Here is a 68,510-nt window from a genome sequence, read left to right on the forward strand (position 1 = left end):
GAGAACAGCGCCTCTGACTGGCGCCCGCCCACCCGCCCGGGGGTCCGAGGGCCAATCCTCGCTCAGGCCTGGGACTCCAGCCGCCCGCCACCCACCCGCCCGGGGCTCTAAGGGCCAATCCTCGCTCAGGCCTGGGGTGCCCACCCGCCCCGGGGGTCCGAGGGCCAATCCTCGCTCAGGCGTGGGGTGCCCAGCCGCCCGCCACCCACCGAGCAGGAAGCGCAGCGCACTTTCATTACTGGCGGGGTAACATAATTACGGATGGAGCATAAATTACACGTTAACACGGGCGATTACTCCCTGCCTTTCCCGCCGTCATTAAGCGACAGAATAATACGGCCCGATGCTCCAAACAGGCCACCCGTGTCAGCATCAGCACCGCCACAGCCAAGATGAGGGGCGGACCAGGCAGTGACAGAGGGCTGCTGGTGCGCCCTTGGCAGGGGGCGGGGTGGGGTCTCTGGCTCGATTCCCCAGCTCCTCCCGCTGGGGCTGGGTCTTCTGCCAGGACCCCAGGGTGTCCCCGTCGGGGTCTGAGCTCAGCCTGCTCCGCCCGCCCCCTCCTCTGCCTAGCCGGGGTCTACCGTTGTCCACCCGCTCCTGTGGGCTGCCGCTGTGGGGGCCCCAGCCTGAGCCCCTCCCACCTTCCTATTTTCTGTATACGGAATTTATTGGGGTGGCTCTGGTTAGTAACAGGTGCACAGCCCTGCATCATCTGTTCACTGCACCGCGCCGTTCACCACCCCAAGTCAAGTCTTCCTCCCCCGCCGCACCCCCCACCCCCACCCAGCAGGAGACCCTAGTTCTCCTGATTGAACCTCAGGAGCCAGTCAATTTCCGTTGTCTGGGGGGTGGGAGTTGGGGGGTGCGCCCAGGCTGCCTGCCTCGCCCTCGCGCCTCCTTAGCCTTAGATCCGTCTTTTCAGAAACGTCAGCATGGCCTGTCCCTGCTCAGAGCCCTCAGTGGCGCCCACTGCCCTCCCGTGGGGTCCGGCCACTTCGACGCCGGGCACCCCGGGGGTTAACCCTGCACCCCCCCAGGCGCATTCCCCTGGAAACCGGTCAGTGAGCAGCTGCGTTTGGCTCACAGGTGTTGAGGCTGATGCGCCCCGAGGTGCGTCCGTCAGCGGCCGGGGAAGTCCTGCCGGCGAGGACGCCCCCACCAAGGACACGCAACGGCACAGCGTCCGTCACAGGCCCAGCCCCACACCACGCTGCTGGTGTCCCTAAGAAAGGCCGCCTGCTGTCTGGAGGGTCAGTCCCCCCCTGTGGGTGCTGATTGGAGGCGGTTATCCCACGGCCACGTTAGGGATGACGGATCGCAGAGCCGGGCCTGTGTGCCGCGCGCGTGGCTGCCGGCGTGCAGGGAAAATGTACCAGCTACCACGGCTGCAGCGTGGCCGAGCTCTGTGGGGCCGAGCCCTGGGCCGGGCTAATCTAATCCTCCCAGCCCTGCCCCCGGCTCAGCCTCTGCCCTGGGGAAAGGAGGCTGGGAGCTCAGAGGGGCTGGGTCGGTCGCCTGCGTGAGATCACTCCGCACAGCGCCCCCACCTCTCCGAAGCCAAAGGCAGCGTTTCCGGGGGGGGGGGCAAGGCACTTTATTTAGCCACGACAAAGGACTGACCCCTTCACTGCCCCCTCACTCTCCGTTCTCCAGAATCCATGCCACCACCTCTCCCAGCCTCCCCTGCACGCACACAGGTCGGGGTCAGGAGACCCGCACAGGCCAGTGAGACGCGGAGGCAGCTTCGAACCCGCACGGCTGCCTTCTGCTTCTTTGAAGACCCTGAGGGTCGCGAACGGGGACGGCTGGGTGCCCGCACGCCTCGTGGAGGAGAGAGAAAGGGTGGGAAGGCCGGGCTCTCTGCTGTCACCGGACAGAATCAGAAGAAACACCTCCGGCCCCCAGAGGGGCAGACACCGCTGTTCCACATGGGTGGCGGGGGGGGGGGGGGGTGTCTCTGAATCTGTAACGAGGGGCTTCCTGGAAACGACCAGCAGCCAGAAGGGGTTGCTGCCGCTTCCGCAGGAGAAGCCACGTTCTTCGGGCCCCTGCGGCTGGCGACACGGGGTCTCCACGCTCCACCTCCACACGCCCTCACTGTCCCCTCGCTGGGGCTGTCCCCGCCCTCCAGCAGCCCCCCCCCTCCGCGACACCCGGCAGAAATCTGCTCTCTTGATTTAGAAGCCACCGCTTTACATCCAGGAAGGAGGCCAAGCGTCCCTGTCAGCTCACGTCCCTGATTTACGCAGTCGGCGGGCTCTTGAAGTGCTCGGCGCGGCCCGTGTTTTATGACAACGCCCTTTTACGCGCGCAGTCCCTTTTACAGCTCGTTTAGGAAGCGACAGGAACGTGCCTGCCCTGCGCTGGTGGAGCACGGGCTGCCCAGCACCTCCTGTCAGTGAGACTCCGGAGGCTGAGGCCGAGGCCGAGGTCGGCATGTGGCCGTGGAGGTGGGGGTGCAGCCGTCTGTGGGGAGCTGGCACTGGGGGGAGGTCTGTCTGAGCCGGAAAGATCTCTCGGTCCTGCTGCCGAGGCACGGAGGTGCAGACACCCGCCGGCTCCACACCCAGAGAGCTGGCACCGGCAGGGCCTGCCTGCCTGCAGACTCAGACTTCCACGCCCCAGGGACTAGGGGGGACACAGGTCGCTAGAGTGACCCAGCCCCGCCTTGCACACAGAGGGCCGATTTGCTGACCCCACCGGTCATCTCCAGCCCTCTGCTCGCCTCCCGCCAGCGCCGGAAGCTCCCCACCCCAGGAGGGCTGTTCCTGCCTCAGCTGGGACTCTGAGTCCCTGGACCAGCCCCCTTGCTGGGTCCACATCTTGAGGCTGAAGGAAGCTCATCTCTCCTCATCCAGAAGCGAGGCCGGATGGCTGAGACTAACCCGAGGTGGCCAGCCCAGCTCCTCCAGGGGACACCTGGCTAGGCTGGCCTTGCCCACAGCCGCTTCCTTAAACTCTTCTGTCCTGGGTCTCTCTCTGGCCTCGGTTCCCTTTGTCCCTCCCCACGTAGACTCCCACGAACTCGTCCCCCCCCCCGCTTCCTGGTTCTGCTAAGAAGCCCCTGAACCCTGAACCCACAGTCTGCCGTGGGAAGACACGGCCAACCCTCATCCCCTGACACAGGAACAGCACAGAATAACGGGGCCCTCTGTGTGGACGTGGGGGAGGGGTCTCCGTGCTCCCCGTGGCTCTGGTGCAGGCTTCAGTGTGGACGTGGGGGAGGGGTCTCCGTGCTCCCCGTGGCTCTGGTGCAGGCTTCAGTGTGGACGTGGGGGAGGGGTCTCCGTGCTCCCCGTGGCTCTGGTGCGGACGTGGGGGAGGGGTCTCCGTGCTCCCCGTGGCTCTGGTGCGGACGTGGGGGAGGGGTCTCCATGCTCCCCATGGCTCTGGTGCAGGCTTCAGTGTGGATGTGGGGGAGGGGTCTCCGTGCTCCCCATGGCTCTGGTGCGGATGTGGGGGGAGGGGTCTCCGTGCTCCCCGTGGCTCTGGTGCAGGCTTCAGTGCGGACGTGGGGGGAGGGGTCTCTGTGCTCCCCGTGGCTCTGGTGCAGGCTTCAGTGCGGACGTGGGGGGAGGGGTCTCTGTGCTCCCCGTGGCTCCGGTACAGGCTTCAGTGCAGCCGCACCCGCTGATCGAACTCTAGGGTGTCAGAATGCAAGGGCCGTGGGTCCGTGAGCTCAACATTCCGGCTGCTCAGAGCGGGGCAGTGGGGGGAGAGGCATGGCTTTGCCCCCGGTCAGCAAGCCTGTCCAAGGTGGGTCAGCCCGACCCACAGCCCCAGCTCCTGGGCACGCCCGTCTCTCGCTTGGTGTCCTGGAGAGATTTTCCAGGCAAGATGGCTGAGGAGCACTGAGGAGAGTAGGATCATTGCCCATATCCCCAGGGCCAGACCCAGTGGCCCTGCAGCCCTGATCGACAAGCAGGAAAAATTCTAGAACCTTGAGTCGTTTGCTGGGTTTGCTACCTAATAGTTTTCATATCTGTACAACCCCTTCTGCTCCCCGTTTTCCCACAGGGGTGCCTCTGTCTCAGGGCAAAAATGAGCCGTCACAGCAAAGCTTAAAGGAGCGTGTCTTTGCGGGTGGCCCCCCAGCATGCTGCAGACCCCCAAGCCAGCAGCGTTCCATTAGGGATAATTGTATAGTAAGGGAGATCACATGATTCCAAGCAGGTACCTGTCCCCACTCGTTGGAGCGATTTGCTTTGAGGCTCATTGCTGAGATGGTGGTGAGACCCCTGGAAATATGACTCAACCCAGGGCGATCTCCTGGGCGTCAAGAATGCACCCGCATGGTGTGAGGCCCAGGGGACCCCGGGTGGGTCAGTCCCAGGGTCCGTACCCTCCAGGAGCTTGCATGGTGGGGCGGGGAGTGAGGAGGTGGGGAATGGAAGGCAGGGGTCAGCCAAGCTGGCAGAACAGCGAGGACAACCCTGTTTGCAGGAAAACAATTTATGAGTATTGTTCTTGAAACGACTGGTTGCATCTAATGAAACAATGTTTCCATAACTCACTGCTAATTTGTTTTTGAGATCTGATGAGTGTTCTCGGGTGAGGGGGTCTGTTGTCTGAGTTTCTGTCTCCACACCCGCTGCCTCCGCCTTGGTCCTTCTTCCTGTCGTGTTTCTGCTGCTCTGAATACTTCACTTGTCGAATTAGTCTTGCGCTTGCTGCCCAGATGTCTGAACATTGGAGGACGAGGATCTCAGGGCTGTGGGGGGCCAGGGAAGGAGCCCGCTGGCTTCTTCCTGCTGCCGTCTCTGATTGGGGGGAGTGTGCTTCTGGTCATCCCCCCCCAATCAGGGCAAAGGCAAAGAGGGTGAGTGACAGGCCCCCACGTCTCCCAAGAACTCAGGGTTTCCTGAGGTCCTCTGCTCCTATCTGTGTGGAGACCCATCTCTCGCTTTGAGAAGCAGAAAGCAGGTAAGCCGAGACTCACCCTGTGTGTCGCAGAGAATCACAACTGGAGCCCCAAGGACCCCCAAGGGCTCCCCAACGAGACCAGTGTGCATTGGGGGGGTGGCAAACAACCTTTTCTGGTTCCCAGGGGCTCAGCGCCCGGCGGGCACCTCCGAGGGCGCTTGCAAAGATTGGTGCCGTTGGAATGGAGAATGGATTTGTGTTTTGAAGGCCCGTTCCGGCGTGAATGGGCATTCTTCTCTAGGCTTTCCTGAAACCAGCCAGACCTGCTCATGCTTTGATGCCGCAAGTGTTTGCTGAGCATCCACTATGTGTGGGCGCAGAGCCAGGCCCAGGGACGCACAGAGGTAGACGTGTCCCTCAGTGCTGTCTTCTATGGGGCACAGGACAGACAGACAGACGTACGGGTTGATGGACCCGTGGACGTGTTGACACCGGGGGCAATCACGCCAGGCAGAGGAGCAGCCGCATGAGGGAGTGAGGCCCCTCAGTGTGTGACGCTGGAGGCAGCATGGGGGGGGGGGGAACCTGGCCTGTGCAGGTTCTTCTTGAGTGCACGGCCTCGTGTCTCTGCCGTGGGGTCACCCCTCTGGGCATCGCTCTGTGGGATGTTGACGCTGGTCGGTGAGCACCGCAAGGTGGGCAGCACAGCCAACCTGCCCCCGAGGTCCCCTGCAGGTCTCCTGGACACCCACATCCTGACCTCCCGCCCTGCACAGGAGGGGTGCCCGTGAAAACATGAGGGATGACCACGGGGGCTCAGCCTGGAGCCCGGCACTGTGCACTCAGTAACCGGACATGCTGAGCACCAGGCGGGCAGGCCGGGCAGCACCCAGCGCCCACATCTCAGGGCCCTGCCCTCCCCACCCCACGGCCCCAGCTCCAGTGCTCAGGTCTGGCTGCCCACCCCTGTGCTTTCCCAGGCTGGCTCCGGTGTTCCTCAGGTGAACTGAGGGCGGGTCCCGTGCGAATCTCATTCTACAGCTTTGGAATCAACGCCCCTCGAGGGTCAGCAGAGTGGCCACTGTTGCACCATTGGCAAGCGCAGCAGCAGGGATTGACCGGGTCACGCTGACCTCCAGCATCCACCTTCCCCCTCTTTGTTGTCCACAGAGACCCTCTTGGGGTTAAATCGGTGTGCCTGTTTTGACTTCCTTGGCAAGAAGTGCCCCCTCCCCTCGAGAGCCCGTGCCAGGCAGAGGAGGTGAGGGGCGGAGACCGGGCTTTCTCACAGAACGTCACCTTGCAGAGATTATTTGAAGCCTGGATTTCGTTAAAAGGGTTCAAGAGGCCGCCTAAGTTCTTCCATTATTTCATGGCAGCTGCATGAGGGAGATTAGCTGCCGGCTTGCATCCGAGAACTGGAGGCCCGTGGACACCTTCTGGGGTTGTCCCTCTCTGCCTCTGCTGGACAGTGACCCCCGAGGGCTGGGCATTGTGTCTGGCCCTCCAGCACGGAGCTGGGCGCACAGCAAACATCTGTAGAACTGGATGACGGGGTCACCGCCTGGGGTGGCTCTCACACGGGTCTTCCCGGGACCCGCATGTAGACGGGCAGCCGTCTGGGAGGAAGGACAGAGGACGCTCTTGTCCTGGCCCCCGTCCATTATTTCTGAAGCTCTCAGAGTCACAGGCCAGGCCTGCAGCCTCCGGGCTGCAGAGAAACTTTAATTGGATGTCCCCTCTGCCGGCCTTGCCTGGGCTAACATCAGCCCCTCCGGCTGACCTGGCACAGCCGCTGTCTCCTCTTTCTTATGGCCTGCCACAGCCCATTTAGCAGGGACATGGCGTGTAAGTGACATGTGCAGGCAGGAGCTGGTCTAGCTAATGGAAGGGGGTGGCTGCAGGAGCCAGAGCCCGGAGTAGGGGGCAGGGGTGGGCGCCTGTGGCCTTAGGCTGCCTCAGGGGACAGCCAAGGGGGGTCGGTGCGCCGTCCTGGGTACAGGACGTGCTTCCGGGAGGGCTGTGCGAGCGGGCCGGGCCATCGGTGTCCTTGAAGCGAGGAGCTGCTGTGGAGAGAGGAGGGGAGCCCTCCAGGAATGACACGGGAATTCAATAAACAGAACGCGACCATGAAGCACGCCGGCAACATCATCCTCCGCGACCTTGTTTTCAAGCCCTGCGCACGGGAAGGAAAAGATCAATAAGGAAATTACTGTTTCTTTTCACAGCGGCAGCCAGCCGGCAGGGACCTCCCTCCCGGGGCCCGGTGGCTGCTGCTGCTGCCGCAGCTGCGGAGAGCCCGGTCTGACCAGCAGTTCTGGAAACTGGCCGCTTATATAGAAGATGGTGGTGGCGTCCATGGTGGATGCTTTCTCCAAACCCGCTCTCTGTTCAGCAAGAACCCCGGGTCCGCCGCTGACTAGCTGTGCTGACATGCTGTGCTAACTTGCTTGGGCATTAACTAGCCTCTCTGTTCTCACCTGTGGGGTGGGGACAGCGGTGGCTGAGGTGGAGAGAAGGGCTGAGGACACAGGACACCAAGCAGCGGTGGGAGGGTGGAGAGGGCCACAGGGAAGCCTGGTGCTCCCGCCGGCCTGGGCAGAGGTGTTGTAGAGCCGTGAGCAGCTCCCTAAGAATGGGGGCCATCCACCCCCATCACCAAATGCCCCCCAGGACTTCTCCAGCCCGGTCTGGGAGCAAGGCGGGGCATGGGAAGCTGGGACCCCAGGCGGGGTGTGCACTGTGGAGACAGGGTAGGAACCCATGGCTGGCGACTTCACACCTGACCAGGCTCACCCTCCTGCAATGACGCGGGACTCGGGCTGGACAGGGGGGCAGGGCCTGGAAGGCCCGGTGGCCCAGGTCAGGGACGAGGCCTCTGCAGCAGAAGTCTCCCCAGAAGCAGGCGGGTAGATCTCTGCTTTCCTTGTGCAGGGAGGAGGCTGAACCCCAAAGGAGCCGGCTCCGAGGCCGCTTGCCTACCAGCCGCTGCTCTGCACCTGGCCTGCGGCTTGGGGTCAGCTGGTGTACGTGCGCGTGCACGGGCACGTAGGGGCGTACCCCGGTGTGCGTGCGCGTGCACGTAGGGTGTGAACGCATGCGCGCGGCAGGGCAGTGGGATGGAGGGCACGCAGAGGAAAAGGTCGGCGAGGGCCGAGCAGGAGCAGGAACAAGACGCCCGCCTCGGCCTCCCTGGGCCGGGACCTCGCCTCCCTCCGCCGCCCCGCTCAGCGCCCGGCGTCCTCGGTGACTCAGCAGCGCCGGGGCTGGGGGACGGGCCCGGATCCCTGCCGGGCTCAGTGCTCCGGCACCTTCTGCTGCCTGCTGTCCGGTGACTCACCAGCTGGAGGACCCGCCGTGCGTGCCAATGGGCCGGCGAGGGCGGGAAGAACAGCCCGTGGGTTCAGGGCCGCCTGCCGCTGACCAGCGGGCCCGGCCGCGCGGCCTCTCTCTCCCTGCGGGGACTTCGGTGAAGCGGAGAGAACTGAGCACCAGGGGTCCCCCCTCCCGAAGACGCCCCCCCAGGGGGCGGGCCCTCCCCTCCTGCGAGAGTCCCGGGGGTCTCGGGGGTCTCCACGTTCTGTTGAGAACACAGAACTCCTCCGAGTCATGTTACCCCCGAGCCACACGTGGCGGAGGGCAAGAATCCCACTAGGGTTTTGTGACGACCCTGAGTGGGACCTCGCCGTCCCGGGGGTGGGTGTCCCCGTGCACGCGCCTTTTAAAGAGAGAGCTTGGAGGAGCGGAGCAGCGGGGCCGGCCCGAGAGGCCCCGGGCAGTCAGCCACCTGCGGGCACACCCACCCTGTACGGAAGTGGCCCTTTCCGGTGACAGCGTCACAGGCCCCAAGAGCCTGGCAACGCGACCCGAGTCCAGGGGACATCGGCGTGGGATTCAGCAGCGGGAGGAAGTGTGGGGCAGCTGGGCAGCCTTTGGGAGAGAGATGAAACCGTTCATAACCCCACAGGCACCGAAGTCCCAGCCAGAAGGGGCCCGGCGCGTACACAGGAGACGCCTCCGCTCTGCCCTGACCGTGACCCGAACGCCGCCGGGAGCTGCCGGGAGACGCCACGTCTTACCTCCCGGACTGGAAAGCGCCCAGAGATTCCGCAGATGCCCCGTGGGGGGAGGCCAGCGCTCTGGGGCGCTGCCAGAAGGCCAGGCGGGCTGGTGCGGCCCCAGCGGGACGGAATCCAGCCACATTGGGCACCGTGGCAGGAGCGTCTGCCAAAGGACACCTGTCACGTGCAGACACGGGGGCGGCTTTGGACAAGGCCACTCACAAAGGTTGTTCTTAAGGGACAGAGTATCAGACCCACCTCGGATACCGCAGGGGCGGCGTTGATGATGCGCTCTGTGCCACATCCACACAGCGGAAAACACCACAGGGCCACGCCAAGGAGAAGGCAGAGTTCCGTGCTCCTAATGTCACCACTGCAGGAAGCTGCTCCGTGGAAGCAGCAGTGCAGAGGGGCACGCGAGCAGGGGCCTCTCGTGTGAGCGACGTGGGGCGCAGGCATCTTCGCCATCGAAGGACCCTGTGTCTCCCTCTCGTAGTAGCCTGCGAAAGTAATCTCTAACAGTGGACTTGTTAAATATAAGAAGCCCTTTCAGAAACAATTCACCCACAGGAAACCAAGCGAAAACCCTTCCTGAGTGGGCCTGTCCTCTGGGCCGCGGGTCTGGGCCGCCAGGGAAGGGACATGGGCTCTCATGGTGAGCAGATGTGTCCCGTCCACAACACGGAGGCTGCTCTGCCCGGGCCCAGTGACGCAAGGCATCGGGACCCCAACCAGCTCCGGCCCTGGGGTCCCCACAGCTGGTGGCTGCACAAGGATGGGACCCCAAACCCCTCCCTCCCAAATCCCCTAGGATCTGCCTTGGGGGGATTCATGGCCCATGAGCACCTAGGGGAAACCCTTGTCCAAAACCTGGGCTCACCTCTGCCCTGCCCCGCAAGGGCCCAGGACGTCCCCGAGGCGTCTCCATGCGCCCACCTGTGGATGCGGACCCTCCTTCACGGGTCAGGAGTGTCCCCATCCGAGGACAGGGAGCCTGGGGCCTCTCCTGCATGGCAGTGTGAGGTCAAAGGGACACGGGGGGGCAGGGAACGGTGCTAGCACGGCTTCTGAGCGTCGTCTGTGCTCAAGCTTCCTTCGCAAACTTTCAGAGGCATCACGTGAGACGCTGCAATAAGGGGACAGCAGCCTCTTCTGGATCCCCATCTGAAATGACCCCCCGGCCCTCCGTTCCCTCCACACCGGAGGAGCCTGGCACCAGCACAGCGGCCCTGGACTTTGCAAGGACCCCAGAGGTGACTGCTCCGCCCACGAGGGTGCCCCCCCCCCTGCTCCCTCGCAGGAGCCGGCTCGGGAAAAGCCACCTTCTCCGCACGCACGCCTCCCGTAAACCCCACGCGGGCATCGTGACTGGCCGGGAGCCGGAGGGGAATTGCACGGATGGGCGCTGGGCGGCTCACCTAGCAGGGGCTCCTTCGGGAACAGAAACCCATGGAAATTGAGGGTCGCTCCCGGCCCAGGCTGCAACGGAACTGAGTGAATTCACGCCCCTCCGGCCTCGGAACACCCAGAAGGAGGGTGAGCTTTTCGTTTCGGACCAGACGTTTCCCAGATAAAAAAAAACCCGTCCTCAGATGGTCCGCCATCAGCCCAGACGTCCAGTGACTGGACGGCGGGAGACTTAGGGACCGGCCGGCTGCTTTATCTGCTCGCGGGCGGGGGGAGAGCGTTCTCTCGCGTGTTAACATCCTGGAGGGATGGTTTCCGGCCAAGACCAGCCCGAGACAGCCAGTCCGTCCCGGCCCCGCCGGGCCTCTCTCTGTCTGGTCTTCTGGTGACTCAGGACAGGTGTGTGTCCGTTTGCTTTCCCCGTGGTCATTAGGGGGAATTACAGAGAAATCGGCCTGTCGTTGCCGCTGCCGGTACCAGACGGTCCCGCTGATGGCACCGGGGCCGGGTCCCCTCGCACCGGAGTAGCCTGTGGCCGTGTGGACTGTGTGGCCGAAACCGAGCCTTCGTATGAGAACCGCCGCTGCCATTCTCTCTCGTGGGTGGGGGAGGAGAGGGAGTTGTCTGTCACAGGCCGTCTCAGCCCTAGATAATTTGTAAACGTGAGTGTGTGGACATGCACCCCACTGCCAAACGTTTTACTTGTCGGCCGGTCCGGCGGTGTTGGAGGGGGGGCTCTGGCTAATGAGCAACGAGGCTCTGCTGGGGGACCAGGTACTGCCCTCCCCACCGTCCCCCGCCCTGGACACACCTTGATGTCGTGGTCGCCAGCAGCAACGGGAAACAAGGAAGGATCTTTGGATCTTTTTTGGTCTTGGGCTTGGCAGTTCCCAAAGCATCTGTGGGTATGAGGGATCACAGACTCCGGGGAGCAGGGAGCCCCTCCAGGAGCCCAGGAGGACGTGGTGGCTTCTCCCCGGAGGTGGGAAGGAGACGCTTCCGGAGGGTGAGACCTTTGTCATGTAAGCTGGGGGAGGGACGGAAGGATGGTGGGGAGGGCACTGTGGAGGGCAGAGGAGGGCACCGCGGAGGGCAGAGGAGGGCACTGCGGAGGGCACCATGGAGGGCAGCGGAGGGCACTGGAGGGCACCGCAGAGGGCAGCGGAGGGCACCGCGGAGGGTACTGGAGGGCACCGTGGAGGGTACTGGAGGGCACCGTGGAGGGCACCGCGGAGAGTACTGGAGGGCACCGTGGAGGGCACCACGGAGGGTACTGGAGGGCACCATGGAGGGCAGCAGAAGGCACTGGAGGGCACCGTGGAGGGCAGCGGAGGGCACTGGAGGGCACCGTGGAGGGCAGCGGAGGGTACTGGAGGGCACCACAGAGGGCACCACAGAGGGCACGCACTGGAGGGCACCGCAGAGGGCACTGGAGGGCACACACTGGAGGGCACCGTGGAGGGCACTGGAGGGCAGCGGAGGGCACCACGGAGGGCACCGCAGAGGGCACTGGAGGGCACACACTGGAGGGCACTGGAGGGCACCACGGAGGGCACCGCAGAGGGCACTGGAGGGCACACACTGGAGGGCACACACTGGAGGGCACCGTGGAGGGCACACACTGGAGGGCACCGTGGGGCTGCTGAGTGCAGCGTGTCTGGAGGTGGAGACCTCGTGACGGGGTCTGGGCGGGCACAGCAGGGAGTGGGCAGACAGGAAGGGCCTGTGCCAGGCAAGAGGCGGCACTGTCCTCCTGCCACGGGTTCCAGGAGCTGGGGGCCCCACGTGGCATAGAGACGTGGCCCTGGGCAGGGGGGAGGAGGGTCCCAGAGTGGCCCCCATGCGGAATCAGGGCCTGTTGGCCAGCCACCACCTGCACGTTTCCAGAGTCTTCCTGCCCCCCGACCCCCAGTGGTTTAAGACTTGCTGTTTTCCATCGGGGGAGCTGACCGCGGTCCGAGGACTGGCCCACACGGCCCTGCTGGGTGGGTGAGCCGCGGCCAGCAGCCTCGCTCCTGCAGCTGCAGTTCTTGACCAGCAGGGGAGCGGTCGGGGGGGGGGGGGGAGCCAGGGAGCCTCTGCCCTAATTTTCATCTTGAGTTTTCCCAACTATTGTCAGGGCCGATCCCAACGGCCCTTACTGTGACCTCACCCCTGATTGCCTTCGTCTCAATGGGCTCCGGCCTCCGAATGGGCCCAGGGAGCGGCTTCACAGGTTCTTGGACATTCTCAGACCGACTCCATGTGTATGCAGCCCTGTGGCTGTCAGCTCTGTCCCCATCTCAGTGCCACCAGCAACCCGCCTGGCTGCTGGCCCCGCTGTCACTCCAGGACAGACGACAGACTCGGGAAGACCGTTTTGGAAGCGTGTTGGGTGGGCTCCTTTGCTCACGGGGCTGAGGGCGATGCCTACCAGACCAGGCTCATGGGGCTCCCGGCATTTCCCAGGGCCTGCACGGCTGTCGTGGCTCCAGGTGCCACCTGTCCCCAGGCCGAGGGGAGGGGAGGGAGGCCACGTCGCACCCCGGAGTGTCCTGAGTGCTGTTGTGTGAGAGGAGTTACTGGGTCCCTTTTCTGGCTGACACGAAGCCCCAGGACACTCACGATGGGCTCGCGACACTGAGATAGGGCCCGTCCTGTGGAAACCTCAGCACTGCCCGGAGCCAGGGCCCGACTCAGCATTGATGGTGTGGCCCATGGTGGCCTGGGCTTCTTGCATGCCTTGAGGTTTCCATCTCCAAGGCCTGGGAGCCCAGCTTCCAGAGGGGCCAGCTGCTCATCTCCGGGACCCACCAGTGCAAATGGTCTGGGGTTGCCTTCACCCACTTTTTGGCAGGGTCTCTGCTGGTGCCCCCTTGCCAGGTATAACGTGGGTGCCTGACTCCTTCCAGCTATGACCTTCGGGATCCTGGCAGGTGGGGGTGGCAGGGGTGAGGTGGGGTTCCCAGGGGTGGAGCCGGAATGGTGATTCCAATTCACCTAAAGGGGGGTGGGGGGTGGGGAACTCTGAGATGGTCTCCAGGTTTCGGTTTTCGGGGGATGGTTGGTCAGAGACCCAAAAGGGACGTGTCCACTGTCAACACCCGAAAGGAGGAACCTTCCTTCCCCGTCCAAGGGACTCGCGCCCTCTGGACCAGGCCTGCAAGGGTCTGGAAGGATGATCATTAGAAAAAAAACCCCTCAGAAATAACCAGTGAAGCAGAAACCTCTCCTAATATGTTTATTGTTTCTTAGATAAGTGGAGAGTACAAAGGTCCCCTCTTGTTTTTTGTTTTGTTTTGTTTTACTTAAAAAAAGGTACTTTCTGCACATACCGACGTCCTCGGAAACTAACTCCTTTCCCGCCAGAAACAGAAGTCGCCCCCCCACCCCCCACCCCTGGGGTGAGCCCTTCCATCCATGGGTACGAGGTTCGGCTAATTGGGAGAAGAAAAGAACTCATCCCTTTGATTAGTGTCAACACGAACTTGGTTATCTCTCTACAAGGATGAACACTGGTTATGATTTTTTCTTTTTTTCTTTTTTCTTTTTTTTTTTAGCAACGAGAACCATCCACTTGACTGATCCAAACTACGGCATTGCATCACGACATCCATGGGCATATAAACCGAACGCACAGTCACCACCGCAAAGAAACAAGGACACACGTCGGCACACGATACACTACGGGGCAGGCACGTGGCGCGGCGGGGCGCCGCGAGGGTCCGTGCCGCTCACGCCGGCCGTCTGGCGGCGGCTACTAGACACGGGGCGGGGCGGGGCGGGGCAGGGGGGGGCCACGGGCTACCGGGTCTCAGCACGTTAATCTAGGACACAACACAGGTGGAGAAGCAGCAGTGATAAGGTACGAGCTAGATGAGCCTGCGTCCACCCCTCCGGGTGCCGGGCACTAGCTGGGCGCGGTGGGGACGGGGCGGGACAGGGCTGGGGGGGCGCTCCACGAGAGACACGATGAGCCCGTCCACTGGCACCGGCTGCGATCTAAGGAAGGGTCCATGCGATCCTAACAGTGGGTTGTCCTCGGGCGAGAACTGGCCAACGGACGTCGCCTGACTTCTTTAAGTACATGAGTGACGGAAAAGGCGAGACAGGGCGGGGCGGGGAGGGGAGCCCTGGGCTGCAGTTCCAGCTGCAAAGTCGGGGTTCCTTCCCAGATCCGTCGCCCCCCTCCGGCCCGAGCTGGGGGAACACAGGGAGGGTCGTGCCGTCGCCCGCGATGCTGATGAGTTTCCCAAAACCAGCGTGGCTCAGAGTCGTTAGTGATTTTGGCAGCTGTTTGGCGGGGATTCCCACGCGGGTGAGGGCCCCCGGGGACCCTCGGCCTCGGCCTCCAGGCGGTGGCGAGGGGGGGCGGGGCAGCTACAACTCGTCGGACCGGATGACGTGGAAGAGGGTGACGTTGTAGAGGACCTGGTGGCCGTTGTTCCAGGCGTACAGGGTGCGGTCCCTGGGGTTGTAGTCCAGCATGGAGATGTGGGAGTACTTGTTCTGGAAGGGGATGTCGATGTACTCGTAGGTGGAGGCGTTGGTCTGGTAGGCGTAGTGCACCTTGGTGCCCCCCGAGTAGCCGTTGGTGACGTAGAGGGTCCCGCAGATGATGAAGGCCTCGCCGGCGCTGCGCTTGGGGTAGCTGGTGTTCCAGGTCTGCAGCACCTGCAGGGACACGGGGTCCAGCTTGCTGATGACGATGTTGCCGGCGTTCTGGTTGGTGGCGTAGACGGCCCACAGCCCGCTCTCGTCCACCATGAGGTCGATGTCCGAGTGGCCGCCCCAGGCGTAGTGGTACATGTTGTTGTAGCCGGCGTAGTCCAGGCTGCGGGTCTTGAGGATGCTCTCGGTCCTCAGGTCGAAGCGGATGACGATGTGGCTCTGGAACTTGTTGAAGTAGATGGAGCCGTTGTAGACCACCTGCCCCGTGCCGGACCAGGGGTGCGGGAGCCGGTGCGACGTGAAGTTGTCCGTGGCCATGAAGTCCGCCATGGACTTGTACTCGCGCACAAAGCGGTTGTTGTGATAGCCGTCCATGTACCAGACCTGCGGAGAGAGCGGACCGTGATGTGAGCGGCTCCTGGGCGGCAACGGGGGCCCTCTCAGACCTGCCCCCCCCCCAGGCACTGAGAGAACCAGGAGAGAGAATGATTAAAACTGAGCAATGCGTGCCCTCTTCCCAAACCTCCGGGCACCTTTCAAAAGGGGACGGGACTAATCTTCCCCCCTGGACAAAGAAGCTTCCGGCACAGTGACAGGCCAGGGGAGGGGGTGTAGGAAGCAGCCCGGGGCACCCGAGTCTCCTCCGGGGGACGAGGAAAAGCACGGTGGATGCCCAGGTCCTCCGATGGGGTACCTGGGCTGTGGGTGCACAGACACACCTGCTTGTCACGGCTCTCTTCCCGGCCGCGGGCGCACAGTAAGCGCTCCTACTTTATCTGGGGAAGGAAGGAACTCCATCCCTGTGTGAAAACCCAGGCCGGCCAGACAGGTTTGTGAAGGGCACGGCCACCTGGCCCTGGACGAGGACATGGCACTGGGCAGGGCGTGTCTCAGTGCTGACCCATCATCCAGGTCCTCTTGCTGTCACGACAGCCTGGCATTGGGGGAGGTGGCGAGTGTCCCCGCCCCTTCTCCCCATCGGCACCCCGGGGTGTATGGGGAGGGGACACTGCCTCCTCTCCAGGGAGGACACGAGCTTCTAGAGGCTCCGACGGCCGAAAGCCACCCGGAGAACTGCTACAGACGTGGCCCGTTTGGGGGGCATGGAGGGTGAGTATTTCTGACTCCTGCCAAATGCCGATGGGCTCGAAGCCGTGTGGACTTGGTACAGAATGCTCCAGTAATCCTCAGTCAACACGGGAACACAGAGAGGCCCGTGCAGTGAGTCGGGAAGAGCCAGGGCCCGGTACGGCTGCCGGCTGCCAGCACGGCTGGTCTGTGCAGCAGCTACAACCCAGCAGCTGCTGCCCCACCGCGGCCACGCCCCGCGGCTCACAGACGCGGCCTTACACGTGCATTTGGAAATTTAAAATATCAGTCCCTTGTTCCTGAGACATCCACTCACATGTGTTTTCTGTTTTAAAAGAGATTAAAAAAAAAACCTCACAAGCATAAAAACACCTGGGTCCCATTTGAGGGTTTTGGTATTTTTAGCCTCAGCGACGTGGTCACGGATTAGGAGGGGGCGGGCGGGTGCCCGGTGGCTGCGAGGCGCAGGAAGGACACAGGGCCATGTGGGGTCTGCCCCTCTTCCCTCGACGGCCCCACTGCCCCCAGACTGGCCCTCCTGCCTGCCTCCCCGCTTGGCTAGCAGTCTCCTGAGAAGGGGGCCTCCTGCCTGCCTCCCCGCTTGGCTAGCAGTCTCCTGAGAAGGGGGCCCTCCTGCCTGCCTCCCCGCTTGGCTAGCAGTCTCCTGAGAAGGGGGCCTCCTGCCTGCCTCCCCGCTTGGCTAGCAGTCTCCTGAGAAGGGGGCCTCACTGCTTCTCCCGAGAGAGTTTCCAACGACGCCCCGCACCACATGCACCCTCCCCACCCCCTCCCCGAGCCGGCCCCCTTCTCAGCGACCTGAGCACTCTGTATGTGCAAACGTCTGCTTCCTCCACAGCCAGGCCTTCGATAGTGGGGCGGGGTCTGATGGGACCCAGCAGGTACCCCAGGGTCCAGCGTGACCCCCTCCTTGTGGGCAGCACTGGGTGAGATTAGCATCAAGTTACCAAGGGTTTTCAAACAGCCTTTCCTCCTGCCCATGGGCACCCGGGGGACCCAGGGCACAGCCACACTTCTGGAGACTGCAGCGTTTTTAGGGGGGAGGTGGGAGAAATCAGTGCAGGTGCTGAGTGTTGAAGGACAGCTCTCTGGCCAGGTGCCCGCCCACCCCGGCCCCCCTCCCTCAGCGGCCGCCGCACTGGGGCTGACATTGATTTCTTTTTTGGAGTGAGTATTGGTCTCCTGTGTGTGTGTAATCAAAACTGGATGGGAGAATGGAAAAGATCAACAAAACAAAACAGTCTCCTGGATCAATGGCAGGACCCGGGGACGTGCCACTTAGCGGGGACGTGCCACTTAGCGGGCTGGCAGCTGGAGGCCACTGTACTGTGCCCGTGGCTCAGGAGTAGCCCGAGCCCGGCTTGCCAACGGCCCGAGCTGGCCCCGCTCGCTCTCTCCTCCGTCCCCACGAAGCCCTCTGTCCATCACCAGGGCTGCCTTTCCTGGGTGGGGGGTTGGGGGGAGCAAGCCATCAAGCAGAAAACAGACGTCTAACTATCAAAGGCGTCCATCACCACCACCCGGACAGACAGCCTTGCTGTGCGGGCTTCGGGGGCCCCGAGACCCGGTATCTGAGGGCTCTCTGTGACAAAGCCACCCTGAGAGCAAACCAGGGCCAAGGGGCCAGTCCTCGGTGTCAGACGGGTCCTCGTCTGCCTCTGCAGTGCCAAGGTCACAGGGCCCACCTCCCGGGTCCCACCAGCTCGGCCCGAGCAATGGCCCTGGGCGGGGGGTGGGGTGTTAGGAGACTCAGCTTGGAACGTCAGTGCCCACCGTAAACACTTGTCAATAAAACCACCGGCTGGCTTTTCCCAGACCCTGGGCAAGTCCCGTGACCCCCTCTGGACCTGGCCTTCCTCATCAGCTCAACAGACAGGATGGTGACACCACATTGGAGGGTCCCTGGAGGACCGAGCCGAACCAGGACAGGCTGGCAAGCGCTCAGCTGAGGGCTGGGCCCGTGGGGTGGGCTGCGGGTGCCGTCACTGTCTCTGGTGCTGACGTCACAGAGACACAGAGAGCTTCAGCAGGACTCCCCGGGGTCTGCCACCATTGTCTGTCTCCAACATCTTTGACGAAAGCACCTCTCTAACTGCCCTCGGAACAGAGGAGGTTCTCCAGATGGGCGTGGACCAAGGAACAGTCAGGGTGACAGCCAATTTAAATTGTTAGAAAACTTCTAAACCCCAGCTCACTGTCACAATGTAGAAAAAAAACTGCCACCAAACCTTCCCTCTCCCCGAATACCCAGCCCCCCCGTTGCATCCGGGGTGTGCAGAATGCAGCCAGCCCCCTCCAGAACTCTCCCCCACCCTGCCCGCAAATGCTGGGGTGAGTGTCTAGGGAGACGCCACTCCCCGCTCAGGGAGGGGGACACCGGTTGGGGGGGGCTCCTCCCGCTGGGGACTGTGGAGAAAGACGGATTTGCAGGCTCCCGGAAGCCTGCTGGTCCTTGTCCCCATGCCCGTCTTCCCAGAAGGGCAGGCGCCACTCTGCGTTTGGAACACACGAGGTCACGACGGAGGCCGCCTTCTAAATGTCGGAGGCGGGAAGGGGCGTGCAGAGGGTGGATGTCTCGGGGGAGAGGGGCGCGGCTCGGGGACCTCGGACTCCTCAGCCCCTTCCTCAGTGTGGCCCAGAGCAAGTGTGGTTTGTGTCTTTCCCCCCAGTGTTTACTTTCTAAACGTCCCACCAGCTGCCGAAGGAGAGGGAGCTGGCCAGTGCCCCTGACTGCCGGCTGTGCGGGCGACGGTGCTCAAGGCTGGTAGACGCCCAAGGCCGGAGAGTCCCAAACAGCCTCCCTCCGCCACCAGCCACCACCGAGAACCTGGACGGAACCTTCCTGCGGAGGAAGGCCACCAAAAGTCACTGTCACCGAGGCCGGCGTGGCTGGTGGGCCAGGCGTCCCCGGCTCTCAGCCCACCAGCCTTCCTCTCTCCCCTCCCCTGAGGGGTCCCAGCGACAGGCCCCAGGCCCCTCCCTGACCAGGACAAGTGTGGTGCTCTCTGTGCTTGCTGTTTTTGAGTTTTTACCCCCGGGAGGAAGGCCGTGAGGGGGTCTAAGAAGATCACGGCCTCTTTCCTAAATCAAAAGGGACACGAGTTTCCTCAGCCATGAAAGGAATGGCAAACGAAATACAAAGGAGAAGTCATTCAAACAGGAAGGGACTAACAGACCCTCCTCCTGGGGGGTGGGGGGGTGGGCAGAGGCAGGGTGGGACCTTCTGAAAGGTTTCAGACTCTGGGCGCCCACCGAGCCCGAGGGACACACGCCTGGGGCGGGCCACCACCATCCTCCCGTGGGTCCCCTTGGTCTGTGACGAACCCCCCGGGCACCCACCTCTGCTCAGACTGCAGGCCCTGGAGCGCTTTGCTGGCAAGGTGGGCACATCGGTACCCCTGTGAGAGCAGACGCACGGGGGTGGAGACCGCCCGGTGGTCCGCCTGGGGCACCTTTGCCCAAACAACCCCCGGGGACGGGGCAGGGGAAGACCCAGGCCCGACGAGGTGGGGGCACTTACCCGGTTGTCACCTTCTGGGGCCAGAGGGTCCGTCATCCAGGACCCAAACCTGGAGCCTGAGGTCTTGATGGTCACAGGGTCGCTTATGCCTGTCAGCTTGCCACAGGCTGGAAGAAAGTCAGAGCACAGGAGGAGAGTGAGTCCCCTGGCTGGCCCGACAGGCACACGGTGGAGGACGCAGGGTCCCCTCTGCCCCCCTTGGTCTGGGACGGCTGCTAGACGGCGGCTCAGCCCTGGCTCTCCCCCGAGAGACACCGAGGCCCAGGGGAGCCACGCCTCCCGGCAGAGAGAGCAACTGCGGCCAGGGCAGGAAGCTGGGAGGGAGGAGCAGCACCCGTCCTGGGCTTGTCTGTGTCCCTCCCCGTGGGGCTGGGGGCCAGGCCCCAGCGAGCAGCTCCTCTAGGGGGAGAGGGAGGAGCAGCACCCGTCCTGGGCTTGTCTGTGTCCCTCCCCGTGGGGCTGGGGGCCAGGCCCCAGCGAGCAGCTCCTCTAGGGGGAGAGGGAGGAGCAGCACCCGTCCCGGGCTTGTCTCTGCCCCTCCCCGTGGGGCTGGGGGCCGGGCCCCAGCGAGCAGCACCCGTCCCGGGCTTGTCTCTGCCCCTCCCCGTGGGGCTGGGGGCCGGCCCCAGCGAGCAGCTCCTCTAGGGGGGGAGAGGGAGGAGGCAGTCTGCCAAGATTTGGTTTTCTCCTCTGGGGATTGGGGAGGACGGTAGCTCCAGCTCGGTCTCCTAAGGCTAGAGAGAGTGCACTGGGCCCGCCCTGCACGCTGCAGCAGGTGGCGAGGCTCCACGCAGGACGCGGTCCGGGCGAGCCACATTCGGTCCACGGAGCGAGAGCAGCGTGAGCTTCACTACAGCTCTCCATCCCGCTTCCTTCCCTCAGGTGCCGGAGGCCCCGGGCCAGCAGCCGGGCCAGCAGCCGGGCCAGCAGCCGGACCAGCAGCCGGGCCAGCAGCCGGACCAGCAGCCGGACCAGCAGCCGGGCCAGCAGCCGGACCAGCAGCCGGACCAGCAGCCGGGCCAGCAGCCGGGCCAGCAGCCGGACCAGCAGCCGGGCCAGCAGCCGGGCCAGCAGCCGGACCAGCAGCCGGGCCAGCAGCCGGACCAGCAGCCGGACCAGCAGCCGGACCGCCGCCCTCCCCACCCACCCACCCACCGTCTGCGGGCTTTCCCTGCGGGGTGAAGACTTTCTCCCGTCTGGGGGAGGAGCCCAGAGGCCGGGAGCTGGGGCTCGGAGGTCACTGGCTGGTCAGGCAGCATCAGGACGGACGGGGCCCTGGATGTGGCCATGTGCCCCAACCCCACCTCACAAACGGAGGCTGGAGACAGTTCTCTGGGCCGCACGGCCACGTGGGCACTGCGGAAGCTGGATCCCAGCAGTTCTGACCCGGTTCCGGCCGGCCCCGGGGGAGCCACTACACTGTGCAAAACCCATGGGTCCTTCCCACCTGCCGCCGACCTGTGTGCAAAGCCCCTGAAGTCCGGCAGAGTGACCACACCTCAGCCAGCCTCCAGGGCGGAGTGTTCCCCAGCCCCAGGGGTGAATTCTCTCCCTCCCCCCCTTCTCTCTCTCTCTCTCTCTCTCTCTCTCTCTCTCGGTGGGAGGTGGGTGGCTTCGCTGTGGGCGCGATCCCCTCTCTACCATCCTCCCTTCCTCCAGGCCAGGAGACCAGACCTCTGTCCTCCGTGTCACACTCCCAAGACGGAGGTGGAGGGTCAGCACCCCAACTCGGCTCCGGGTCTGGCTGTGGGGCCCCTTCTTCCTGCCCCCGCACCTTCCCTCTGGCTGCTTCTCGACCTGGAACGCCACCCACCCACCCACCCCACCCCCTTCCCACCTGTCTTTTGTGGCTCTTCCCAGAAACCTCTCCCCTTCGGAACACCGCCTCCTGCCCTCACTGCCCGGCGATAGTGACCACACATTTCCTGGGGCCACAGACACAGGAGCGTCTGGGTCTTCAGGGTTCCAGGCAAGAGGCCTGGTGCTCTGACTGTCTTCCCGAGACAGGAACCTGGGGAGGGGTCCAGAGTGAACGAGGGAGCGACTCATCCCTCAGGAACCTAGAGGGGAAACTGCCCATCTCTCGGAAAGTCCTCCCTAGGCTATCGCTTCCCTGTCTGTCCCAGGAGCGGGGGCTGGGGGAGGGCGTGGCGGCAGAGGGTGGCACGGAGAGACGGCTGTCCTCCTCTACGGGGACGACCCTCCTCCGAGGGCGGCCGAGAGCGTCAGGGCGGGTAAGCGGCGCAGACCTTGGAGCAGCGCCTGGCCTGACGCGGAGGAACCAAGCGCTGGGCGGAGGCCGCGCTCTGATCGTCACTAGGGGTCCGACCTGAGCTGGCGGACAGAACGGGGTTCACGTCAGCCAAGTCCAGGTCGGGTGGCTGCCACGGACGGCCCCACTGCGTCCTGCCCTGCCCTGTCCTGCCCGTGCAGGCCCCTCCGGCCTGGGGCTGCACAGAAGCAGAGCCAGCGGCCGCGGGGAAACAGGTCGCAGGTCCAGGTGTGGCCAGCGGCAGTGCCGGCCTGGCTGTGTCCCAGCGGGGGGGCCGCCCCCTTCAGCCGGAGCCTGGAGCGCGGGCGGAGCGCCAACAACCCTCTGCCAGCCTGCCAGCCCCCCGCTCCCCGGGAGGAGCCGGGGACCGTGGATTAGAGCGGGCAGGGGAGGGTCCAGATGCTCTGGGTGCCCGCTCCTCCACCAGCTGGCAGCAGGGGGCACGGGGGGAGGGCTGGAGGCCGCCCTGCCTGAGTCAGGGAGTTATTTTTGGTTCTGCATCCAGACCGGCTCTGCCAAGACCTCGGAACTGACAGGATCGGAAAGAGCCTGGCGGCGGAGCCCGCGCAGTGCGGGGCTGGCGCATTCAGTCCACGAGCGGGCCCCTCCCTCATCACGAGGGCTCAGGGTGCGTGCGTGCGGGGGAGGGGCGTGCGGTGGGGCGGAGGGGGGCGGGGAGGCTTGGGAAGCAGCCCGAGCAGGTGCGTCTCACTCGAGGCTGAGCCCCAGGGCGCACACCCTGTGCACGAGGCCAGGGAACCACGTCAGACGTCCCCTCCCAGGAACCAGGGAACGGAGGGCGGCCACGAGACCTAGGTCCCCCCCCCACCTCGGGACAGCTGTCTGGCGCTGGCTCCGCTGCAGAGGGCAGCCCCCACCTCCTTTTCTAGATGCTCCTTGGCAACCTCCCAGCAAGGAAACAGGTCTGCTAAGACGGTGCCTGTTGGCGAGGCTAAAATAAAGAATAAATTAAGCAGCCGCAGGATACTAACCGTGTCCTTAAGTTACTGAGCTGAACGAAAACCTGGGAAGAGAGAGCAGCAGCAGCTGCTAAACCTGTCTGTCTGTCCGTCTATCCTCTGTCCATCTGGCCATCTGTCATCTATTTATACAATTCATCATCTCTCTATCCTCTATCTCTCATCTATCTATCAATCATCTACCTATTCTATCGTAATGTAAATGGCACCCATGGACTTGCACTGTCACTTCAGGGCACATGGATGCCTCCCCCTTTATTTTCAGATGAAGAGAGGCTGAAACCCGAGCTGGCCACCGCCTTGGAAGAGTCCCACAGCTATCAGTGACACTCACAGCCTCCCTCAGACGGGGTCTCATGGTTTGGGTCACCCGCATCTGCCCGGTGCTGGGTCAACGCCGACCGCCGGGTCCCACCGGCAGACCCTGACTCAGCGGGTCTCATCGACAGACCCTGACTCAGCGGGTCCCACCGGCAGACCCTGACTCAGCGGGTCCCACCGGCAGACCCTGACTCAGCGGGTCCCACCGGCAGACCCTGACTCAGCGGGTCCCACCGGCAGACCCTGACTCAGCGGGTCCCACCGGCAGACCCTGACTCAGCGGGTCTCATCGACAGACCCTGACTCAGCGGGTCCCACCGGCAGACCCTGACTCAGCGGGTCCCACCGGCAGACCCTGACTCAGCGGGTCTCATCGACACGTCAAGGTCTTTTGAAGAAAGGATTCAACCAGAGGTGAGCTCACGCCGCTGCTCTCCAGCGAGGAAGATGCAGCCTCAGAGGACCTGGTCATCCTCTCCTGACCCCCAAGCGAGACACTGAGCCGCTGAGGGTAACCCTGGGACAGCCCCAAGTTCCTAAGCTCTAAGGTAAACTCATCCAGCTTCTGAAATGAAACCGGGTCCAGGTGGGAAGACTGCTCATCTTGGGGAGAGTGGCATCCCCCTCGGAAAGGCCCTGAGCATCTCATCATTTGTACCATTTCCCCCTAATTCCTCTTCTGCTCCTTGATCTGTTTATTGAAAAATGTGGGGGGTTGGCCCTGGCCGGCTGGCTCAGTGGTAGAGCGTCGGCCTGGTGTGCAGGAGTCCCGGGTTCGATTCCCGGCCAGGGCACACAGGAGAAGCGCCCATCTGCTTCTCCACCCCTCCCCCTCTCCTTCCTCTCTGTCTCTCTCTTCCCCTCCTGCAGCCGAGGCTCCATTGGAGCAAAGTTGGCCCGGGCACTGAGGATGGCTCCATGGCCTCTGCCTCAGGCACTGGAATGGCTCTGGTTGCAACAGAGCAACGCCCCAGATGGGCAGAGCATCACCCCTGGTGGGCATGCGGGTGGATCCAGTCTGTCTGACTGCCGCCTCCTTGCTTCTCACTTCAGAAAAAAAAAAATAAAGAAAAATGTGGGTTCTTCTATCTTTGTTTCTCCCTGGTATACACAGCTCATACACCAGGAAGGGAAAAAGAAAAAGAAAAAATACCCCCTCGCTCTGGTTTCTCCAGAGACCAAGAGAGACCCCCCCCCAGTGGGAGGGTTTGGAGGGTCTGGAGAGAGAGAGACAACAGTGAGCTCAGTGTCATCATGGGAATAAACCCAAAGACCGTGCCCGACGGAAATGATCACAGAGACCCATCGTCATTAGTGTCTCTGTGACATTTAAACATTTAAACATCACACACCCTCTTGGAATGTCTAAATGGAATGAACTGGCAGAGGCTGTCCACCCCCAGACCCCTCCTGGGACTGTCCCCAGTTACCCAGCCGGTGACACATGGGGACGTGGGCACCATGAAGCACGTCACTGAAAACACGCAGGAGACACTCACTCATGTGACACAGCAAGAGTGTACACATGAACACAGATTCATTCTTCATGCCCATTCATCACAAGCCTCTCTCCAGGACAGGGGGACTGAAAAGTGTGTGCCTTCACTGGGTACCTAGTGCAACTCTGAAAATAATCTAGACTCTGGCCAGTTGGCTCAGTGGTAGAGTGTCAGCCGGGTTTGTGGATGTCTCAGATTTGATTCCAGGTCGGGGCACACAGGAGAAGCACCCATCTGCTCCTTCACCCCTTCACCTCTCACTTCTCTCTCTCTCCCTCTCTCTCTCCCTCTCTCTCTCACTCTCTCTTCTCCTCCCACAGCCACGGCTCCATTGGAGCGAGTTGGCCCTGGGTGCTGAGGATGGCTCCACAGACTTCTTCTCAGGTGCTAGGAAGAGCTCAGTTGCTGAGCAATGGAGCAACAGCCCCAGATGGTCAGAGCGTCACCCCCTAGTGGGCTTGTTGGGTGGATCCCAGTCAGGGCGCATGTGGGAGTCTGTCTCTCTGCCTTACCTCCTCTCACTGAATTAAAAAAAAAAAGTAATCTAGATGTGGGAAACTGTTAAAATGAAAGGTTGGCTGACTCAGTTTCCCTGCCCTTTGCAAGTTCTCGTTCACCGACAACAGCTTATAATAAGGTATGTGGAGAGAGAAAGAAAGAGAGAGAGAGAGAGAGTGTGTGGTGTGTGTGTGTGGGGGGGGCAGGGGAGGCAGAAAAAAGGAAACTAAGTCACAACATCAGAGAAAACCAAAGGATAGATTCCTCATAAAGTAACTGAGTTACTCTAACACACACACACACACACACACACTCTGACAATGAGCAACCTTTGTTTAAAACCGGGTGGTGAGAAGGACCAGCTAATCTTTACCAAAGAAAACCTAAAAAGTGGAATTGGGATTTAAAGTCTGTTCCTTAAAAGTGGACCCTGTGCCCTCACACACCACCAGGGGTGATAAGGCAGGTGGGCGGTTCACTTGCCAGTAAGAACTCGAAGGGGGTCACCACACATTGTGTGCGGGCCTTTTAGAAAACACAAGGAGGTTGTGAGCTCACAGGGTCCACCCTGCCAGGCTGTCGCGAGGGCGCTTGCCCCGCCCAGCACGCGGGCGCCCAGCTGTGAGCGGTAACCTCCTTCCACTGCGCGTGCCTGCATCTGCCCCTTCCCTATGCAATGGTGCGGTATCTGGGGGGGGGGGGCTCCCCCCTCCGCTGTGTCCTCAACCTGGACGGAACTCTCAGCTGGACGTTTCTAGCCCTAAGCAACTCAGTGTCTTAAGAGCTGACCCAATGTACCCATGTGCGCACGCGCGCGCCCACCTACTCTCTTGAGATGCTCTGGCACGTCTAACATCCTCCTATTTTTTTTTCCAGATGTGCAACTCAGCGGGGTCAGTGAGCTGGCCTCTGCACAGGGGTGGGACCATGGGGCACACCCAGGTGCACCCTGCCCACACCTAGGCTCTGTCCTTGGGTGGCCCTCACCCAAGGAGCCCTATCCAGCCATCAGCTCCGGAAGCCAAGGCGTAGGGGGGTTGCGGGTGGGGGAGGGGGTGGGGTGGGAGTGCTGTCCACTTCAGCACCGCTCCCTGGGCCGGCCTGGGCCGCGCTGGGCGGGGCCGCGCCCCGCCCCGCCCCCGCAGGGTGCTGGGCCTACCTAGCTTTTGCATGCACGCACGGAGCCGCTCTTCAAGATTGGACACTCGGCTCTGCAGCTCATCGTAGTCATAGGCGCCAATCTCCTCTTGCAGCTCGTTAAGCACTGACGTCAGATTCTGGACCTCCTCTTTAAACTGCAAAACCAATTTGGCATCGGCCTTGTACTCTTCCAACACAGGGATCAAAGGCCTAAGGTCATCCATTTTCGCTTTTATCGCCTGCAAGGTTAAAATAAGCCGGGTTCAGTGCGATGCGTGCAAAAACTTGCAACACCCCTGCCTTGGCCTGGCTTCTCCCTAGGCGGGGTGTGGGGGGAGGGGGGAGGGCAGACGTGAAGTGCCCGCTCTGGCCTCATTGATGGGTTTATTTATGGTCTGGTCCAAGAGGAGTTAGGAGAGCACAGGAAACACAAGTCTTCAGAACACCATCGTATTTGGGAAAGGCCTTTATTATTGTCAGGTAGAATTGCAACATCTTTAAGGTTACATGCTTTCAAGTCACATACACAAAGTTTCTCTTTTTTTTTTCCTTTTTCTTTTTCAAAAAAAAAAAAAAAAGAATATATGCATTGACAAAGGGTCCAACGTATTCATGAAATGCATCTACAGTCACATGCAAAAGAGGATCGTGGTTGGGGTTCAAGGTTCCTTAGCGAAAGGGTGCTAAGTACTGGAAAAGAATCGTAAAAATGCAAGGTGCAAAAAAAAGCTGTCTGGCCCCTCTGTCATGGTTACATGGGAGGTACACTGCTTCTTCCGTCACTGCGGCATGTGAAAAGACCGCTTTTAAGTTAGCCCTGCAAGCGAGAAAACGAAATACCGTTGAAGAGCTATCTTACTAGCCTGCCTGACGCAGATAGCCACTCACAGACACAAATTCTCATGGTCACGTTAAAAAAAAAAAAAAGAATAAAAATCACACTTCCGTGCTAGAGACAGTCCAAACAGATTGCCCTGACAGGTCTAATGGATTCCTGCACAACAGTTTCTGTTGAGGTTTTTAAAGCAATGAAAGGACCAGGGTAAAAGGCAGGGGTGGCTTTTCTGTCCCCTCCCCACATACACACCCAGAGCCACCGTGCCCCAACTTTGGGGACGGGGAAGAGAGGTGGCCGTGTGGACGATGCTTGCAAAGCGGGAGCTAGCTACTCTGGCTGCCCAAGACCCCTCTTTATAGAGGAATCTGACTCTCTCCCCGCCCCCTGCGCCCCGAGAAGGGAAGGCCGCTGGCCTCCCACAGAAGAGACAGGCAGGTCAAAAGCTCTTCCTGGGCGAGTTCACGGTGACATGTCAGCAGCGAGGACAGTCCTCCATCTGTCTGCCTGACTCCAGACCAGAGTGACCACCCGCTTTCTCCTTCCCGGGATCGGGCCGCCTGCTGTTTTATTTACCATCTAGATGGACTGATCCGCCTGCTGTTTTATTTACCATCTAGATGGACTGATCCGCCTGCCTTCGTCGGCCCGCCGCCCTTTGGCCTACGGGATGTATCGCTTTTTAAAAGCGCGTTCTTTCTTGCTTGCATGAGCAGGAGCATGGGCAGGAAGACAGCGTCAGCAATTTCTAGTCACGTGGGGGTGGGGGTGGAGCTGTGTCACTGACCTGCTCGTTTACATCTGGGCTCCAGTTCTAATGAACACGCATGTATACCTTAATTCAGGTGCATATAGTCCCTCAATTTAATAATTCTGAAGTTGCGTGAACTCTAGATAGATATATATATATACGTGTATGTATTTATATATATATGTAGTCAGACATATGTGTATATAGATAGGATTTCAGGTCAAACCACCTCTAGCTCTCAGGCCCAGAGGTGCTGGAGAAAAGGGACGCTTATCAGCGAGGGAGAAAGATGTCGGCGTCTCCCCCTCTCCCCTGTGGATCTACAGGAAGCCGTGTCACAGCTAAATCAGGTCGGAGAACCGGCTCTAATCACTGACGCTACTCCTTGGCTAAGGCGGTTGACCTGCAGCAGTGGTGGCATGGCGGGGGCCGGTGATGTCCCCTCCCAGCTCACCTGTGACTCAGCTAGGGAAGCTCGGGAGACCTGGGACCCCCCGGGTCTGAGAGGCTAACGGGGGGGGGCCACAGAGCCTGAGCCCCCCCTTTTCAAGGCGAGGGCAGGTTCCTTCTGTTTCCAAGAACAGCAATGAGCAAGGCTTGCTGGGCTTCCCACCCGCCCCCCCCCGTCGCTATTTCTGGAGGGGAAAGGCCCGCCTGGGGGGCACACAGACCCAGCCTGGGGGGGGGGACACGTACCTTGAACTGCCTGGCCAGGTGCTGCTTGTGGCTCTCCTCCACCTGTTTGAACTTCGACTCCAGCCCCTTCATCTGGTTCTCCATCTTCTCCACGTACTGCAGGTCCCGCTGGGTCCGCCGGTCCAGGACCTCTATGGATTGGGACATGTTCTGCACCTGTCAAAAAGGCAACAGGTTCAGGGGTGGGGCCGTGGCGGGCGCTGGCTGGCTGAGCATCTTCGCCTCCTAATACAGGGGTGGCGGTGACCTCTCCACAAGACTGAGGGGCCGGGAGGGAGCCGGGAGCGGCCGGTGTGCACTCGCAGGGGTCCCCAAACTTTTTACACAGGGGGCCAGTTTACTGTCCCGCAGACCGTTGGAGGGCCACCACATACAGTGCTCCTCTCACTGACCACCAATGAAGAGGTGCCCCTTCCAAAAGTGCAGCGGGGGGCCGGATAAATGGCCTCAGGGGGCTGCATGTGGCCCGCGGGCCGTAGTTTGGGGACCCCTGAATTCTACTGGTTCATCACGGGCACCAGGGACTGAGGACCCCGCGCTCCCAAACGCAGGACGCTGGTTTGGTAAACACTCCCTCTGCCCCTCTTCCAGAAGGTGCTCTCACAACCAGGATGCACACCAGGACAGGGGACCCCCCACTCCCCCAGGTCCTCACACACAGGTCACAGCTGCAGCCTTCCGACTGGGGGTGAATGTCCCCCCTTCTTTTCTGGGAGTGACTCCTACTCTCTTGACTGCAGGATGAAATCAGTTAGGCAGACAGCCTCACCCGTGAAGAGGAACAGCATCGTGGGGCCACCCACCCCCAGCACAGCCAGAGCTTCCCCTGTGCCCCCCACCCCCCCAGCCTTGCCAGGCAGGTGGGGCACGCGCGGGTGGCAGGAAGGAGCAAGGGCCTGCGCGGGTGAGGCGCCGGGCTCTCCTCCCCACCCCCACCTTGCACACCATCCATCACCCCAACAATATCATAGGCAGATGACTGCTTGGCAAACATGAGCATTCAGGGCCCAGAGTCAGGAATCCATCACCCAGCAAATGAAGAATCGCTCTTTTACATCCTACGGGCAGGTCGGGATGGAGTCTTGCCTCAAGATGAAACTTTAATATTCAACAGGGTTCCGGGGAGCTTAAAAGAAAAAACAGCTTCCCGCGCCGCCGCCGGCCGCCGCTATTTGATTTTCGGGAAACCAGGTTTGTGATTTTGGGCAGGCAAATGCACGTGGGGCTCGGGGCACAGGGCACGGGGCTCAGGGCTCGGGGCACAGGGCACAGGGCTCGGGGCTCAGGGCACGGGGCTCAGGGCTCGGAGCTCAGGGCACGGGGCTCAGGGCTCGGGGCTCAGGGCTCGGGGCTCAGGGCTCGGGGTTCAGGGCACGGGGCTCAGGGCTCGGGGCTCAGGGCTCGGGGTTCAGGGCTCGGGGCTCAGGGCTCGGGGCTCAGGGCACAGGGCTCGGGGCTCAGGGTTCAGGGTTCAGGGCACGGGGTACAGGGCTTGGGGCTCAGGGCTTGGGGTTCAGGGCACAGGGCTCAGGGCTCGGGGCTCAGGGCTCAGGATTCTGGGCACGGGGCTCGGGGCACAGGGCTCAGGGCACGGGGTACAGGGCTCAGGGTTCAGGGCACAGGGTACAGGGCTCAGGGTTCAGGGCACGGGGCTCAGGGCTCGGGGCTCAGGGCTCAGGGTTCAGGGCACGGGGCTCGGGGCACAGGGCTCAGGGTTCAGGGCTCAGGGCATGGGGCATGGGACTCAGGACACAGGGCACGGGGCTCAGGGCTTGGGGCACGGGGCTCAGGGCTCAGGGTTCAGGTCTTAGGGCATGGGGCATGGGACTCAGGGCACAGGGCACGGGGCTCAGGGCTTGGGGCATGGGGCTCAGGGCTCAGGGCTCAGGGTTCGGGGCACGGGGCTCGGGGCACGGGGCTCGGGATTGTCAGGGCGGCGTGGCAGTGCTTGCTCAGAATCAGGCCCGAGCGTGAGGGAGGAAGGTGTCTCCCTCCCTGCAAACCTTCATGTCTGAGTTTCTGCTGGTTTGTTTTTGAAAATACTCTCCTTTTTTTTTTTTTTTTTTATAAAGGAACAAAATCATTTGGGTGTGAGGCTCAGCTTGGCCCGGCCAGTGAAACAAAGAGATGGTAACGTGGTTTCCACGTCTCCCTGCGCGCCCTCCCCGTCCCCAAATCACATCAAATAAGATAAGATAAAATAAAATAAAACAAAGCATTCAGGCGAAAGGCTGCTCCGCAGAAGAAACCTGGCATTGCTCATCTTGTCACTTAAAAATTGCCGGGCATTTTATGACATTATTGGAAAGCAACACACGCAAATTCTGCTGAAAAAATTCCGGCTTGTACAACACCTCCTGCGGGTGACCGGCTCTCTCCGGCCCTTTCTCTCAGAGACGTTTCACGGGAACTGAAATATATGTGCTCCACTACCTTCAGTCTCCTTGTGTCCCCCTCACCTGTCCTATCCTGTCCCTTTGAATAACTGCAGCGCTTCTTTTTGCGAAAAGTTGTCATGTTCTGTTTCCTGCACCCTTCGAGGCCCAGCCCAAACGGCACCTCCTCCAGGGAGGCCTCCCTGATGAGCCAAGCCAGAAGTGGCTGCCTGCCTACGACACTTGGAAACAACATCATCCCATCACCCCGGTGGCACAATACCCACACCGCGGTCACCAGCACACCTGCCTCCACCACCTTGCCAGACAGGAGAGGCGTGGAGGGAAGGGGACTGGGCCTCCTGCACGCCTGTAACCCCTGTCACCCCAGCACAGGAGTCAGCCACCTTGTGCCCGAGAGCGCCCCCTGCAGCCATATGGCCGGGAGGAAGGGACACAAAAGGTGGCAACAGTCACGATCCTGCCCCCACCCCAGGGGATAGGACGGCCAGACTGAAGGCTGGAGGCAGGCTACAGTTTACTAAGCCAACCGGGTGGCTTGGGGGGGGGGTCATCCCTCTAACTGGGGGTTGCACACAGCACAATGGGATTCTCATCTCATCAGAGAAGCGACGCTTATAACAAATGAAAAAGGCTATAAACCCTAGATTTTAAATCCAGAAAACAAACTTTAGAAATGCCAAGCTGTCTTTACAACAAAGGCAGTGACCTCCTGGCCCGCAGAACTGTCTCCCTGAGGCAGCTCCGGCTGATAGGAAAGAAGACCGGGCCTGAGTGACACCGCCCGCCGGGGTCCGGCCACCGGGGAGAAGATGGAGGTCGGCAGCCCCTTCCTCTTGGGCACCCCTTCTCTCCTTCCCTGGGTGGGGCCGGGGCAGGCACACCTTTGGCTCTGAGGGAACTAACTGCTAACACGTTAGGGAACATTTCCAACGTCCCGGGCACTGGGCGGAGCCTGCCCCGCTGCTTAGCTCACCCTGGGAGCTGAACGCTCTTTCGAGTCCCTCTTTTACACACAGGAGACCAAGGCCCGGAGGAGTGAAGCCCCTTGAGCCACGATTCCAGCCGGGCCTGGCCTGGCCTCTCCCAAGCCCACACTTCCACGCTCGGGGCTTGGGGCCGTGCGCACCCTCCAAGAGCAGAGAGCCCGCGCCCCCTCTCTGCCTTCCACGCTCTGCAAGGGTCTCCGGTGGTCCTCAACCCTGACTGCCCACGTGACTCCTAGGGACTCCAGGCCAGCGGAAGCCAGAGCGTCTGAGCCTGGAACCCAGGCTCCAAGTGGACGCTGGCAGGCCGATGGCAACATGAAGCCACCGTGCAGACGTGGAACTGGACGGAACACGTCTCAGCCCCAGAGAGGGAGCACACACCCCCTGCTCAGGCCCGGTCCGCCGGGTGCGATGTCCAGCCTCGTCCCGCCCTCCCTCTGAGCCCCTCCCGCCATGAGAAGAGAGGGCACGTGACAGACAGAAGAAGACAGCCATCGCCCTCCGCTTCCTGACACGGGAGGCTCTGCGAAGGAGGCGCTCCTGCAGCAAAGGGCTTCTGCCCTCTGAAAGCGCAGCGCCCACCAGGGTACACACACAGGGCCATGAATTTCTCAGCAGGGACACCATGGCCTCCCAGCAGGCAGGAAGGGGAGCTCTCAGGCCTGCCGCCCCAGGGGTCTGAGGGGCTTTCTGTCCCCTCCCGGGAGCAGAGCAGAGCAGAGCAGAGCGGGAGGTCCTGGTCTCAGTTGCACCTGCCCCCCTCCCCCCCCCCCCGCCTTGCCCCCAGCAGGTCCCCGAGGCTCCTCCGAGTCCACCTCTCTCCTCTCCAGTTCCTGAATAATTAAAGGCTCAATTAGGCTTTGGTCTAGTTTGCTGTTAATAAATGTCTGTGGAATCCGGCGAGCGCATTTCGCTTGCATTCTTTTTCAGCGGCCAGAGAACATAGGACACTCTGTCCCTCGAAGGGGGGCAGGCTCCAGGGACAGGCCACCGCCCGGCCTCTGCCCACCGGCCCGCCCCCCACTGCCTGTGGAAACAAGGTCCCTCCCTTACCGTCCCACATGGGACCCTCTCAGACCAGGGTCCTGCGGCTGCGGGAGGCCTCGCGGCCGAGCTGGGCTTGGACGGAACAATACTGACCCGGGCCTCCTACTGGCCGCTAGCACCTTCCCGCAGGGCGGAGGCAGCACCCAGGGCAGGCCCAGGCACGGCCGTCCTCCCAGCACAGGGCCCCCCACCACCCTAAGGCTCCTCTCACGCTCCCCCACCGAGGGAACGGCTACGGCTTCACTGCTATGTGGGTGTTGGCGTGGGCCTCTGTGGGGTACGTGTGAGTGTCTGTGGTGTGTGCTTGTGCGTGAGCACCTGTGTGTGGTGTGTGTGCGGTGTGGCTGTGGTGTGGCTCTGCTTTCTCAGGCTGTGAAGGGACCCCTCTTCCTGCGGGAGGGTGAGGAGAGGAAGAGGAGGTCCCTCCCATTTCTCCGGCTTCCCTCAGTAACTCCCAGGGTACCCGGACACTCGGGCTGTCCGAGAGTCCAGGGTCCTTGGGGTGGGATATGCCAGGAACCGAGCTGGCCGTGCCACCAGGAGCCACCACCTCTGTGGCCGCCTGCCAGCTGGGCGGCTAGAACCCAGGGTGTGAGTATTTGCATGGAATGAGCCAGTCCACCCCTTTCTGGACCCAAATGGCCACTTCTTAAAAACGGGGTGAAACTCTCATCAACGTCACATGGTTCTCATGAAAATGAAGTGAGATAGTGGGCTGAAAATGTTTCCGTGAACTGCCCCGCGCTGTTCCCAGGTGGGTGACAAAGGTGACAGTGTTATCTGCTTCTGCACCAGGTGTGTATCCGTGGTGGGGGACACCTGGCCTGGCCACTGGCCAGGGACAGCCATTCAGAGGCAGGGAAAAAGTCCCCTCAGGTAAAATCCTGGTGACCGTGCATCCCCAGGTCCTAGGAAGCTGCTCGGGACAGAGCCCTGAGGCCCTGAGGCAGGTGCGCACGGGCCATCGCTGGGAGGGACAGCTGGACAGGGACGGAGGAGGGGGGGAGCTGGCCCACATGGCTTCTCAGGGGGGCCCACCGTGATGGGGAGGGGCTACTCATCCCCTCCTGGGCCACCCTTGGGGAGTCTCCATTCATTTAGTCACTCATAAATATTCTCAATGGGACGGAGTGAGGCCATGGAGCTGGGACAGAGCCTGCAGGCTAGCCACGCCTTGGTGTCGGTGTGGACACACGCATGTGCGCACGCGCACACACACACACACACACACACGCATGCACGTGCACGCCCAGCACAGACTCACCTTCTCCAGGAGCTGTCTCAGCTGTTTTGTGCGGGCATCCCGGGAACACATGGTCTGCTGAGGGGCGACCACTGTGCAGATACACCTGCCCTCGCTGTCCTGGGCAGAGCTGTACACCTGCCAGCTCTCCTCAGGGTTGGTGGGCAGCACCTGGAGGGGGGCGGGGCCAGGAGGGGCGGGGAGGGGGAGGGAGACAGAGGGGGAGGAGAGCAAGTGAGACTGGCAGGCAGGACACCAGGGAAGGCTATCCGCAGCCAACCACAGAGGGAAGGCAGAGAGAGAAGATCTGAACACCCGTTCTGACCACCAGGCAGGAAGGGGTCCCTGGGGGCAAAGAGGCCATCTCCGGTCAGGGTCCCCAAGGGTGCCAGGGGATCAAACAGGCATGACTCTCTGTTTTTGTTTTTGTTTTTTTAATTCAAGGGATTTTTAAATTCAAGGAATATTGGACTTTGGCATCTGACCAAATGGATCGGTGAGGTAGAGGGCGGGGCGACCGCAGGCCGAAGCTGGAAGGGGAAGGGGGGGTGGAGGAAGGCAGGAAGGCCTGGCCGGTGGACTCACAGTGGGCACATAATTGAGAAATGAGATCTCCTCCCCTGGAGGCAAGCAGGGGGGGCTGACGCAGCCTCAGGCTGCTCGCCTGCTACTCGACGCCGGCTCGGAGACGAAGCCCTCCCCGTCACATCATTAACAGCCAGGACCCAACAGCCCACGAGCCCGGTGCCGGCGCCGTAAAGATCCCAATGCCCTGGCGGCGGGCGAGCTTCCCGCCAGCCACCTGGCGCAGGCTGCCCCAGAAAATGCCAGGCTCCCAACTCTGCGTGGCACGAGCTGCCGCCCACGAGCCATTTGGTGGATGTCACCAGGTTTCTGGTGACACGCTGAGCAGGGGTCACACCCAATCTCCTGAGGTGTGTGCCCAGGGGCCACCAGGAAACAAGAGCTGTGAATGGCTGCTGTCACCTTGCAGCTCAGCTCAGGTGGTCCTGACAGCCAGGTGGTCCACAGGGCGGAGGCTGGACACACTCTCCCTGAGAGCAGCAGCCCCGGGTCCCCTCCTGTGGCTCCTGCCTGCTTGCCTGGTCGCCTCAGGTCACCTCCTGCTATTTTTAGCACGGGGGAGGGGGGTGTAAGCTCGGTGGGGAGCAACTAGAGTGGGGATACATTTCATTTCATTCATTTCCAACCCCAGCCGCTCAGGACCCAGAGGCGGGGTGAAGTCATTATGAAGCCGACACTGCATGCGATTCTTGACTGCAGGTGAGGCAACAGGGGTCTTAGGAGGGGGTCCCCGGGAGGCCCCCTCCCACAGCTCTGAACCTGTGACAGCAGAAAGGCAGGTGCCGGAGCCTGGTGCCCTTCACCTCTCCTTTCAGCAGACCGGGAACCCGCCTGGGGCGCACCCCTTCCTCGGGCGCGCTGCCCGCGGCTCACGGGTGGTTCCTGCTCAGCCTGGCTCCAGCCCCTCAGCCACCTTCTAAGTCAGCCCTGCCCAGGAGCGGCCGGCGCTTGCCCCCCTCCCCCAGGCCTCGAGAAGGGAGGCAGGGCGGGGGGGGGGGGGCGGGCGCGGAAGGTGAGGGGGTGAGCTCCGCAGCGAGCAGCACCCAAGGGCCTAGCCCGGGCTCCTTTACACCCTTTTCTGACGGACCTCCGGGTGGGGATGGGAGGGAATGGCGCGTCGGGACTCTGGGACGGGGCGAGGGCACCGGCACCCCGGCCCACCGGCAGGCGGCCAGGCCTGTCAAGTCCGGCTTTTGCAAAGTAGGGCGGGCTTCGTTCCGAGCCCTGGGCGGGGACCCAGCCAGACTGGGGTGAGCGGCTATGTCTCCACCCTTTACTTGCTGAGTGACCTTGGCCAAGTCGCCAAGTCCCTGCCTCAATGTCCTAACCTGATCAATGAGAGACTTGTTATTAGTTGAAGGAGGACTCCAAGCCTGAGTCCCTAAGCTGGCATCCCCCACCCTGAGAGGGAACCAGGCAAAAGCCGGGAAGCATGGCCGGGGCGGCTGGGGCTGGAGTGGCCCGGCTGGGGGCGTGGGGTGTAGGGTCACTACCGCAGCGCAGAGGAGCCGCCTCCTGAGCCCTGCCTGCGCCCTTGCTCTGCATCCATCTCCCTCGGGGCGCCTGCTCAGCCCTGGGTTGGGGGTCGGGAGGGAGCGAGGGATGGGGCCCCCGCGAAGGCGGGCGGCGGGCGCACTTACACCGGTGCTGCGGTCGAGCGTCCCGCCGCTGGCCGCCGAGAGCTTGGTGGTGTTGAGGCCCACCAGCGAGGGCAGCGTCTGGGACATCCAGTTGGTGATCATGGCCATAGTGCTCAGCACAACCCCGATTTTGAGCAGCGGCACCGACATTGCGCCTCGAGTCACCTCCTGCGCCCGCGCCGCGCCGGCGCCGGCTCCGCGCCTCGGGGCAGCCTTCAGGCGGCGGGCACCGCGGCGGGCAGGGGCGCCCGGCCGTGTCCCCGCGCCCCCTCGGCCCGCCGCCGCCCGCCCGCCGCCGCCACCCCGCGCGCCCCGGCCATGGTGCGCCGCCTCCCGCGGCCTCTGCGCGCCCCGCCGCTGTCCCGGTGCCGCCGCGCCCTCCGCGTCTCTCCGCGCCCTGCCGCCGCCGGGAAGGGCCGCCCGGCTCTGGCTCTGAGCGCCAGGCAGACTGCGCGCGGGGGCCGCGGCCGGGAGGCGGGGACACGGCCGGGCGACGGCCGACGCAATCTGCCCAGGAAATGGGTGGATTTTTCCTCTCGGCTCCGGCTCCCCGCCGCCCCCTGGCTGCTGGCTGTGAGGTCTGCAAACCTCAGTCTCCAGGAGTTGCGACGGGGTGACCAGGGAGGACAGCCCACCACTCCCTAAATCATAATAATCCGCCCGCGGCGCGGCAGCCTTAGCTGCACTGACTGGTCGTTGCCCCCTGTACCCCACCGCTGCGGTTCCCCGTCCGCAGGGCTGGGTGAGGCCCGGGGGCCCTTCAGAGACCACACTTCCCCCAGGGCCGGCTCCAGCCCAGCTGCTGGGGACCCAGTTCCCAGGTGGCTCCAAGCTCCCGGCACCAGGAGGGCGACCTCTACTTGGCCAGCTCCCAAAGCAGTCTTTCGCGGGGGTCTCCTGCCCCGCCCCAGCGCTGCGGGAAAGGAAGGGGGTGTAAACGGGAAAGGCCCTCAAGGGGGTTCCAGGCAGCCAGGTGCTTAAAGGCCTTTGGGAGGAAGGAATCCTTCTGGCCTTCGCGGTACCCACCAGCGTGGGCTCCTGGGCGCAGGTGTGAGGGGTGTGCACACAGGGAGCAGGAGCTGCGTGTTGGGTTTGGGGCTCAGGTATCCGGGCCGCAGTGGCGCTAAAGGAGCCTCACCCATGAGCAGTGTGCTGGCTGGGGGCAGGGGTGGAGCCACAGTCCGGGAGTCCAGGCAGGGGGCACCCCCGGCTGGCACCAGCCCCCAGCGCTCTGCAGCTTGAGCGAGAAGACACGTGAGTCTCCTTGGAGGCCCAGGCGGGCTGGGTCAAACACCTTCACCGAGCCTCTTTCTCCCCACTGGAGATGAAAGGCTTTTCCTCCCGACCTCCCATGAAGTGCTCCCAGCCGTCTAGGAAGGACCTCCCCGCCCCTCCCCCCACCGCCCCCTACACTCTTCTCTGCCGGGGTGAACATCTCCCTTCCCGGGAATGGAGGTCGGGAGAAAGGAGCCAGCCTTCCCCATGTCCAGCACCTCTCTGCTCCGTCTCTATTTGTCCAGGGGACTTAGGGACAGCCCTGAGCATCCTGGCCCGAGGACTGGGTGTGAGAGCGCCAGCTGAAGGGGTTTCTGTGATTTCTTTTCCTGATGGATACCCCCAGCTGCTAAGCCGCCGATTCCAACTGTTGGGGAAGGGCGCCATCTCCCGGTGGGAGCGGCTACTGCGTGCGCTGCTGAGAACCAGCCTCCAGCCTCCACAGCCCACGGGGGGCACTGGCGCTGGGGGCGGCTTGCGCCCACCACCCTCCTCCTCTCCTGCAGCCCAGATTCGGGGCTACAGGCCGCTCACACCGTTTCCCGCTGCAGAAAGGGCGGCGACCACTTCTTTTGCTGGAACCAATCCAGCCCAATCCAGCCAGCAAAACCCTCAGGCAGCGCGTCTTGGAAGCCGCAGACACTCACCACCAAGGGCAAGATGCGTGTGTGTGTGTGGGGGGTACAATGGGCTGCAGACCCCCAGACCAAATCCGAGACAGGGACACAGCACGCCAACCCACCCAGGACAGAGGCGCCACCCGTGTCACAGCAGCAGACCCCGCTGTGTTCCATGTCTAGACACCGTGCGTGAACAAAACACTTCCTCACTGCCCGGCTGAGTACGCACCGCGGAACGGTCGCTGGGTGCCCACGCTCTGGCTCTGGGCAGCCTGCGGCTGTGCCCGGCTTCTGCCACATCCTGGCTGTGAGACCCTGGCCAAGGTAACTAGCTTTCCTGTGCCTCAGTTTCCCTGGCTCTAAAATGGGTCTAACGATAATAACCTTCCCCTCTGGGGGTCGTGAGGACCGTGTTAGGGCAGAAGCGGGTGTGGCACCCTGTGAGGGCGCCAGTCCTTGTCATTCTCCCCCCCCGCCCCGTGCACGGGACCAAACATGTCCAGAGGACCCTCAGCCGGGGGACTAGCGTTCAAGCTGACAGGCAGAGCGGGGAGTCGGTGCCCCCCCGCGTCCCCTCCACCTCTCTTCAGATCTGCTTTGGGAAGAAATGCTGTGGACTTAGACATACACGTAGAGGGGGTATTGCTGGATGTGGAAATACATCCCCCCAGTGACCCCTCAGATGGGCAGGCAGAGAGGGAAAGCCCTTCTGGTCTGGCAAAACTTCTCATCTGATTTCACGCCAGTGACGTCCCACAGTGGGGACCTGAAATCTGAAGAGTGTCAACCGGGCTGGTTTCTCAGGTCTCCCTGGAGAGTCCAGGTGGTTTGCGACCACGAGGCTGAGACTTGCTCGGACGGGCGGCTGGAGGACCGGTGGGCTGCCGTCCGTCTCCCACCCTGGCCTGGTCCCCCCCCCCCCGCCACCCTCTAGGAGACAGGCCACCAGGGCCGCCACCCTCTAGGAGACAGGCCACCAGGGCCGCCACCCTCTAGGAGACAGGCCACCAGGGCCGCCACCCTCTAGGAGACAGGCCACCAGGGCCGCCACCCTCTAGGAGACAGGCCACCAGGGCTGGCTGGCCCGGAGGCCTGAGAGCAGCTACCGTGTTCCTCCTGAGCCTGCGGCCCAGCTGAGGAGCCAGTGAAGGCTTCCAAGCGTCTTCCAAGGGCCGGCTGAGAAACAGCCTTTTCACCAACGGGGCGTGGCGTGGCTCCCACTGGGCTCGTCAAATGTGGCCTGAGCCTGGGCGCTCCTCCCCCTCCCTAGGGATAAAGCTGACAGTGGGGTTGGGGGTGGGGGGAGGGGCGGCCAAAGGGTTTGAGAGCCGTGGGAGGAGGAAAAGCCGACTCACACCTTCCGGCTGCCTTCACGTCCTTGCTGTTGCGTGTTCACTACTCGTCGACGTCGACAGAGAATTGAAGGGACGGGCAGTTCCCCACCCCGTCCCCCTGGAGCGCGTGGGCCGGACGGACAGATGGGGCTGCACCCGTGCCCGCCCTGGTCGGCACCCCGGCTGCTCCCACCGGCCGGGCAGTTCGAGGGAAGTCACTCCTCACTCATCCACGGCCGGTGTCCGCCCTCTGCGATCCCAGAGGGAGGGACGGGCTTTCCGTGCACTTGAAAGGGTCACCAAGGAGCCTCGAGAGCGGGTCTAATTCGATTTGGAAGGCGACACAGTATTTCCACACACAAACGACAGCGGCGCACGGGGGAAGGAAGGCAGGGCATGCGGATCAGAGGACCCAGGGGCTCAGCCAGCGCAAGGGCGCCTGGCCCGGCGAGGAATTTAAACCCCGGTTTGCGCACGGCTCCCCTTGACGCGGGGCTCCTGGCTTGCAGCCCCGAGCGAACCACCCCGGCCCGGGACCGGGCCGCGCGGGTCCTGCGTGCACCCAGACGCCCTCCGTCAACCACGCGACGTCCCTTCACCCTTACAGCCGCCGCGGGAGGGGGTTCATGGCCGGCTCCCCTCCTCTGGGGAGGGCTCAGATGACCAGACCCGTCCAAGACCGCAGGGCGTGAGCCCGCTATTCTCAGGGCCGAGCTCTAACGCGCGGCCCCTCTCCGCCCTTCGGACGCCAGGCTGGCGTCTCCGTCACCTCAGCTGCTGTAACACAACGTCGCTGGCGAGCGGCTCATGAACAACAGAGATGGACGGCTACCTTTCTGGAGGCCGGAAGGCCACGGCCAGAATGCCAGCACGGTCACCGGGGTTCACTGTCCTCACATGGTGGGGGGCGGGGTCACCCAGGTTCACTGTCCTCACGTGGTGGGGGACGGAGGGAGTTCCTAGAGCCCCTCCCCACCCTCCTAAAGCACTGATCCCATTTAGACGGCCAGACACTCCCAAAGGCCCCACCTCTAACGCGACCATCTTTGGGGGTTAGGATTTCAACATATGAATCTGGGGGAGGGGGGGAAGAGGGCGCACAAACAATTCACACCCCAGCACACGGCCACTGTGAACCCCCAGGGCGGCGTGTGATCCGCCGCACGGCCGCAGACGCCCCATCGCCTGCACGATTCCACGGCGCAGGGCACCCACCGGACACGTTTTTGCTGGAACAATCCTAAGCCCTCGTGGGAAGTCTGTGAGTGCCTCCCGACCCTGTGCCCGGCCGTCACGCACGATCCCGCCTCAGGCCTGCGGTGCCAGGCCACCTGACAGGGAGCCCCGGGCTGGCCAGGTCTCCGTCCTCCACGCCAGCCCGTTCTAGCCTTGACCTTGGGGGGCTCTGCACACAAACGCAACCGCTCGCCGGCAAACAGGAGCAGCAGCCTCCACCGCCCCCGTTTCACGGCTCTCCAAATGAGCGCTGACGTTACGTAACCGCGTGGGAGCACCCGCCGCCTGGGACTGGCACGCGTGGGGGGGTGGCGTGGGGGGGTGGCGGAGCACGACCCACCGAAGCCCCTCGGGGCCGCCCAGCCCTGCGACACCCCCCCCCGTGCCTCCAGGCCGCGGACGGAAAACTGAGGTTCACCGGGGATCTGCTCGGGTCCAGCCAGCCCCTCCCTCCCGCTCCTCGGCAAAGCGGCATCACCAAAGGACAAAGTGTGGATGCTCTTTCCCCGTTTAAAAAAAAAATGTGTATGTTTTCCTCAAACTATTTGCACACAGTGGGGTGGAAGGGGGAGCAGGGAGAGGGAGAGAAAGAAGGAGGGAAGAGATGGAGGAGGAGAAAGACAGGAGAGAGAGGGCAAGGAAGGGCCACGGGCAGCTGCTCTGTGTCCCTCCACCCCGTGGTGGCCCTTTGCAAGGGCTGTGTCCCTGGGGAAGCTGGTTCCCGGAGCAGGGAGAGGCCTGGTCCCCAGCCGGAGCTGGGAAGCTGGGGAGAAGCACACAGGTGTCCTGGACCCTGTCTCCCAGCGGCCACGGAGGACCCCCCAAGCGTCCTTCCACGACCCAGCGGTCTCCCTCATCCCGCCCCCTCTGCGGCCCCTGGCTCTCTACAAGGGGTGGGCTTAGGTAGGGAGGGCCTGACGGTTCCCCACGCCCCCCAGGAAGAGGATTTTCCTCCTGGCCCATCGCCAGGCACCTCGCAGGGCCTCCCTCCCCAACACGATGACAGCCAGGGGACGCTGAGGGGACAGCTGCCATCGTGTCTGAGCAAGGAAGCCTTCAGAGCCAGGTGCGTCCCTGCCAAGTCCCTGTTCTGCTGGTGACCGGAGGGGGCACGGAGGGGCGGAGGTTGTGGGCAGCCCCTCCCTCCCAGGCTGGCTCCCATCCCCTCCTTGGCCCCTCCAGAAAGTTCCACGCTGCCTGCATCACCGCTGCCTCGGGCTGGCCCACGTCCAGACTGGGAGGCCACAGGTCTTCATTCTCTGGGTGGCCCAGAAGAAACAGGTCCCACTCTGGGAGGGACTGTGAAGAGCACGCACGAACTAATTCCTTAATTCTGCAAGCCCGCTGTCCTCTGGGCTGACTCTTGGGGGGGGGCACCCCGGGGACCCCTCCCCCTCCCCACCCACGTGACTGTTTCTCCTTCCCAGGTAGGGGAACTCGCCACAACTGGCTAGGAAGCACAGTCTGCTTTCTATGAATAAGTAACTGACCTTGACATGAATAATTGATCTTGGACATGAATTAGAGGCGTCGTCGTTCTAAAAGCATCTAAGAGTCAACGCTGGGGTCCAGCCGGAGAAGCAGGAAACACCTGGACGCAGCACTCGTCCAGAGCAGAGGACTTCGGTGTCCCCCACCCCCGGAGTCCCTCCCCCCCCCCCGGAGGTCACACCCACCAGGATGCCATGCCTGCTGAGCGGGGCTTGGCCCCACAGTCTCAGCCACCTCCACCCAAAGGCTGTCACCTCCCTCTCTGGAGAAACCTCCCATCTTGAAACTTAACCAGCGACACTCACAGACGCCTTCTTTCCCCCGAATGCCACCACGTCAAAAAGACTGGCGGCCGCGAAAGGGAGCGTGCAGGTGGTTGGCGGGGCAAGGGGCACGGGGTCTCCGTTCTCTGGGCGTCTGAGAGCACCGCTGTGTACAAACAGCCGGCTCTGCCGAGTCTTTGGGTCCCGACTCACCGCCAGCAGGCACCCTGGGGTGTTCGGTAAGGTGTCTGTCATGTTTCTAAACACACCCCTGCTCTTTCTTTTGTCCTCAGACACCCAAAGCATCCCTTGAAGTGAGTGGGGGTCACTTTCTTTCCGACCCCCGCGAGAGCCCCTTTGCCCACTCAAGGGATGTCTGCGTGAGGTCCGAGGTGCGGTGGGGGGTTCTGTGCGCTCCCTGAACGCGCTGGGTGGGGCGGAGCTGCATCCAGTGAGCGTCTCCAAGGTGACGCCCTCCCCTGCAGGGCGGGCTGTGGACAAAGGCTGGGGGCGGGGTGCTCGGCCCCCTTCCGCCTCTCACCAGGACACTTCATCCAGTCCAGACCCTACTTACTCTCTTACGGAACACCTGCCAGATTTTAACGTCCCTGAATTGTACACAGCAGCGTAAGGTCCAAATTCCCATCGCCCAGATCGGAGAGAGCAGAGCACGCATCTTTTACACACTGCTGGAGAGCGAAGGGGCCCCCCACGGTCACCGGAGCACCTGTCCTGAGACTGAGCCTGGCGACAAAAGGAGAAGGAGGGTGAGACCACCTTAGCGAGAAGACCTTCCCCGCCTGGAGCCACGAACCAAGTACAACTGGGCCCTGTCCTTCCTTACTTCTCAGACCTCAGTTGTCCCTCAGAGGGGACGGGGCTTGTCCTTGGTGGCGGGAAGGAACCACCCCGTTCTGACCCCCGCCGAGCACTCCCCTCTGTGCCACGCCTACGGAACGCCAAGTTTCCAGGTTGGCAGCCGGTGAGCATTTGGCCACACAGCTAGAGAGACGCAGCACCTGGCTCTCAAAGGCACCTGTGCAGAGGTCGCCGTGACAACGCCAGGCCCCTCCCTCCTCTCTCCTGGCTCTCAGCTGTGCCGGGCGGTTCTGTCCATTTCTCATTTTTCCGTTCTTTCTTAACAAAAGAACGTGAACTGGAGTGTTGCGGCTTTCAGACAGAGCCGAGACTGTGCCTGGGGTCTGCCACCGACCTCTGGGGTCACGAGACAGCTTCCTTTACCTCCCGAAGCCTCGGTGCCCTCACTGGGGACCGTGACACAGGGTCGTGGGGACTGTCACGACACGACTCAAGGGAGGAGCTCCAGGCAGGGAGGTGGATGTGCTGGGACACACACACACACAATACTGTGTTCCTCGTTCCTGGTTTTCGTCCCCCGCGCCTGGGCTCCTGGCCAGTTTCTTATGCGTGTCATGCGTTCAATCCAAGAGGTACCACTCCCCTTGGCACTTTGCCCTCCGCTGGCCACGCCCACCCACGTGGGAGACGCCCGTGGCGGCTGCTGGCTGCTGAGCGTGAGGGCCACCCACGCACGGGGGCGGAGGCGGGGCGGGGGGCGCAGGGCGACTCTCAGAGCCGAGAACCGGCTCCTTCCTGTTAGCCGCATGCCAGACACGCGGCCACGTATCTAATTCCGTTTAGCTGGTAATTAGTTTTGTATCCTTTTTACACGGTGATGTTAATACTGATTACAGGGCCTGATAACTTTAGTAATAAATACCACCCCAGGCAGAAAATTACCTTTCTTTGTGTTAGGGAAGGGCCCGAGTCAGTGGGGTCGGAAGCGAATTGCTTTCGGAGAGAAGGAGGAGCAGCGGCGGCCTGATGTTGGGGGATTTGCGGTTCACGCGGGGCACACGCCTGTCCCGCCGCGGCCGCTGCTGCCTGCGTGGCCGGGGCCAGCCTCCCCCCCCACCCCCCCACCCCCGTGGCCAGCCGAGCAGAAGCAGACCTAGTTCCACGTGTTCCGAACAAACTGGTTCAGGAAAAGACACCCATTCCCACTCAGGTCCAGGGCAGATGTGGGCCCAGGAGCCAGGGGCAGGTGGGCAGGAAGTCAGCGGGCACGTGGGATGCTGAGGGGCTGGCTCCATGCCAGCTCCCCTGAGGCCCCTGCCCTGTCCATCCTGCCCGAGGGGAGCCCAGCACCCCGGGGTCGGGTCACCTCCCTACACAGGTGCCTGGACAGGCAAACAGCGAATCACACTCGGAGTCTGAGCACACAGCAGCGGTCAGCCCATAAAGCCTGCAGACACACACACACACAGCGACCACAGCTGGCCCTCAGGGGTGCTCTGTGCTCGGCAGCTGGGGTCCCTAAGGGAGTCTGGGTGTCATGTCATGAAAGAAAAGAAATAAATAAGGCCACGCCCGGCCTGCGGCTAGCCCGGCTGGTGAGAAGGGCTCTGCTTCACTCGTAAGGTGGGCGTCCTCGACACCCCTTCACAGAGCCCGCCTCAGGCTGAGTCTCCGGGGCCCGCCCCCTCTGCGCCCCCTGCTCATGCTGGCCCGGCGGCAGACATGTCCCCCAGCCCTGTGCAGCTCTCTTCAGCCCCCAAGCAGAGCTCCCTCCGCTGCCTCCGCTCAGACCCCAGTGGGTCCAGACTCTCTCGTGTCCTCTTAAAACAATCATCATGGCGGGGTCTTCCGTCCCCCAGACAGAACGCGTCGGCCCAGATGCCAGCTGGCGGGGCCCGGACTCGCTGGGCGTGGCGAGCCCAGGGTTGACCATGCTAAGCCTGACCAGTTGGCTTCCGTCTGAGCACAGTGTGTGGAAGGAGGGAGGAGGGGGCCGCTGGACGGGCAGGGCTGGGGCTCGCACGCAGCAGCAGGCAGACTTCCTCGGAACCGGCCTGTGCCATCCTGCTGTTCCCAGAAGGAGGAAGTTCGGGCGGAGAGGTCAAGAGCACGATCTCAAGGTCACCGGACGGCCGCCTGGTGGGACTGGGTTCAAGGTCGTGGTGACAGAGCTTCCCAGCCCTTCCTGGCAGCCATCACTTAAGAGGGGACACGTTCCCATCTGAACGGCAGTGCAGGTGGGCCGGCAGGAACTCAGGGAGCCCCGGCCACCGCCTGGTCCTCCCCACCTCCACCCCCCAGGACAGAGAGGCCAACCCCTCCCCCCCTGGCTGGGGGACTCCCAGAGCAGTTCCTTCTCGAGGACCGTGAGACGCCAGCCCCTGTGCTGAAAACCACAGAACAAGATTGAGGGAAATGTCTTTCTGCCCGAGGCTAAAGTTCACCCGGGCCCACAAGCCTGGTCCCTCGTAGGCCATCGGTCAGGGCTTGGCACTTGATTGAGCGGCCCATTGTAAGTGGGCTGTCGGAAGAACAGATGGCCAGCCATGTGCTCTGCTCCCCCCCCCCATGGGCTGGCTCCCCTCCCACCCCCCGCCCTCCCGTCTGCCCACGTCCTTCCAGCAGCATTAAAACGTGCAGGTAACATCCGTACGTTCACCAACTGCCCCCGTGGCTGTGCGGGCTGGTCCCTGCCCGGCAGCCCTGGGACCGCGTGTGTCCCTCAGCAGGGCCCTCGGAGTGAGGAATGGCTGCAGGAGAGGGAGAGGGTGGAGGGGAGGCAGAAAGCACCCAGAGCCCAGCCACCTCCGATGCCCCCTCACCCTCTCCTGGAGCCCAGGGGTGTCGTGCCCATGTACAGTGCTGACGCGTGTTGCTGAAGGTGCCCCCACACGGGGCTCCCTAGGGTCTCAAACCACTTTGGGGTCAGGAGAGCAAGATTCCTGGGCACGGACATTCCTAGGTAGCTCTCTGATTCAAAGCCTCCGTGCCCTGCACTGACATCCACTCCCAGGCCCTAGAGGTCCCTGTTCCAGGCGAGAGGAGCCTGGCCCCCCTGACATGCCCCCCCACCCTCCCTCCTGCCCCCCCGCTCCTCCCCCCCCTCGGCCCCCGCCTCCGGCTGGAACAGTGCAGCTGGGGCCTCAGAGCCGCTCTCTGACCCTTTCTTGGACTTGAAATGTCAGCAGTGACTTCACCCAGTTGAGCCTTTGCTCTAAAATCCCACCCCAGTCAGGGATAAGGAGCCTTGGACGAAGATTCCCAAGGCAGAAGCTCAGAGGCAGGCCCAGGGAGCTGGGGCCACCGTTGCGGCGGGAGCTGCCTCCTGGCTGCCTGTGCTAGGGACACAGTCCCCGGAGAGATGCCACCGCTCAGGGTTGGAAAGAGGAACCTCAGGAAGAAATCAGCACTTCTTTTCCTGGTCCTGGGGGGCAGGGTGTGTGTGTGGGGGGGGTGAGGAGCTGGGAGCTGCCCAGGGTCCTGAAGGGCGGCCAGGATGTCGGTGGGGGTGTGTGTGAGGGGACAGGATTTAGATAGCCAGCACCCTTCGCGTGGACATGGAGGGGCAAACACTCACTATGGAGACAAAGCTTCCAACTGAAGTTGAGCCAAAAGTTTCCCCCAAGAACAGGGGATCTCTCAAAAGACACAAGGAGGGAAAGTGATGGAGGGACACGTTCTTGGGTCCAGGAATGAAGACTCGGGGTCTCCGGACGTGAGAAGGCCCGTCCGGAAGGCTTAGAGCATCCTCGGGGCGGCTACTACTCCCGGGGCCACCCAGGGCCAGCCATCTCGTCCCCGAGATGTCTAAATAAGGCACACGCCTGCGTGTGCTCCTGTCTGCGAGGTGAGTGCTTGCGTGTGTGTGTGTGTGTGTGTGTGTGAGCTCACGTGCACACGTGCCCCTGTCCACAGTCCACAGTGCCCACCCCCACCCCGGCCACCAGGCCGTCCCCGCTGCCAGGAGACTTCTTTCTGATGCCAGGGCTGAACCTCTCCAGGGGACCGGGCCGCTTGTCTGGGGCCTCTGAGGGTCAGAGGGTCAACCAAGCCCTCCAGTGCTGGGGTTGAGGCCGCACTCCCCGACCAGAACCGGGGAGCAGCAGGCACGGGCTTCAGGCAGCCCCGGGGAGCTGTTCCAGAGCCTTCTCTCCTGCGATCCACCTCTGACCCTCTCCTCGCTCTTTTGTTTTCTCTTTTGTTCTAAGAGAAAGGGAGGGAGAGAGGGAGGGAGGGACGGGGCGCTGGGGCTTGGGGTGACGGTCCCTGCTACTCAGCCACCTCTCGGACTTGCCGGTCCAGAGGGCTGGCATCTCAGCTCAGAGAGTGGCACCGTGGCACCATCCAAAGGGCATTTTAATGTCACTGCTGAGCAGCCTGGCTCCTGAAGCTAGCGGGCTCTTCCCAGCACCCTGGTGCCAAAGCGGCACTGCCAGCCCAGGGCTCCCAGACAACCCTCGTCCTCCTCCTTCTCCTCCTCCCAGACCTACAGCTCCAAAATGCATTTTTAAAATGGAGAACACCAGCCAGAGGCAGGCTCTCTGTTGATACATTGTTCAGGGGGATGCCAAGCCCACTTGAAACGCCCAGCGGTCCCACACACGCACACGGCCGCTTGCCACTCACACACTTCATGCCGAGCATGTGGCCACAACCCCCCAAGCCCTCCACACTGAGCCTACCAAGCACCCCAGCCCTGCGCACACCACCTGCCCTTCCCGGGTCTGGGCTCCGAGGCACAATTACCAGGCGGCTTGGGGAGCCCCAAGGGCAGCCTGTAACCAAAGGCGGGGATGCTCTCTGGAGGGCCATTGTGAGGCGGTGGGGGACTTAGGTCAGATCTACCCCTGAAAATGCCCAGGGCTTGGGCATCCTGCTTTGCCTCCCCTCAGACAACAATAGCAGGCAAATGACCCCCTTGTGCTGGCCTTCCAACTTCTCAGCAGGGAGTGGGGGATACCCCCCCCACTGTGCAGCCCAGCTGGGCCAGGGCTGGGGGGTCCTGGGTAGCTCAGCACCAGCTCAGTCAGTCTGCACTCCCCCCTCCATCCCAAGTGCGGCGGGCACTCTGACGTCCTCCCCAAGCGCGGGGAAAGGGGGCGGCGGGAGGGGGGGGAAGGGGGCCCCATGCAGCGCGGAGCTGCTCCCCGACTTTGCCGGGTTCCCCGGGGGCCAGGCGGGGCGCCTCGCGCGCGCAGGGAGGAAAATGGCGATGGATGCACGTACTTGAGTGAGTTCGGTGCCCATCAGGATGAGGAAGAGGAGGCTCAGGAGCTTCCGGCCCGGTTGCATGTCTCGCTGCCACCTCCAACGTCCTGGCATGCAGGAGCCTGGTGCTCGCCGAAGGCGGCTGCGTGGACGCGGACGCGCTCCCGGCTCTGCTGGCTCCGCGGCGGCGCCTGGCCGTGTCCCCGCGCCTTCAGCACCCGGAGCAGGCGGCGCGCGGGTTCTGCTGCGCGGAGCGTCCGCTCTGCATATTGATCGGTCCCGGCTCCACGGTCCCGGGCGGGGCGAGGCGGGGCGGGGCGGGCGGCTCCTCCAGCCCCTCCTCCGGCGCCCGGCTCGGAGGCGCGGCTCAGCGCCCGGTGCCAAAAGTTTGCTGGGAAGGGGCGGGGGAGGGTGGCGCAGAGAGAGACCCGCGCGCCACGCTCGCGCGCGGGAGCGGGGAGGGAGGCGGCAGCCGCCGGGGAAGCAGGCTGGGACAGGATGTGACATCAAAAAGGCGGGGGAATTTAACTCGGAAAGAAACTCCATCCTGATGGGGCCGCGGCTGCCGGGGGCGCGCGGGGGAGGGGAGGCGGGCCTGGAGCTGTCCACAGTCCACTGGGACCTGGGCTCGGGACGCAAAGGCGGGCAGCGCTGGGGACCGGGCCCTCTGGCTGCAAGGAGTGGACCGCAGAGCGCGGAGGGGAGGGGCAAATGGCAGCTGGGGTGCTGCTGGTCGGGGTTGGGAGGGTTGGCATCTCCTGGAGGGAGGGGTAGAAAAGCAGAGCATACCTGCAGGGATGCCCTTTAGGAGAAAACGGATGCACTGACCCCAGAAGGGTGGTCTGGGACTCGGATGGGGGATGGGGCAGAGCTGGAAGGCAGGTCATCAGCCCAGACAGACCTTTTCCCTGCCTCGCTGCGGTGGGAGGTGGGAGCGGAGCAGGCATTGCAAACTGGGGCTTCTGTCCCGTTCAGGGTCTGTTTTGTGTTCCTGCCCGGTCCGTGTCCATGTGGCGTGGGCATGCACGGGCATGTAGGGGCCCCCGTGGGTCTGCTTTGGGCTGTATGCACACGTATGTTTGGATGAAACAGGGCATGCAGCTCTGCCTCCCCAGGAAGCCTTATCGGCAGCGGGGACCTAGGAGAGCAGTCCGGCCAGAGCTGGGGGCTTCTAGAACCCCTGAGCCCTGCCCACCCTCTCACCCCACCCCACTCCAGCCCCGGGGCCTAGAGATCACCCTCCAGCTGTGGAGACAGGTTCCCCGTCTTCCCCTTCTGTCTGTGTCACCCTACGCTGTCCTTCAGATGGGACTCCCAGCCCAAGATCCAAGTCTTCCATCCCGGGAGCTTGTCCTAGGGGACCACGCTTTCCATTTAAGTTCTTCGTGCTGGGAGAGAAATCCCCCAGCCAATTTTGTTTTCTGAGAAGATAAGGTGGTGATAGGTGTGTAGAAGCATCTCTCTCTCTCTCTCTCTCTCTCTCTCTCCTCTGTCCCATTGTTTAATGTCGAGTCTTTGGAAAACAAACTGTATAAAGAAATATCCGACAGCTAGAGGCTCCGGACCAAATAGCCACAGGATGCCCAGCGGTGAGGATGATGTGGTGGTCCAACCGTCCCTGGGGGCGGGGCAGGTCCCTGGGGGCGGGGCGGGGGACTCATGCTGGCCACCCAGGGATCTCCAGAGTAAGGAAGAAATGCCAACTCCAGCTTTGTCCCTGTGCCACCTGACCCTGGAGGAGGCCACTCTGGGCATTGGGCGAGAGAGCTGGGCATGGGGACTTTGAGAGAGCAGGGCTGTGGGGGGGTCTGCCATGCTTTCTGTCTGCGGGCTCTGCAGTGGGGGGCTCTGTCATCTGAGCGTGGAGGGAAGGGCTCCAACCAGGGGCAGGTACAGGGGAGCCAGGGGCGCTGGGCTTCAAATCGCTTGTTTACCTGAAACCACGGCAGGTGTCCCGCCTGGGGGTGCCTCCCGAGACGGAGAGACAAGGTCCACGTCCACCGTCCACAGTCGAGTCAGACGGGGTTCTATCCCCTCCGCCCCCCGCCCACTCCGTTCTCAGCTTGACCCCGTCGGCCGCGTCCTGGTCAGAAAGAGGGACGACTGCGTGGCCCTTCCCTCTGGCCTCCCTCTGCCGTCTCTGCAGTTTTAGTGCTTTATGTAGCGTCCTCCTCGTCGGGTTTGTAACCTCCGCACTTGCTCTTGCAGCCCGCCCCGCCCTGCCCCGCCCCCTGGTCACTGGTCCTAGCTGGTCAGCCAGCAGGCTCCCTGGGGCTCTCTGCTTCCAGTCACCCCTTTGGGTTGTCTGAAGTCTGGGCACAAGGCGGCCACAGCCAGGGACACGGCCTCGCCTCCCTGCTGACCGGTTCAGATTCTTGTCTCCCTTCTTCGTTGCCGGCTTCCCCCTCTGAGAAACCACGGGGCGCCCAGAGGGGCGGCTCCACGTAGAGGTGGGCACGGCGGGCCCAGGTCCGAGAGTTCTGCCCCTCAGACCAGCCCGGAGCCCCTGAGCTGTGCCAGGACGCGGCCCAGTGGGTGCAGCGCCGTTGGGCACGGCTCTGCTCGTCAGCTGGTACAGCAGGTGCCGGGGCGCCTCCGCCCACCCCCTCTCCTGCTGTCTGCCTTCTGCCTGGAACTCGGGCCGGGGCGACAGGAAGGGGCCTCGTCCCTGCTGCGCCTCGGGAAGCCGCGATCGATAGACTTCGTGCTCCTTTAAGTCGGGCCTCCTTCCCCTGCCAGCCTCATTATAATGTGACAGAGCGGTTGCCAAGGCAACGGCACTAACTCTCCTCTCTGCTCTGCAAATTTCCTAGCCAATGGGGCGGAACCCAGGTGAGGTGTCCGGCTTGGTCTGTCCTCGCTGCTGCAGGCCGCCTGGCCTCACTGTCCTCCTTTGTGTGTTGAGCCCGACGCCCCACGGAGTCTCAGCCCGGCCTGGCCCGGCCTCCTCCGCCTCCCGGGCCCCATGGTCCTTGTTAGACTGAGGCTCGTGAGCTGAGGACTGACTGTGTGATAGGCTGAGCCAGACACACAGTCTCCTCCTTGGGGCTGCCGGCCCTGGGCCTGGTGACGGTGACAGGCCCGTCCCCAGGATGCAGTCCTGCCTTCCTCCACCCCCAGGGACTGTGGGCCCTTCTGCCCACTGGCTTCTGACCCTTTGGAAGTCCCCAGGGCAGGAGAGGGCGGCCCCTCCCCCACGGCCACCCGGTTTCCCGCCTGAACTTGGTGTCATCGTTGTGACTGTGGAGATGGCTCTCGGGACAGCGGAACCACATGCTCCCTGGCCATGCCCAGCCTAACTGTGTGCCGCCTGTGCTAGGGGGCTGGCCGGCCCCCTCACAGGACACCCAGGACCTGACGGGACTCTCCGGCAGCTGCTTGCCCAGACGCCGGCCGCCCCGAGACCCGTCTGTGGGCTCCGTCTGGCCCTCTCCCCGCCCCTGCAGGCAGCCTCCCCACTCCTGCCGTCCTGGGGTTCCAGGAGCCGTCCCCGTGGCGGCTCCACTCTCTTCTCAGCTCTTGTGTCTGTCGGAGGTGATAGGAATTCATGCGTCCAGTTTTCCTCTGTCCCCACCAGAGCTCCCTGAGGGCGAAGGAAATAACGCCCAGCCCTGAGTACCTGGGACTGAACCCGCGTCCCGTGGCTGCTGGAACGGAGGACTCCAGACAGCGGGGATGGGGGGGGGGCTCCAACAACAGACAGGTGTTCCCCCCCAGCTCCGGAGGGGTTGGCCATGTCCCCCCTCTCTGCCTTCCCCCCAGCTCCGGAGGGGTTGGCCATGTCCCCCCTCTCTGCCTCCCCCCCTGCCCCGGAGGCTCCTGGGAGGGTCCTTCTCACCTGCCTGTTTCCGGTTCGTGGGCTGCCCGCGTCTCTTGGCTTGTGGCCACATCCCACCCACCTTCCAGGCTTCCGTCCGTGGACTCTGCTCTGTGCTCCCACCACCTCGTCTGAGTGTCACATGTCCTCTGGCTCTTCCCATAAGGACACTTGGGGTGACATTTACTTAGGGCCACCGGGGTCATCAGGCTGGTCTCCCCCACATCCACATCCTTAACTAGAGCACATTTTGCAAAGACTCCCCCTTTTTGGTAGACAGCGTCCCCAGAGGCCAGGGCTGAGGGCGGGGACAGCTCTGGGAAAGCTGCCTGCTTAGCCTTCAGCGGGAACAGAAGATCAACAGGCAAAGGAAGGGACCGGGGATAAACTGGCGGTGGGAAGGGCTGCACGCCGGGAAACTGGGTGCAGGGTTCTGAGGGCATGGGGGACGGTGGCCGGGCAGGTAGGTCCTCTGAGGAGCCCACGAAGGGGGAGCATCCCCCAGCGGCCTGGGTGCGGGTGAGACAGTGACTCTCGGGGACACAGAAGCTGGTGCGGGCAGAGAGCGTGGGAGTGGAGGTCGGACAGCCCCGGCCAGAGCCCGTGGGACAGGACGGTGCCAGCCTCAGAAAGACCTTTAAATTTTGTTCTCAGGAGGAGGCGGCCAGCAGGGTTCCAGGAGGGAGGTGTCAGGGTCTGATTTGCATTTGGGGACCTCCATGTCCCTGTGGAGAGAGGAGTGAGGGGTGGAGAGTCGGACTGGGGACTCGGAGGCTGTTGTCCTGGATGGCAGATAGGGGCGCACCAGTGACCACAGGGCTGGACTGGGGGCTGGGAGCCAATGAAGTGTTTCATTCTGCAAAAGAGAGAGAGAGAGAGAGAGAGAGAGAGCACGGACAGGGCACGCTGGTGGCTGGGTGTGGCGGCTGGGGACCAGGGATAGTCTAGAACACGGGTCCCCAAACTACGGCCCACGGGCCGCATGCAGCCCCCTGAGGCCATTTATCCGGCCCCCGCCACATTTCTGGAAGGGACACCTCTTTCATTGGTGGTCAGTGAGAGGAGCATAGTTCCCATTGAAATACTGGTCAGTTTGTTGATTTAAATTTACTTGTTCTTTATTTTAAATATTGTATTTGTTCCCATTTTGTTTTTTTACTTTAAAATAAGATATGTGCAGTGTGCATAGGGATTTGTTCATAGTTTTGTGTTTTTTTTTATAGTCCAGCCTTCCAACGGTCTGAGGGACAGTGAACTGGCCCCCTGTCCAAAAAGTTTGGGGACCCCTGGTCTAGAAGCATTGGTGTGGGACTCCGAATGGGCAATGGCTTCCAGTGAAGAGAAGGAGAAGGGGTTGGGGGGTCAGGAGCACCGTGTGGGGCGTGCTAGGAGGGAGGAACCTGGGGGGAGGTGCTGAGTAGCAGGCTGGTGGACCACCCACAGTCCAGGGGCAGGACGACAGATGGGGACGGACTGCACCGGCGCTGAGGCACGGGGCACAGCACCCACCCCTGCTGCAGGGGGGTCCTGACTCAGTGCTCCCCGAGTTGGGCTGACAGCCGGCCCCCGGTCCCGAGGCTGGTCCCGTGGGGGCCGAGCTGAGATGCCGCTGGTCCCTGAGCGCCTGTTCTTGCTCTAGCATGTTGCCTTGCTGCGGCATCAGGATGGGCGTCTACCTTGGGTCCCCCCTGGGGCTGGGGACCGGCTTTCTGAGTGCCACCTTGGCACCGCGAGCCATCCTGGGCACAAACAGACGGTCAGGGAGCTGTCACCGCACAGCTGACCTGGGCCAGGACCTGGGCCAAGCTCTGGGCAGGCGTTGCTTCATTTGATAGACGGGGAAACCGAGGTAGCCATGAGGGGAGTCGCCGTCTCGGAGATGCGGAGCCTGGCGTGGCAGAGGCTTCCTCAAAGCCAGGACCTCAGGGTCAGAGGCGGGCTCTCCGCTGCCCGTGGCCCTCTCTGCCCCTGCCGCCTCCTCCAGGCCACCCCTGCTCAGCCCGGCTGGTCCACCTGCAGTCTGCAGAGATGGCACAGGGGCCGGCCGGGGCCGCCCCTGCCCACTGCCTGTCCGCGGGGTACCGATGGAGAACGAAGGGGCACAGGACACCACAGGCTATTGAACGCACGGCCGAAGGGCTCTCCTTTAGGAAAAAAGCGAAAGAAAAAGACGTCCATTTCCACGCCGGCGTTTTGTCAGCAGAAACAACAACACACAATAAAAACAGAGACAGCCTGAAATTCTGGAGCAAACCTGCAACTGAGGGAGAATCTCTGAGGGCCGGCTTGGCCACCGCATGCCCGAGAACCAGGCAGGTCAGCGCTGGAGCGGTGCCTTCGGCTCTCAAAGTCCGTGTTCTGGCTGAAGAAGCCCGGGGCTGCCGCCTGGCAGGGGTGGGACTGCCTGCCACTGGGGTCACAGAGAGGCGGGCAGGGCCGGTCAGGGGCCTTCCCGGGGCTTCCGGTTCCTCCGGGGTGGATGGATCTGTGCACAGAGGTCACGGCTTGGGAGAAGGGCGGGAGAGGTGACGTCTCAGGTCCTGGCCCCCGTGGCTGCGGCACAAGGCTTTGTCTCACCTACAAACAGCGACTGACCGACTGACCGGCTGACCGGTTCGCTCCTTTCCAGACCTGTAGGCTTTCCGCTCTGGGTCGTCCTGTCTCGGTCACCAGAGCTCCCCGGGACGCGTGGAACAGCGGTGGTGAGAGCGAGGATGCTCTCTCTCTGCTCCCAAGCTGACGGGGAGACAGCGCTCCCCACACTGCAGGGCCATGTGACCTGCAGAGTTTTACATACACACCTGGTGGCTGTTCTAGTTCGGTTCTTAGCTCACTGGGAGTTTTATTCTGATGGGCTATTGAATTTTGACAATTTTTTTCCCCTCTATCGATTGCAGTAGTCACACAGGTTTTTCTCGTTATTCCGGCAATACAGGATCGATTTTCAAACGTTAAACTCTCCTACCTTGCGGACACAAACCCTGTGTGGTCGCCATGCCGTGGGCTTCCCCAAGCTGCTGACAAACACCTCATTAAGGGCTGTCTCGTCCACGATCACGGGGCATACCAGCTTGCAGTTGTTGATTTTTTTTTTCTTCTGAAGTTGGAAACGGGGAGGCAGTCAGACAGACTCACGCATGCCCTCGACTGGGATCCACCTGGCATGCCCACCAGGGGGCAATGCTCTGCTCATCTGGGGCATTGCTCCGTTGCTACCAGAGCCATTCCAGTGCCTGAGGAAGAGACCATAGAGCCATCCTCAGCGCCCAGGCCAACTTTGCTCCAGTGGAGCCTTGGCTGCGGGATGGGAAGAGAGAGATAGAGAGGAAGGAGAGGGGGAGGGGTGGAGAAGCAGATGGGCGCTTCTCCTGTGTGCCCTGGCCGGGAATCGAACCCGGGACTCCTGCACGCCAGGCCGACACTCTACCACTGAGCCAACTGGCCAGGGCCAGTTGTTGATTTTTCTTACAAGACCCTCGTCTGTTTTGGGTGTGAGGGTTAGCCTGGCCTTGTGACAGATGGTGAGGAGTTTTCCTTTCTCATCTGTCATCTGAACAGGTTTGCGTACGTTTGATTTGATAGAATTCACCGGTGAAACCAACTGGGCCTGGAGTTTTTTGGTGGTTTTTTTTGTTTTGTTTTGTTTTTTGGTAGAAAGGGTTGTTTTGATTTAAAAACTCATTTTTTAAAAAATAGCTATGAAGACAGTCAGATTTTCTCTCCCGTTGAGTGTAAATTTTGGTAGGAGGTATGTTTCAAGAACTTTGTCCTTTTAACCAAAGTTTTCAGATTTGTGAGCATAAAGTTACACATGGTATTCTCTGACCACATTTTTGCTGTTCTAGAATTTATAGGTGTGTAAGTATTTATAATATAAATATATAAAAGATATAAACTTTCTTATATATCTTTTTAAGATCTGAAATAACAACCATGTTTCATTCCTGATATAGATGATTTGTGTTTCTCTTTTTTTTTCTTGGTCAATGTAGCTAGCTGTTTCTCAACTGTTTGATCTTTTCTGCTTTTGTCTTTGTTAATTTTCTCTATTTTTTTGTTGGTTTCTTTTTTTTTTTTTTTATCTTTTCTTATTTTTATTCTTTTCTCCCTTCCACTTAATCTTCTTTGCTTTTGTTCATCTCAGTTTTTGAGGTGGAACTGTAGGTTCTTGGTTTTAAACCTTTATTCATGTCTGATATAAGCTGTGTAGAGCTATACATTGTCCTCTAAGCACTGCTTTAACTGCATCCCATCTATTGTGATAAGGTTGTGTTTTATGATCATTCAGTTTGAAATGTTTTCTAATTCCCACTGTGACATCTTTCATGAGGATGTACTATGTATTAATAGATGTGGTTGACCTCCATATGTTTGAGATTTCCTAGAAATCTTATTACTATTCATTTAAAAAAATTATTAGTAAGTGAGAGGCAGGGAAGCAGAGAGACAGAATCCCACATGCACCCTGACTGGAATCCACCCGGCAAGCCCCCTCGGGGGCAATACTCTGCCCATCTGGGCCCATTGCTCTGTTGCTCAGCAACCGAGATATTTTGGTGCCTGAGGAGAAGCCATGGAGCCATCTTCAGCACCTGGGGCCAACTTGTTTGAATGAGCCATGGCTGCAGGAGGGGAAGAGAGAGGGGGGAGCGTGGAGAAGCAGATGGGTGCTTCTCCTGTGAGCCCTGACTGGGAATCAAACTCAGGACTTCCCCACACCAAGCCCATTAATGCTCTGCCACTGAGCCAACTGGCCAGGGCTACTATTGATTTCTAATTAAATTCCACTGTGGCCAGAGAACCTATTGTGTCTGACAGCAATTCATTAAAAGTCAGTTTATTTGTTCTGTTGCTCAGACTCTGGTCCGTCTCTGTGAGCAGACCATATGCATGCAGAAAGAATGTGTGTTTTGGTTGCAGGGTTGATGCACATTGGTGATGTCAAGGTGGTGGGTCATGTCCTTCAGGTCTCGGCTATTCTTTTTTTTTTTTTTTTTTTTTTTTTTTTTGACAGAGACAGAGAGAGTCAGAGAGAGGGATAGACAGGGACAGACAGACAGGAACGGAGAGAGATGAGAAGCATCAATTTTTTATTGTGGCTCCTTAGTTGTTCATTGATTGCTTTCTCATATGTGCCTTGACTGGGGGTTACAGCAGACCGAGTGACCCCTTGCTCGAGCCAGCGACCTTGGGTCCAAGCTGGTGAGCTTTGCTCAAACCAGATGAGCCTGCGCTCAAGCTGGCAACCTCGGTGTCTCGAACCTGGGTCCTCCGCATCCCAGTCCAACACTCTATCCACTGTGCCACCGCCTGGTCAGGATCGGCTGTTCTTACTGCCATTTTCCACCAGCTCTTCTGTTAGCTGTTGGGAGAGGGTGTCAAAATATTGCACTATGATGGTGGTGTTGTTTTTCTTCCCTCAGTTGTCATGGTTGTTTCGTGAAGTTTGAGGCTCTGTTATTCAGAGGCTCACACATTGGTGACAGCTGTGCCTTCTTGACAAGTTGACCCTTTTATCTTTTTATGAAATGCCCATCCTTATCTTCAACACCCCTGACTTGGGGGTCTATCTCATCTGATATTCAGGACCTCAACTACTACACACTCTTACTGTTTCCATGTTACGTGTTTTCAGCCATTGACTTCCCGCCTGCTTTTGTCTTTGCATTTAAACTTGAGTCTTGCTTTTTTTTCTTTTTCATCGTCTTCTTTTTTGCGATCTTTTTTGATAACACTTGCTTTTTTTTTTTTCTTTTTTTGTATTTTTCTGAAGTGAGAAGCAGGGAGGCAGAGAGACATACTCCCGCATGCACCTGACTGGGATCCACCTGGCATGACCACCAGGGGGCGATGCTCTGCCCATCTGGGGCGTTGCTCTGTTGTAACCAGAGCCATTCTAGCGCCTGAGGCAGAGGCCATGGAGCCGTCCTCAGCACTCGGGCCAACTTTGCTCCAATGGAGCCTTGGCTGCGGGAAGGGAAGAGAGAGACAGAGAGGAAGGAGAGGGGGAGGAGTGGAGAAGCAGATGGACGCTTCTCCTGTGTGCCCTGGCCGGGAATCGAACCCGGGACTTCCACACACCGAGCCGATGCTCTACCACTGAGCCAACCAACCAGGGCCAGCCCTTGCCTTTAAATTGGAGGACTTATTCCCTTCATATTCGGGGTGTCGTTCAACATTTGTTTTCTGTTTTTGTTTGCTTTTTTCCCTTATGTTCTTTTGGCTCATTTGACTTTTTTTTTTTTAATTCCATTCCAATTAACTGCTTAATTTTTCAGTATAAGTCTTTGCATTGTGTTTGTTTGTTTTAGTGTTTACCAGGGATACAGTATGCATGCCCGAATGTTTCACCATCTGCCTGGGGTTACCGTTGTGCCCTTTGCCAGCTGTAGGTCCCTCCGCACCCTCCTCCTTGACGCCAACGCTATGCGATGTATGGCTTCCCGTGCATTCAGAAACCCAAACTCGCTCTACTTTTTTTGCTTTAACCAACCAAATGTGCTTTTAAAGAAATTAAGGGGGAAATGGCCGTTTTCTACTTACCTATGTGCCCGCTGCATCCATGGCTCCGTGTTTGTCCTGGGGGTCCACATGCCTGCCCAGCATCCCTCCGTCTGCGGAGGACGCTGGCAGCTGCCCTGCGCGGCTGGGTCCCGGGGGAGCTCACGCGGCTGTCCCTCGAGGGGCAGGTATGGCTGTCCCCGCCCCGCCCGAGGCTCCGCCCCCTCGTCCGAGGCAGAGTCCTGGTGGGAGCGTTTCCTCTCCCCGTCACATGGTGTTTCTCTGTCCCTTCTTCGCGTTCAGTGGTTCCTATCCCTCTCGGTTCGGGGTCACGGATAATTTTGTCTGTCATCTGCAGTCGGCTCATTGAGCCCATCTGGTCGATGTTAAAAATTCATGCTTTATGTTTCAGTTCTGACATTTCCATTTGGATACGTTTTCCACTTTGTTTCTTGGCTTGATTTTTCTTCTGTTGCTTTGTGTTCGTCTTTCCACTCACGGGGAAGGGATCTTCCCCTCTCTTCACAGGCGTCGTCTGAAATGGCTGCCCTTGTTTTCATGTGATTACAACGTGTGGCCCCTCCCGGGTCCCTTCCCTCGGACCTGCTGCCCACATTTCTGACACTTCAGTGGCCAAACATCCTTGGAAACAGCCATGGCTTCGGGCTGAGCCCCTGTGCTCTGTGGCACTGGTCCTGGTCCGGAGGGTCGGCACCCTCACGGGGGGGGGGGGGGGGGTGTTGGATCCAGACGCCACCTCGGTCCCGCCTGCGGCCCCGCCCACTTCTCTGAAGCTCCGCCCACTTCTCTGCGGCCCCGCCCACTTCTCTGCGGCCCCGCCCACTTCTCTGCAGCTCCACGCACGCACGGGAGCTCTGGAGTCCAGCCAGGGTCCCAGCAGTCGCAGAGCTGATGCAGGACGGACGGGCGAGGTCCCCTTCTTGGCTCTCTTCCGCTGGGTGCCCTCGCTCTCTGGCGGCCCGGCCCACCCAGGTGCCCTCTGGCACTTCCGCCGGCTGGAGGGATGGCAGCCTTGGCTGGCGGAGTTCCTGCTGCCCGCCCCGCCCTCTGGGCACCGTTGCAGGAACACGAGACTTCCTTCCCACGTGTTCTTGCAGTACCCGAGTCCCCCCCACCCCGTGTCTGCCTGCTTAGACCCCTCCCCGGCCAAGTCTTCCTTTCTCTTCCTCCAGTCTTGAGGGTCAGCTTGTTGCTCCACCTGCCCAGGAATTGGACTGCTGGAGGCGGTTGCTTCTAGAGCACTTTCCCCCTGTGTGGGCAGGAAGGCAAGGCCGTTGTGTTGCAAATGCAGCCAGCCAGCTCTGGGGCCCCTTTCCTGCTAACTGGGCCAGCGTTAGCATCCCACCTTGGGCATTCCCTGGTCCCTCCTCCGGCATTCCCTGGTCCCTCCTCGGGCATTCCCTGGTCCCTCCTCCGGCATTCCCTGGTCCCTCCTCCCGCATTCCCTGGTCCCTCCTCCCGCATTCCCTGGTCCCTCCTCGGCATTCCCTGATCTGGTCCCTCCTCCGGCATTTTCTCGCTGGCCTGCTGGAAGCATCCGGGAGGTGCTTTGTTGTTGTTGTTTTAAAGATTTTATTTATTCATTTGAGAGAGGAGAGAGAGAGGGAAGAGAGAGAGAGAGAGAGAAGGGAGAGAAAGAGGAGAAACACGGGGGAAGGAGCAGGAAGCATCAACTCCCATATGTGCCTGGACCGGGTAAGCCCGGGGTTTTGAACCTGCGACCTCAGTGTTCCAGGTCGACGCTTTATCCACTGTCTGTTCCCCTCACTGTCCTGAGTGTCTGGTCTCGTGGGACAGGAGAGGGAACTGATGACCCCAGGCTCACAGACTAAGAATTGTCACAAGGTCAAGCCTGTCTGATTGGGTGACATGAGGCAAGAAGGCTCAGTGCCGGGTGCACCAAGGGTCCGTCCGTGGAAAGGCAGAGGGCGAGGGTGGGGGTCAGAGGCAGGGGTTCACGGAGTTGAGAATGGCTGGGTGATTCTTCCCAGCTCCGAAATGCTGCTTTGAATTAGGATGAGTCACCGCCCCTCCCGCATCAGACCCATCCCGCCGCTCTGCTCCCTGTCACCCTGCAAGTGGCCTTTTCTCCCGTACCGTGTCTCCAAGCCGGGGGTCAGTGCCCCCACGCAGAACCGGAGCCCTTGGCCTTCCTGCCACGGGGTGAATGGGAGGGGACGCTTCCTCCACACGCCGTGGGCCCCTCGGTGGGTCCTCGTCTGGGTGGCCTGCGGCATGTGGGCCGCAGCTCCCGGGAGGGTGTCTTGTTCTCTGGCCACAGAGTTTTCACACAGTGACCCGTCCTTCACATGAACCAGGAATAAGGGGCGACGGTGGGGGGGCAGGGTCGTGCTGTCCGGCCAGGCGATGACCGCAGTGCCCACAAGAATTATTTTCCGGTTATGGGCACAATGTGGAAGGAAGGTTTCTGGGGCGGACGGAGGTCATGCCTGGAAATGGGGAGGGAACTGACAGGAACCTCCCCCACGAGGCCCCCGGGGCCGCTGGGGCTCCCGACACGAGGCCGGCCAAGTCCCCCTCTGCAGACCCGCCGCCTGCTGGCTTCCCGACGACCTGCGTCTCCCGGGATCGGTTCTGAGTCCATCTTCAGGGAGCGGTGATTGATTCAGATAATAGACTGTGTTGTGTCACCAAGGGAGGGTATCGATCGCACAGCTCGATTCTCCGAGCAGGCGCGCGTCACCCCGTCTCCGTTTGCTGCAACATGGAGAATTCAACGTTCTTTCAACGACGAGGGCGGGGTCCCCCGTTGGGAGGGGGGGCCTCCTCGCTTTGCGGGAGCGGTGGTGGAGGACGCAGGCGGCTTGGGTTGGGCAGGACAGCCGCTCTCCCCATCCTCGCCCTCTTAGCCTGCCTCCTGCTCTCCAAACCACAAGAGCACATGGGGCCCTTCGTCACCCATGCGGACAAATCGGTCCATGACTTACCCAGCCGGGCACAAATCCAGGGAAGCACGAGGGAGGCACCGTGGAAGAAGTGTTCCGCCCTTACACCGAGCCCGCGGAGATGGAGCCCTGGGACCTCCACACGGAGTCCGTCGCTACGGGAACACAGACGGCACGTGATGGGGACAGAGCTGGGGACAGTGCCCGGGGGCTGCTCTGCTGGCTTCAGGCAGTTGCATTTCTCTGGCGGGGGGGGGGGGTCTGCGGGCACGAGCAGCTTCGCCGGGGACCAGGGGGCACTCGGGGCCATGCTGACCTCACACGGCAGTCCCTCGCCTGTGCCTTGCTTCCGCGGGGCCCCGTCGAGAGCTGCGATGGCGCAAACAGGCCTGTGTTGTTTTCACTGGGGTCACTGTCCCTCTCCGAGCCCTGCTGCACCTCTGCCCGCCTCCTCTGTCCCCGGGAGCAATGGCGCCGCCAGGAGTCACTGTCACTGGGGTCACTGTCCCTCTCCGAGCCCCGCTGCACCTCTGCCCGCCCCCTCTGTCCCCAGGAGCAATGGCGCCGGCAGGAGTCACTGTGACTGGGGTCACTGTCCCTCTCCGAGCCCTGCTGCACCTCTGCCCGCCCTCTCTGTCCCCGGGAGCAATGGCACCGGCAAGAGTCACTGTCACCGGGGTCACTGTCCCTCTCTGAGCCCTGCTGCACCTCCGCCCGCCCCCTCTGTCCCCGGGAGCAATGGCGCCGCCAGGAGTCACTGTCACTGGGGTCACTGTCCCTCTCCGAGCCCTGCTGCACCTCTTCCCGCCCCCTCTGTCCCCGGGAGCAATGATGCCGGCAGGAGTCACTGTGACTGGGGTCACTGTCCCTCTCCGAGCCCTGCTGCACCTCTGCCCGCCCTCTCTGTCCCCGGGAGCAATGGCACCGGCAGGAGTCACTGTCACCGGGGTCACTGTCCCTCTCTGAGCCCTGCTGCACCTCTGCCCGCCCTCTCTGTCCCCGGGAGCAATGGCACCGGCAGGAGTCACTGTCACCGGGGTCACTGTCCCTCTCTGAGCCCTGCTGCACCTCTGCCCGCCCCCTCTGTCCCCGGGAGCAATGGCGCCGGCAGGAGGGACAGGGCAGAGGTGGGCACCTGGGGAGGCGTGGGGCCTACGGGCACACGTGTAGGGCTCACAGCTCAACCAGGAGCGAGAGACGTCCTCACTCCCGAAGAGTGTTGTCCAGCCATCGTGCAGAGCGGCTCGGCGACCCCTCCACAGCCTCATGGGCGTCCTCCCCTACCACACAGGCGGTGGGGGCTAAGGTGCAGTCCTGATGGGGTTGTTGAGCGACCGTCCCGACGTTCGAAAGCACCTGTGTGCCCTTCCCTGTTCCCTCGCCCTCCCCGCGCCCGTCTCGGGCTGGCTGTCGGCTCCTGGGTCCTTTCCTCCTGGGTCTGCGGGGCGACTTCGACGCCAAGGATGTGAGCCCTTTGTCGTAGGTTGAAAACAGCTTGTTCTCGGTCGACCGTTGTGGGCCTGTGACGTTTTCTGCCGTGTGAGAGATCACATTTTTGTGACAGGACATGTATCCGTCGTTTCTTTTAGGGGTTCTTGGTTTTAGGTCCTATCCACCCTAAGACCATGTTTGGTTTTCTTTTCCCTCAATTCTATTTATTTATTTATTTATTTATTTTCATTATTATTATTAAGTGAGAAGCAGGGAGGCAGTCAGACAGACTCCCGCATGCGCCTGACCGGGATCCACCCGGCATGCCCACCAGGGGGCAATGCTCTGCCCATCTGGGGCTTTGCTCTGTTGCAACCAGAGCCATTCTAGCGCTTGGGGCAGAGGCCACAGAGCCATCCTCAGCTCCCGGGCCAACTTTGCTCCAATGGAGCCTCGGCTGCAGGAGGGGAAGAGAGAGACAGAGAGGAAGGAGAGGGGGAGGGGTGGAGAAGCAGATGGGCGCTTCTCCTGTGAGCCCTGGCCGGGAATCGAACCCGGGACTCCTGCACACCAGGCCGACGCTCTACCACTGAGCCAACCGGCCAGGGCTTCTAAGACTGTGTTTTATAAAGTTGATTTTCTTTTCATAAGGGTATGGCTTCATTTTTTTTGCCTTTTTTAATGATTAGTGCTGTACTCTTACAGAGCGACTCTGATATAGGGAGCAAGATGGTGACCCCTCCCAGCCAGTTTGTCCCAACTCACTTCATGAGCCGAGTGTGTCCTGCCGCCCGGAAACTCCGGCTCCCTCGGAGATCGGAGTCCGGGTGCTGGGCTCCCCCTCAGGGTGCCCACCCGCCCACTGCTGTCCGGCTCCCTCGGAGATCGGAGTCCGGGTGCCGGGCTCCCCCTCAGGGTGCCCATCCGCCCACTGCTGTCCGGTTGGGTCCCTGCGGTCCCTGTGCTCTAGGACTCGTTTCGTGCCCTGCAGGCCACTCTGTGACCACCATTCCACGTGTTGACCCTGGCACACGGGGGAAGGAAGAAGACGCTCTCCTGCCCCCTACCCGGGCTGCCCAGGAAGCAGTGGTCAAGGACGAGGTTAAACTAGCTCCCACCTCGGAAGACGGCAGAGGCCCCGAACACATGGCCCCAGACTGCCCGTCTCCCCTGGCACGCCCCTCGGGGCCATCCCCTGACACGGGGCCCTGGAGCCTGTGCCGCGGCGCGGTGGTGAACGGTCATGTGCAGCCACTGTCCGCTCCCGAGTGTCCCCCAGAGCCGCGTCCAGTGGTGGGGCAGACCCGGCCTCTGGAGACAGAACGCCCACACCCCTCCGTGACCTCCCACCCCGGCACCGACCCCTGTGAACAGGTCCGCCCACTTCCCGGGTAGAGAATCCAGTCGGTCGCCGCCCGGCCCGGGGCACCGGCTGCCCCAAGCGGGCGTGAGCTCCTGGCGGCGTGGACTTGGAGGAGCTCTGGACGGACGGACGGTTTAAGATGATGTGGGGTGGGTCTGGCTCTCTCCACAGGGAGGCAGATCGGCTCCAGTGGCCTGAGTCAGAGTGACAGGCGCAGGCCCTCGGAAGAAAAAGCACAGCAACGTGGGGGCGGTGCAGGGAGACAGTGGGGGGACCCAGGGGACCCGGGAGCCCTGGGGCCAGTCCGGGCTGGGTGGGGTGCGAAGGCGCTCACGGGCGGAGGGTGGGAGGTGGAGGGGGCGGGGTGCGCGCTCACGCCGGCCAGGCAGATGGGGTGAGGGTGTGGGCTGGTGGCCGGAGGTCCGAGCAGCAGAGCGGAGCGTGGGGACCCAATAGCCTCAGGGTTCAGGCCGAGCTTCCCGGGCCCGGGCCTGGGAGTGGGAGGGGGAGAAGGGGCTGTGGGGTGTTCAGACCCACCCCCGCCCAGACTGCGTCCCCGCAGGCCTCTCGTGCCCAAGCGTAGTTCTGTACACGCACGTCTGTCCTTCGAGGCCCGAACATTGGTCTCGGGAGGGCCGGCCCACAGGGCCACCGTGTCTTCAGCCCGGTTGTCCCGCCCCACGTCGCTGGGTATTGAGGCAGTCACCACACTTTTCACGCAACGGGTGCCAAGAGGGATGGCCCCGTGCCCCAGAGCGTGGGCTGGTCACTGTCACGTGCCGGGGCCAGATTCCCGGGTGCAGAACGGGGTCCTCCCTCGACTCTCTATCCCACACACAGTTGGGTCCCGGTCTCATCGCCAGAGCCCGTGTCGTGGGAGCGGGGACGTGCGGAGGCTGCGGAAGCCTTCGCTCCTCCATTTGGGATGGTCCCCAAAGGTCGGTGGCTTCCAGAAGGACGGTGAGGTGGGTCTGTGGTGTCCAGCTCACCCCGAGGCTCCCTGTGCCGCCCGCCAGACCCCCATCTGCCCTGCAGAGGGGCCTGCGGCCAGGGGAGCTGCGGGGGGGGGGGAGGCATTCATGAGGGGAGCGTGGAGACCCCCCCTCAGCTCCGGCTCTGGCTATCCCGTGTCATCCTCATCTGCAGCCCAGAGCCCAGAGCCAGCGGCCCTCTGCCGAGCACTCCGTGGAAAATCGCCCCCCGAGACAAGTGCGGCTGGTGGCACCTGGCCTCAGTTTGGGGGCGTCTTCCACACACAGCAGGGTGTTTCTGGGCCAGGCCCAGGTGTGGGTGGGCAGGGAGCTGTGGACACGGCAGCGGGGCCCCGGCCGCTCAGAGCCACCTGTGTCTGGCTCCACCTGCCACTCAGAGCGCCTCTGGGCCCTAGATGCTCGGGGTCACCATCTCCCCACCCTGCTGTCCTCCTGGGCGGCAGGTCAGGGGTCCTCTGCGCTCCAGCTTGTCAGAACCCTCCCAGCTCCTGCGACAGGCTGAGTCCAGGGAACAGAGGCGACCAGCTCCCGCGAGGTGGGGCCAGGGGTCGGGTGGAGCGCTGGGGTGGGCACAGGGAACATTCCGGGGTGAAGCCCCCGGGGAGAGAGCTGCGGGTGGTTGGGACTCGTGGAGGCAGGTTGGGGAGGGGCCTCCAGGCAGAGAGAACCACGTCTGTCTGTCACCGCAGCAGTGAGGACGGCACCACATCCTGTGTCCCGTGCTGACCGGTGGGGCTTTCCCTCAGCACCTTCAGGACGCGGTGTGCGTGCCCGTGTGGGGTGTCATGGCAGGACTGCGGGCACAGGCACCGGACCAGAGCACAGGTTCTAACTTGGACAAGATCTTGTAGTGCCTCTCAAAGCACACCAGCCGCACCTTGAACCCCGGTGCCCACACATGTACCTCCCAAGTGACAGAGTGGGGATGCAGCGTGGAGGGTGGGGGGACAGTGGCTCCAGCCAGAGTCCCGGCCAGACATGGAGTCTGCCTGTTCCAACCCCGTGGAGGCGGGTGTGCAGGGCTGGCGGACCCCCCGCCGTCCCTGCCCGTCCTCGGGACGTGGCCAGCTGTGGAGGGCACACTGGGGGCGGCTGGGGCGCGGCAAGGGCGTGTGCTGGGCGAGGCGGGCTGGGCCCAGGGCCGCACGTGGCAGTCCGCCCTCACCCGCTCCGGAGGAGGCCGACCTGGAGCCGGTGCCCTGAGGGTTCCGGCCACCGCGCCTCAGACGGAGGGACCGTGCCGGCTCTCCACGTGGCCACATCGCCGTGACCCGCGAGCCCTGGGTGGCCGCCGACCCGGCGCCCACCGTGCACCTGCTCCGCCTGGTGCTACGCCCTGGGTTGCCATGGAGCCAAGGCAGCCCACGCTTACCCGGCCCCGGGGCACGGACAGACCTCTCTGTTTCCAAAGGAAGTCATGATGCTCGGCCCGCCTGCTGGCGTGAGCCCTGGAGGTGGAGCCGCTCTGCGCATTTGGAATTCCCGATTCCCCCGTCCGCGTGCACACGTGCCCATCTGCTGTGGGCCATCTGCTGTGGGCTGTCAGAGGAGCCGGTGCCACTCTGGGTGGTCGCTCAACTGTCCCCCACTGGCCACTGGGTTTGCCCTGCGGCCCCTTGCAAGCCGCCATCATCCCGTGTGTGCGATGCGTGTGTGGGAGAGAGTGTGAGGGTGAGTGTGCGAGCTGTGAGAGTGTGTAAGGGTAAGTGTGCGAGCGTTCCAGCACTTCCTGGCACGGCGGATGCTCCAGTCTCGCCCTGCCTGGCCCCAGACCAGCCCTCCCCTCAGCTGCGCACGCGAAGACGACACGGTGACATGGAGTTCTCAGAAATTCAGGAACAAACAAACGCCCTTCTCGGTTATTAAAAGTGGCAACGCTGCTGACCTGGAAGGCGGTGCCAACAAGCAGCTCTGAGGCGTATGGGTCACTGTTTTCATTTCAGGGACATAGCCCCCCAAGTGTCCTGGGGCGTGGGCACCGGGGAGCAGACGGCAGGCGGGCAGAGGTGTGCCCTTGGACACACAGCGCCGATCAATGGGCTCTGGTCAGCAGGGGCGGCCAGGGAACAGCTGACACGGGAGGGCGAGGGACAGGCCAGGCTGCCATCCAGAAAGGGCTCCCAGAGACACCCCTGCACCCCCGCTGTGGGGCGAGAAGGGGCAGCAAACTTCTGGTCCCGGGAGGGAAAAGCCAAAACTCTCGGACATGCCTGGACAGAACTGCCGAGGTGGGATTACAGTCTCCCTGGGGGTGAAATAACACAGGACCCTGGAGGGTCATGAGAAGACCCAGCCAAGCCGTGAGGATGGTAATCCCACCATGCAGAGCTCACGCCGGGAGCTGCGTGCATGCGTGCGTGCAGGGGGCGCTCCCCCCCCCCCCCCCAAGCACCATCCTCCGCCCTCCGAGATCACTGCACACCCTCCTCGGCCGCCTCAGCCCCTTGAACCTCACTGGCACAGACACCACAGTCCCAGCTTTGCCAACCCGTGTTATACAACCAGGAACTTCCTTCAGTGCCATGTCACAGGGGGGCATGGACAGGGGCTCATGCCCAGTGACCAGCACAAAGCCAGAGACAAGGACCCAGGCTGTGTCTGTGCAGTGAGCAAGCCTTTATTGAGACTGCGTGCTCTTGGCGAGGTCTGGGGCATCGGTCACTCTTATCCCCGCAGGGGGGATGGAAAGGGCTTGTAGTCGGTCAAGGGCACAAAGCTGAGGGTCACTGA

At 62.0% G+C, this 68,510-nt stretch overlaps 2 protein-coding genes across 4 annotated transcripts in view; both read right to left on the reverse strand.

The window, feature by feature from the left end:
- Positions 1-13,539: 13,539 nt before the first annotated feature.
- On the reverse strand, positions 13,540-49,188 carry OLFM1 (olfactomedin 1). 3 transcript variants are annotated; one of them, XM_066255764.1, is made up of 6 exons: positions 48,768-49,188; positions 34,300-34,449; positions 28,604-28,759; positions 26,341-26,560; positions 19,612-19,718; positions 13,540-15,368 (listed from the first exon to the last, which is right to left on the reverse strand). In XM_066255764.1, the coding sequence occupies exons 1-6, from the start codon at positions 48,861-48,863 to the stop codon at positions 14,694-14,696; spliced, it is 1,404 nt and encodes a 467-aa protein (XP_066111861.1). In that variant the 5' UTR covers positions 48,864-49,188; the 3' UTR covers positions 13,540-14,693. The 3 variants fall into 3 exon arrangements, with proteins under 3 accessions (XP_066111861.1, XP_066111862.1, XP_066111860.1); XM_066255765.1 differs by lacking the exon at positions 48,768-49,188 and adding an exon at positions 42,175-42,280; XM_066255763.1 differs by lacking the exon at positions 48,768-49,188 and adding an exon at positions 36,504-36,938.
- Positions 49,189-68,379: 19,191 nt separating this feature from the next.
- LOC136322131 (uncharacterized) overlaps positions 68,380-68,510 on the reverse strand; it is a 21,398-nt gene continuing 21,267 nt past the window's right edge. Inside the window, exon 19 of the mRNA XM_066254289.1 lies at positions 68,380-68,510. This exon is cut by the window's right edge and continues 368 nt beyond it. The gene's annotated coding sequence lies outside the window, so the exon portion shown is untranslated.

The sequence above is a fragment of the Saccopteryx bilineata genome, chromosome 2 (genome assembly GCF_036850765.1).
Source record: "Saccopteryx bilineata isolate mSacBil1 chromosome 2, mSacBil1_pri_phased_curated, whole genome shotgun sequence".
NCBI lineage: Eukaryota > Metazoa > Chordata > Mammalia > Chiroptera > Emballonuridae > Saccopteryx > Saccopteryx bilineata.

Bases quoted from the DNA above. Each gene is read 5' to 3' on its own strand.
- OLFM1 (XM_066255763.1), bottom strand. From the start codon at position 36,653: ATGTCGGTGCCGCTGCTCAAAATCGGGGTTGTGCTGAGCACTATGGCC. The intron at 26,561-28,603 runs GTACGTGTCCCC...TTAACCTTGCAG, and splicing joins ACCTGGCCAGGCAGTTCAAG to GCGATAAAAGCGAAAATGGA. The intron at 15,369-19,611 runs GTAAGTGCCCCC...CTCTCTCCGCAG, and splicing joins CCCCAGAAGGTGACAACCGG to GTCTGGTACATGGACGGCTA.